The sequence below is a fragment of the Lutra lutra genome, chromosome 1 (genome assembly GCF_902655055.1).
Source record: "Lutra lutra chromosome 1, mLutLut1.2, whole genome shotgun sequence".
Lineage (NCBI taxonomy): Eukaryota > Metazoa > Chordata > Mammalia > Carnivora > Mustelidae > Lutra > Lutra lutra.
The window spans coordinates 166,840,233-166,912,321 of record NC_062278.1 but is presented as its reverse complement, the minus strand read 5'-3'; the positions used below and the strand labels follow the sequence as shown (position 1 = coordinate 166,912,321).

The 72,089-nt window shown below is 41.1% G+C and overlaps 1 protein-coding gene across 1 annotated transcript; it reads right to left on the bottom strand.

The window, feature by feature from the left end:
• Positions 1 to 14,076: 14,076 nt before the first annotated feature.
• Positions 14,077 to 46,278, bottom strand: LOC125104058 (vomeronasal type-1 receptor A11-like). The gene is given in 6 exon segments (XM_047736319.1): positions 14,077 to 14,236; positions 14,479 to 14,497; positions 14,568 to 14,609; positions 14,612 to 14,689; positions 14,692 to 14,779; positions 46,153 to 46,278. Coding segments are annotated over 6 exon segments (513 nt in total).
• Positions 46,279 to 72,089: the final 25,811 nt, after the last annotated feature.

Here is a 72,089-nt window from a genome sequence, read left to right as displayed (position 1 = left end):
CTTATCACTACACAAATGCCCACCAAAGGCAGCCATATCAGAGGGAATTCTCCATAATCATGATCCTGTGGATATCACTCAACTTCTTGCCCAGCTTCCTCCATATTCATTGTGACCATGCACAAAATGGCCGTGGCAGAAGAGATGGCTCTGCGAGGAGTGAACACCGTTACTTTCCACTCACCAAGGCTGATATGGCTACCACTGCTAGGCACCCAGCCTTCCAAATATAGAGGTTGATACTGAGTCTTTGATATGTAAATATTCCATAGTGACAGATTGACTGTATTGAACTTCTCTGATCATGGCGAGGGGTGGGGAGAGAAGGTGACATATTATGCACTGGGGTAGACATAATCTGAGTATGGATTTGAATCCCTGCCCACAGATCTTCTCCCTGCACAACCATCTGTGAACATCCAAAACCTTGTGGGTTTGGGATGCTGCTACACACAGGGTTGTATGTTCATTCATCCATTTATTGTGTGTTCAATAAATGGATCTGCTTACCTCAAAGCCAGAGTGCACAGATCTGGAAACCTGAGGCAAGAGGGTAGGCTCTTTTATGATTACATGTAGCAATCCACTTTGAAGAATCTTTGTTTCCTATTTTTGCAGCTTTGGGCTTGGTAGGCTTGGAGGGCTTGGTGCTTCTGTATTGGCTTTAGAATCAGGCTTCAGATAGGAACAGCAGGATCAACTCCTATGCCCTTGTTAGAGGTACAGCAGGTTGAAAGAATGATGTCTGTTTTGGAACCTAACACAAAGTTCATTTCCCTGATAGGCTCATGATGGTTCACATGGTTATCTCTGTATCAGTCAGTGTAGATGAGATAAACTCTCTGGATTTGACCTTTTTAGAGGTCTTCCTCATGATTTCATTGCTGGAGTCAACTCTGTGGAATTACATGGAGTGAGAAAGGGGGAAGGATGGTTTTTCAGTGAAGAACTGAGATACTTTTCACTTACAGGGATCTATTGTACTCTCTGACCCACTTTTAATTCCTAAAACATGGCATAGCCTATGGTTCTCCCTTCAAATCAACTATTTCTCGATCCTGTGTTTATCTGCATGAGTTCCACACTTTCTGGAATGTACATTCTGCACTTTTACACATATCTCTAAACCTCATAGGCCATTGCTCAAAATTCCTATAATACCTTGGACATATTTATCCCTTAAACACTACATCTGTACTTCATGGCATTCACCATATTTATCTTCTACATTTATTTGTGTGAATACTTTATTAATGTCTGGATCCCCTATTAGGATGTAAGATTTATGAGGGCAGTGACTGTATGTGTCTCAATCACAAATTAATCCTGGTTACACAGGTGCATACATATGTTCAAACCCATCAAACTGTATACATTAAATATGTGCAATTCTTATATTAATCACACATCAATAATGCTGTTAAAAAATAAAAATGAAAAAAATTTCCTCTTGAAAGCCTTACTCAGTAGCTGGCACATACTAAGGGCTCAAGAATATTTTTAGATAAATAAATATATAAATGAAAAATATGAAAGACTGAAAATGGCATAAATTTAGAATGAATAGGGAAGTAAGGAAGAAATGCAGGGAAATAAATGAGTTATTTCTGCAAAATACAAGATCAAGGCATGTAGCCCAGGGAAATAATCCAAAGTAAGGTGACATGGCTCAAAGCTTCTCATACATGAGTAGGCTGACTACAGCTAAGAGCATATCTTGAAATATCATAGTGGAACCAGGAAGGCAAAAAATCTCTTCCTTGCCTTTCTGACTTCATGAAGTAACTAGTCCAAGGTCTTATTGTAAATGGATAAGATTGTAATGTGGGATAATGCAAATGAGAAATGATTTTCATGCCTTTGAGAACTAGGAATTTTGGAAATTTAGAGAACTATTAATTCTTGGTCAATAATATATCCTACAAATATCTTCTGTTTTGTAACTTTTTTTTTTTACCATCTATGATATCTTTTCTCAACTTCTTTTATTATAGAAAATTTGAAATATAAACAAAAGCAGAAAGGATGGTATAAAATCAGGAAGAAACAAATATATAAAATTGATAAAATATAGTGAAAACCCTTTGTTTTAATTCAAATTTAAATTATCAGTGTAACTCATATGTATTTTTTAATAAAATACTTTTCAGGTTTTGATAAAGAATGTCTAAGAAAAATTACAAACCCAATAGCAATGAATTTCTCTAGCATCCAGATTGTGGTCTATACAAAGCATTTGCCTGTTGGTGAAATGGTTGACTTCAAGTCTGGGGCAGAAAAGGTAGATGAACTTGGAATTTCTTATACAAAGAAGTGTGGATGCTATGCTATCAAATACTATGAGGACCCAGAAGCCACAATGAATAGACTTCTATATACCAAAGACAGGAGAGTTTGATCATCAGTAAGGATAATAAATATAATATGTTGAAACATATTAAACATGTTTAAGCCTCTGATTCATAATAATACAAAAATAACTCTTTAGTCACTTTGGATTATGCTAGCAAACAAAGTAAATGATGAAAACTGAAACTGTCCCAGACTACTTTCTTGGGATGTATGGATGCTGTTTTAAAAGACATATCAATCAATCACAAGGTATTGTGGTACTTTACTTGACCAGATTCAAACAAACAAACTGAAGATATATACACAATACAGAAAATATGGCCATTTGATATTTGATGATATATCTAATTAAGTTAAATTTTGGGGTACAATAATGATATTGTGAATATGTTTAAAAAGGAAAATTCCTTTATTTAATAGAAACATTGACTTTTTACTGATGAAGTAATTTATTAGAGATATTTGTTTCAGCATCAGATGGGAGGGTAGGAAGCACCTGGGTGGCTCAGCCAGTTAAGCGTCTGCCTTTGGCTCAGGTTGTGATCCCAGAGTCCTGGGATCAAGCCCCGCATTGGGCTCCCTGCTCCCTCTGCCTCTCCCACTGCTTGTTTTCTCCCTGTCTCTCTCTCTCAAGTGAAAAATAAAATCTTAAAAAAATAAGTTGGGAGAGGGGGAGGAGTCAAGATGGCGGAGAAGTAGCAGGCTGAGACTACTTCGGGTAGCGGGAGATCAGCTAAATAGCTTATCTAAAGATTGCAAACACCTACAAATCCAACGGGAGATAGAAGAGAAGAAGAACAGCAATTCCAGAAACAGAAAATCAACCACTTTCTGCAAGGTAGGACTGGCGGAGAAGTGAATCCAAAGCGACGGGAAGATAGACCGCGGGGGGAGGGGCCGGCTCCCGGCGAGTGGTGGAGCAACTGAGCAAAATCAGGACTTTTAAAAGTCTGTTCCGCTGAGGGACATCGCTCCAGAGGCTTAACTGGGGTGAAGCCCAGGCGGGGTAAGCGCGGCCTCAGGTCCTGCAGGGTCGCAGAAGGATCGGGGGTGTCTCAGTGTCGCAGAGCTTACCGGTATTAGAACGGGGAAGCCGGCTGCAGAGACAGAGCCGAGGAGTGACTCTCAGCTCAGGGTTGCCTTGAACCGGTCGCAGGCTCGGTCAGCTCGGAGCGCAGCCGGAGGCCAGGGTGACGGGAGTCATTTGGCGCTGTTCTCTGAGGGCGCACTGAGGAGTGGGGCCCCGGGCTCTCGGCTCCTCCGGGCCGGAGACCGGGAGGCCGCCATCTTTATTCCCGTCCTCCGGACTCTATGGAAAGTGCTCAGGGAACAAAAGCTCCCGAAAGCGAACCCGAGCGGATGACTCAGCGCGGCCCCGGGTAAGGGCGGTGCAACTCCGCCTGGGGCAAAGACGCTTGAGAATCACTACAACGGGCCCCTCCCCCAGAAGATCTACGGGAAACCCAGCCAGGACCAAGTTCACCTACCAAGGAGAATGGCGGAATTCCAGAGGAGAAGAAAGCAAAGCACGGAACTCATGGCTTTCTCCCCATGATTTTTTAGCCTTGCAGTTAATTTAATTTTTTTTTCTTTTTCAATTTTTTTTTCTTTTTCTCTTCTTCTGCTAAATTTTTTTTAACTTTTACCATTTTCTTTTTTTTAACGTTTTTTAAATAGTTTATCTAATATATATATATTTTTTCCTCTTTTTATATTTTTTCTTTATCGGCTTTCTTTTCTTTAATAGTTTTTTTTTCTCTTTCTTTCTGAACCCCTTTTTATCCCCTTTCTCCCCCCTCACAATTCAGGATCTCTTCTGATTTGGCTAAAGCATATTTTCCTGGGGTTGTTGCCACCCTTTTAGTATTTTACTTGCTCCTTCATAAACTCTTATCTGGACAAAATGACAAGGCGGAAAAATTCACAACAAAAAAAAGAACAAGAGGCAATACCAAAGGCTAGGGACCTACTCAATACAGACATTGGTAATATGTCAGATATAGAGTTCAGAATGACGATTCTCAAGGTTCTAGCCGGGCTTGAAAAAGGCATGGAAGATATTAGAGAAACCCTCTCGGGAGATATAAAAGCCGTTTGTGGAGAAATAAAAGAACTAAAATCTAACCAAGTTGAAATAAAAAAAGCTATTAATGAGGTGCAAACAAAAATGGAGGCTCTGACGGCTAGGATAAATGAGGCAGAAGAAAGAATTAGCGATATAGAAGACCAAATGACAGAGAATAAAGAAGCTGAGCAAAAGAGGGACAAACAGCTACTGGATCACGAGGGGAGAATTCGAGAGATAAGTGACACCATAAGACGAAACAACATTAGAATAATTGGGATTCCAGCAGAAGAGGAAACAGAGAGGGGAGCAGAAGGTATATTGGAGAGAATTATTGGAGAGAATTTCCCCAATATGGCAAAGGGAACAAGCATCAAAATCCAGGAGGTTCAGAGAACCCCCCTCAAAATCAATAAGAATAGGTCTACACCCTGTCACCTAATAGTAAAATTGACAAGTCTTAGTGACAAAGAAAAGATCCTGAAAGCAGCCCAGGAAAAGAAGTCTGTAACGTACAATGGTAAAAATATTAGATTGGCAGCAGACTTATCCACAGAGACCTGGCAGGCCAGAAAGAGCTGGCATGATATATTCAGAGTACTAAATGAGAAAAACATGCAGCCAAGAATACTATATCCAGCTAGGCTATCATTGAAAATAGAAGGAGAGATTAAAAGCTTCCAGGACAAACAAAAACTGAAAGAATTTGCAAATACCAAACCAGCTCTCCAGGAAATATTGAAAGGGGTCCTCTAAGCAAAGAGAGACCCTCAAAGTAGTAGATCAGAAAGAAACAGAGACAATATACAATAACAGTCACCTTACAGGCAATACAATGGCACTAAATTCATATCTCTCAATACTTACCCTGAATGTTAATGGGCTAAATGCCCCAATCAAAAGACACAGGGTATCAGAATGGATAAAAAAACAAAAACCATCTATATGTTGCCTACAAGAAACTCATCTTACACCCGAAGACACCTCCAGGTTTAAAGTGAGGGGGTGGAAAAGAATTTACCATGCTAATGGACATCAGAAGAAAGCAGGAGTGGCAATCCTTATATCAGATCAATTAGATTTTAAGCCAAAGATTATAATAAGAGATGAGGAAGGACACTATATCATACTCAAAGGAACTGTCCAACAAGAAGATCTAACAATTTTAAATATCTATGCCCCTAACGTGGGAGCAGCCAACTATATAAACCAATTAATAACAAAATCAAAGAAACACATCGACAATAATACAATAATAGTAGGGGATTTTAACACTCCCCTCACTGAAATGGACAGATCATCCAAGCAAAAGATCAACAAGGAAATCAAGGCCTTAAATGACACACTGGACCAGATGGACATCACAGATATATTCAGAACATTTCATCCCAAAGCAACAGAATACACATTCTTCTCTAGTGCACATGGAACGTTCTCCAGAATAGATCACATTCTTGGTCCTAAATCAAGTCTCAACCGGTATCAAAAGATTGGGATCATTCCCTGCATATTTTCAGACCACAATGCTCTAAAGCTAGAACTCAATAACAAGAGGAAATTTGGAAAGAACCCAAATACATGGAGACTAAACAGCATCCTTCTAAAGAATGAATGGGTCAACCAGGAAATCAAAGAAGAATTGAAAAAATTTATGGAAACAAATGATAATGAAAACACAACAGTTCAGAATCTGTGGGACACAACAAAGGCAGTCCTGAGAGGAAAATATATAGCGGTACAAGCCTTTCTCAAGAAACAAGAAAGGTCTCAGGTACACAACCTAACCCTACACCTAAAGGAGCTGGAGAAAGAACAAGAAAGAAACCCTAAACCCAGCAGGAGAAGAGAAATCATAAAGATCAGAGCAGAAATCAATGAAATAGAAACCAAAAAAACAATAGAACAAATCAACGAAACTAGGAGCTGGTTCTTTGAAAGAATTAATAAGATTGATAAACCCCTGGCCAGACTTATCAAAAAGAAAAGAGAGAGGACCCAAATAAATAAAATCATGAATGAAAGAGGAGAGATCACAATGAACACCAAAGAAATACAGACAATTATAAGAACATACTATGAGCAACTCTACGCCAACAAATTTGACAATCTGGAAGAAATGGATGCATTCCTAGAGACATATAAACTACCACAACTGAACCAGGAAGAAATAGAAAGCCTGAACAGACCCATAACCAGTAAGGAGATTGAAACAGTCATCAAAAATCTCCAAACAAACAAAAGCCCAGGGCCAGACGGCTTCCCGGGGGAATTCTACCAAACATTTAAAGAAGAACTAATTCCTATTCTCCTGAAACTGTTCCAAAAAATAGCAATAGAAGGAAAACTTCCAAACTCATTTTATGAGGCCAGCATCACCTTGATCCCAAAACCAGACAAGGATCCCAACAAAAAAGAGAACTACAGACCAATATCCTTGATGAACACAGATGCAAAAATTCTCGCCAAAATACTAGCCAATAGGATTCAACAGTACGTTAAAAGGATTATTCACCACGACCAAGTGGGATTTATTCCAGGGCTGCAAGGCTGGTTCAACATCCGCAAATCAATCAATGTGATACAACACATTAATAAAAGAAAGAACAAGAACCATATGATACTCTCCATAGATGCTGAAAAAGCATTTGACAAAGTACAGCATCCCTTCCTGATCAAAACTCTTCAAAGTGTAGGGATAGACGGCACATACCTCAATATTATCAAAGCCATCTATGAAAAACCCACCGCAAATATCATTCTCAATGGAGAAAAACTGAAAGCTTTTCCGCTAAGGTCAGGAACACGGCAGGGATGTCCGTTATCACCACTGCTATTCAACATAGTACTAGAAGTCCTAGCCTCAGCAATCAGACAACAAAAGGAAATTAAAGGCATCCAAATCGGCAAAGAAGAAGTCAAACTATCACTCTTCGCAGATGATATGATACTCTATGTGGAAAACCCAAAAGACTCCACTCCAAAACTGCTAGAACTTGTACAGGAATTCAGTAAAGTGTCAGGATATAAAATCAATGCACAGAAATCAGTTGCACGTCTCTACACCAACAACAAGACAGAAGAAAGAGAAATTAAGGAGTCCATCCCATTTACAATTGCACCCAAAACTATAAGATACCTAGGAATAAACCTAACCAAAGAGACTAAGAATCTATACTCAGAAAATTATAAAGTACTCATGAAAGAAATTGAGGAAGACACAAAGAAATGGAAAAATGTTCCATGCTCCTGGATTGGAAGAATAAATATTGTGAAAATGTCTATGCTACCTAAAGCAATCTACACATTTAATGCAATTCCTATCAAAGTACCATCCATTTTTTTCAAAGAAATGGAACAAATAATCCTAAAATTTATATGGAACCAGAAAAGACCTCGAATAGCCAAAGGAATATTGAAAAAGAAAGCCAAAGTTGGTGGCATCACAATTCCGGACTTCAAGCTCTATTACAAAGCTGTCATCATCAAGACAGCATGGTACTGGCACAAAAACAGACACATAGATCAATGGAACAGAATAGAGAGCCCAGAAATGGACCCTCAACTCTATGGTCAACTCATCTTCGACAAAGCAGGAAAGAATGTCCAATGGAACAAAGACAGCCTCTTCAATAAATGGTGTTGGGAAAATTGGACAGCCACATGCAGAAAAATGAAATTGGATCATTTCCTTACACCACACACGAAAATAGACTCAAAATGGATGAAGGATCTCAATGTGAGAAAGGAATCCATCAAAATCCTCGAGGAGAACACAGGCAGCAACCTCTTCAACGTCAGCCGCAGCAACATCTTCCTAGGAACATCACCAAAGGCAAGGGAAGCAAGGGCAAAAATGAACTATTGGGATTTTATCAAGATCAAAAGCTTTTGCACAGCAAAGGAAACAGTGAACAAAACCAAAAGACAACTGACAGAATGGGAGAAGATATTTGCAAATGACATATCAGATAAAGGGCTAGTGTCCAAAATCTATAAAGAACTTAGCAAACTCAACACCCAAAGAACAAATAATCCAATCAAGAAATGGGCAGAGGACATGAACAGACATTTCTGCAAAGAAGACATCCAGATGGCCAACAGACACATGAAAAAGTGCTCCATGTCATTCGGCATCAGGGAAATACAAATCAAAACCACCATGAGATATCACCTCACACCAGTCAGAATGGCTAAAATTAACAAGTCAAGAAATGACAGATGCTGGCGAGGATGCGGAGAAAGGGGAACCCTCCTACACTGTTGGTGGGAATGCAAGCTGGTGCAACCACTCTGGAAAACAGCATGGAGGTTCCTCAAAATGTTGAAAATAGAACTACCCTATGACCCTGCAATTGCACTGCTGGGTATTTACCCTAAAGATACAACCATAGTGATCCGAAGGGGCACATGCACCCGAATGTTTATAGCAGCAATGTCTACAATAGCCAAACTATGGAAAGAACCTAGATGTCCATCTACAGACGAATGGATAAAGAAGATGTGGTATATATACACAATGGAATACTATGCAGCCATCAAAAGAAATGAAATCTTGCCATTTGCGACGACGTGGATGGAACTAGAGGGTATCATGCTTAGCGAAATAAGTCAATCGGAGAAAGACAACTATCATATGATCTCCCTGATATGAGGGAGAGGAGATGCAACATGGGGGGTCGAGGGGGTAGGAGAAGAGTAAATGAAACAAGATGGGATTGGGAGGGAGACAAACCATAAGTGACTCTTAATCTCACAAAACAAACTGAGGGTTGATGGGGGGAGGGGGTTGGGAGAGGGGGTGGGGTTATGGATATCGGGGAGGGTATGTGCTATGGTGAGTGTTGTGAAGTGTGTAAACCTGGCGATTCGCAGACCTGTACCCCTGGGGATAAAAATATATGTTTATAAAGCTGTAAAAAAAAAAAAAAAAAGAAAGAAAGGATGAATCCCCAAGTTTTGTAGCAACATGGACGGGACTGGAAGAGATTATGCTGAGTGAAATAAGTCAAGCAGAGAGAGTCAATTATCATATGGTTTCACTTATTTGTGGAGCATAACAAATAGCATGGAGGACAAGGGGAGATGGAGAGGAGAAGGGAGTTGAGGGAAATTGGAAGGGGAGGTGAACCATGAGAGACTATGGACTCTGAAAAACGATCTGAGAATTTTGAAGGGGTGGGGGGTGGGAGGTTGGGGGCACCAGGTGGTGGGTATTGTAGAGGGCACGGATTGCATGGAGCACTGGGTGTGGTGCAAAAATAATGAATACTGTTATGCTGAAAAAAAATAAAAAAATTAAAAAAAAAATAAGTTGGGAGAGTAGTGGCTATAAATGAAATGAAATTGGCCATGAACTCATGATTTTTGAAGAAGGGTAATGAGTACATAGCTGATATTATAGTACCTTTTTTTTTGTTTATATCCCATATTTTATATAATAAAAAGTTTAAAAGTTGAAAAGAGATACCATAAACTGTGTAAAAAACAAGCTGCAAACTGGGAGAAGATTCTCGTAGTGTATGTAATTGGCAAATTATTAATATACAGAATATCAAATGGACCCCTAATAATAAAGCTACAAATAGCCCAGTGGGAAAGTGGGCAAATGTGAACAGGCTATTTAGGGAAAAATAAACAAGAATGTTTAATGTGTATTTGAAAATATACTTATCCTCATTATTAATCAAGGAAATACAAAATAAAAAATAATATAAGGTACAATTTCAAGCTCACCAGATTGGAGGAATTTTAAAACTTTGATTATACTGTTGGTTAGAATGAAAACTCTTACATACTGCAAGTATAGGAGGTAAATTTATAGAACCATTTGGAAAACAATTTAGCATGAACTAATATAAATAAACACAGGCATAATTTAGGAATAAATAAATTCTCTCAGTTGTATGCATCCTAGAAAAAATGTTATGTGTGTGACCAGGAAACATCTAGAGTAATATTCAGAGGAGACTTTTTACCTGCACACAGTCAGATGATTGGAAAAAGACATTTTGTTATATTCATGTGATGCCATTCCATGGAAATGCTGATGAACTACAGCTTCATGCATCAAGGATATTCTCAAAACAGAAGGCTTAGCATAGGAACCAAGTCACCAGGAATGAATATAGAATTATCTACGGCAACCCCGAAAAAGAAAAGCAAAGCTGGTGGCATCACAATTCTGAACTTGAAGTTATATTACAAAGCTCGAAAGATCAAGACAGTATGGTACTGGCAAAAACAGATCTATAGATCAATAGAACAGAATAGAAAACCCAGAAATGAACCCACAACTATATAGTCAGCTAATCTTTGGAAAAGTAGGAAAGAATATCCATTGGAAAAAAGACAGTCTCTTCAACAAACGGTATCGGGAAAACTGAACAGCAATACACAAAGGAATAAAACTGGACCACTTTCTTACACCATACACAAAAATAAACTCAAAATAGATGAAAGACCTAAATGTGAGATGGGAAACCATCAAAATCCTATAGGAGAACACAGGCAGCAACCTTTTTGACATCGGCTGTGGCAACTTCTTACTAGGTACATCTTTCTTAGTAGGTACATCTAGGTACAGAGGCAAGGGAAACAAAAGTAAAAATAAACTACTGGGACTTCATTGAGAATTATCTACATATATAATCTGTGAAAGGAACTACATATCTTTTTTTTTAAGATTTTATTTATTTATTTGACAGAGAAAGAGTACAAGCAGGGGAAGCAGCAGGGAGAGGGAGAAGCAAGCTCTCACTGAGCAGGGAGCCTGATGTGGGGCTCTATCCCAGGACCCTGGGATCATGACCTGAGCTGAAGGCAGGTGCTTAACTGACTGGGCCACCCAGGTGCCCCAGTAACTATATATCTTTTTTTTTTTAACATGGAAACATCAATTTAATTTGGCATTTAGATTTTTTAAAAATTTCTTTTTAGTGTCCAGAATTCATTGTTTATGCACCACACTCAGTGCCCCATGCAATGCGTGTCCTCCATAATACTCCCACCAGGCTCACCCAACCCATCACCACCCTCCCCTCCAAAACCCTCAGTTAGTTCCTCAGAGTCCACAGTATCTCATGGTTCGTCTCCCCCTCCAATTTCCCCCAACTCCCTTCTCCTCTCCATCTTCCCGTGTCTTCCATGTTATTCTTTATGCTCCACAAGTGAAACTATATGATAATTGACTCTCTCTGCTTGACTTATTTCATTTACATAATCTCTTCCAATCCTGTCCATGTTGATACAAAAGTTGGGTATTTATCCTTTCTGATAGAGGCATAATACCCCATAGTATATATGGACCATATCTTTATCCATTCATCTGTTGAAAGGCATCTTGGTTCTTTCCACAGTTTGGTGACTGTGGCCATTGCTGCTATGAACACTGGGGTACAGATGGCCCTTCTTTTGACTATATCTATATCTTTGGGATAAATACCCAGTAGTGCAATTGCAGGGTCATAGGGAAGCTAATAATATATTCATATACATATATCGTAACAACTTTAAAATGAAAAGCAAGGAAAATAATTGTAATAATCAAGATAGCAATTCATTTGGGAGGACTTTTTTATTTTTTGTTTTGATTTTTGGTTCAATGCATTTAGAGAAAGATGCACAGGGGCTTCAAATATATGAATAGACTCCCATTTTTTAATAAGCTGAATGGTGGTTTTAATAGCGTTAATTCTATTTAATATAATAATTATTATTCTTTAACATACCACTTCCCAAATTAAGAGGTAAAAACGGAAACAGAGATCCCTGGAATTTTTTTTGAAGCATTTGTAAAGATATCACAAAATTGGTATTTCTCATGACACATTGTGGCCTAACAAAGTATTATATAGTTAGTCTAAAAATTTTTTTCTTTCATATACAAGTAGTGGTTCTTCTGGTAATAAAACAGACTAGAAACACAGAAGAACTTTCCACCACTAATGTGTTATAAACCATGTACAAAGCAGCCTTTTAAAAAATGTGTAACAGTTTACAAAACTGTGGGAAATCCTTGGGATAATATGAAGAGGAATCTGAAATGGAGAAAATGAGGTTCTTCTTGAGTTGTTTATTGAACCTAGAAATGGGGATCTTGACCGCTATATGCAGACAGGTGACAATATCATGAATCCACACAAGGCATAGAGGAGGAACAGGACTCCTACATAAAGCCAGTGTCCAAAGGATTGATGTCTTTAGCAAAAATGTGAGCTTGGAAAATCTAGTAAAGGAACTTAACAATGAAATTACCCCACTACTTTGTAGGCTTCTTTTGGGAAGAAAATCTTGCTTTTATGTTGGCTTGGAGTTCAAATTTATCCCCATGTGTGTAGAGTCCAGGAAAATCTAAACAAAAGATTAATCTGAAAATTCCCCAGACTTGTGTCATATACTGGGAGGAAGATAATTCAAATCCCCCCTCACTGGATAAATACATCTCAACTAGGATTTTCAGTTTCCCTATGAATTAAAATTTGCCAAATATGAAGCCATAATTAAAAATTTTAAAATACTAAGAATAGCCCTCAAAAATGAAAATGGAATTATATTTCCATGGATATCAGATATTTATTATTAAGTAGAGTAAAACATTTTTTAGAAAGGCATACATACAAAACTAATAAAATATGAAGAAAATATGTAATTATAAAATACTCCAGGCAGGTTAAAAAAAATGAAACTAACTCTTAGGAATAAACAATAAATATAATACACTATTAATGGATGTGTGAAATAGCAGTTTAAACACAGCTGAAGAGAGAATTAGTGAACTGGAGTAATAGGTTGAAGAGATTATTCAGGATTTAGTTCATAGAACATATGGAAAATATGATGGAAAATATGAAAAATATTAAGGAACATAGAAAATAAAATAATAAGGTTTAACACACACTGAATTGGACTTCACAAATACTGGGGGGAAAAAAGAACAAGTATTTGAAGTGATAAAGATTTAGAACTTCCTAGGAAGGATAATCACTTACATGGAATAAGGCTTAATAAGAGGTATATAACAATATCAATATAGAAAGGATATCCACACATAGACACATTTTAGTGAAAATACAGAAGAGTTTAATACAAGAAATTAAAACCACCAAGAGTGGAGGGAATTTAGAAAAAGATAAAAAAACAATCTTTCATAAAAAGAATTTTCATTAGACAACATAATTCTCAAAAAAAGACTGCCCAAGGGGCACCTGGGTGGCTCAGTGGGTTAAAACCTCTGCTTCCAGCTCAGGTCATGATCCCAGGGTCCTGGGATTGAGCCCCGCATTGGGCTCTCTGCTTAGCGGGGAGCCTGCTTCCTCCTCTCTCCCTGCCTGCCTCTCTGACTACTTGTGATCTCTGTCTGACAAATAAATAAATAAATCTTTAAAAAAAAAGACTGCCCAAATTATCTACAATGTAGTTTTTAGTCATATAGATACTAAGATTACCATGTTATGACAGAAAATTTTTAATGCTATATTTAATCAATTTTTTTCAGAGAGAAAATTCTGTGAAACATAAGATTGCTCTAACAAGAGTGGAAACATTTTTCTCTTAAAATATTTCTATTGCTGTTTTGTTAAACACTGACCTTTCCTCCCCTACATGGTTTGCATAATTTTTATTGTTTCTCACCAGTGATTAGAACCAAAGGACTGACGATGTCATGACCATTGGCCATGACATCTGGATATACATAACAAGATTGGGTCATTTGTCCATGTCTTGCCCATGGAAAATGAAATGAAATCCATACAATATATGATCACAAAACAACTAATCAGCAGCATAATTGTCTGAATAGCCCATTTTCCTGGGGAGCTTCTTGGAGAGAGACTCTTGCCGTGAAGATGCTATGACTGCTGCCTATGTCTTCTTAAGAGAATTATCATGTATGCACCTGACAGGAGCTAAGACCCATGAAGAAGACATCTCTGAATGCCATCAGTGTGAAACATAGGTCCCTGTTTAGCTCATGGGCAGAAAGGAACAGTGCTCCATGAGGAACAAAAGACTAGCCTGGGTCTTATTGGGTGTGGTCAAAGTACAGAGGAACAAGTTGCTACAGATGGATATGTTCAGGACCTATAAGAAGAGAAATAAACACAGGATGGGATTTGGAGATTTAAGTTTGAATTTAGCAGTCAGGAGCTGCTGGGGCTGATGGTGATGACCTGAAGCACACTTAAGAGGCAGGTGTACAAGTAGAGAGTCCCCTCAGTACCTTAAGGAAGACAATCACTCCACATTTGAAGTCACTTTGGACATCCCATGTCACCAAATGTCTGTAGACAAGAACCTCATGATGAGAAGTATCATTATATGGACTATAGCTAAGTGGGTAATGGTCAGGTCAGTGAGCTTGGGCTTAAGTCCCACAAAGAAAAGTGAAATGTGGAGGAAAAGAAATGAGGTGTTTTCTGAGATCCTATACCAGCTTAAAGATAAAAGGCATTTTCTAATGACAACATAACTGGAACATTCGTTCATCTTCATGTGAATGTTAAAGCAAATGTTATTTCTGGAAAGAAAAATAAGAGATTCTGACAACAGTATTGTTTTCATTATTCTATGAATCATCACATCATCCTCTTCAATCTCTAGAATCATCATTTTAACCACAATAATTCTACATAAACATGACTTGCTTTTATTCAGCTTTTGAGTTTCAACTCACTAAAGCCTGTTGATGTAAATTGTGAACAAGAGGAAATAAGAATCCTCTGGGTAAGCAATCCCAACAGGACTATTCTCACCATTTATTTACAGAAGTGCAAAATTATGAAGGATTTAGTATTTTGTGCCCTAGATTCAGATGCCTTTGTTTAAACCCAGATTCCAACCCTGACTAGCTGGGTGAGCTTTGTTTTTTCAGTTAACTAATATTGTATCCATTAACATCACAAGTAAAAGGGGGATAATAATAGTGATTTCATCACAGTATTGTTGTAGGGAATATATAAGTAAATATACGAAGACCATTTAGAAAATGCATAACATACATGAAGCACTATAGACTTGTTAACAATTGACTTATTATTTATCACCATCTAACTTTGGCTTGAGAGAGTTGTATATAATAATGATATATATATATATATATATATACATATATATATATATATGTTGTTTATATATATATATGTGATACATGTAATATATATTTTTTCCCTCAATCTCCATGTGAGATTGTATGTGAATAGTAAGAATGATGGAATAAATGACTCTAAAGATCTAGGATAACCATCTAATTTTATCAATACACATTTCTTTTTTCAGAAAGATTTTACTTTATTGTTTATTAGGCAGAGCATGTGCACAAGCAGAGGGGGAAGTGGCAGGGAAAAGGGAGAATCAGACTCCCCTCTGAGCAGGCAGCACAATGCAGGGCTCAATCCCAGAACCCCAAGATCATGACCTGAGCCAAAGGCAGATGCTTAACCAACTGAGCCACCCAGGCTGATTGTCAGAATGATTTTATCAATACACATTTCTAATGGAAGCCAGGGATAATGAGAATCCATGTCTCAAAACAATGCTCATGAAATCAATGTCAAAACCATTGAGGGAAATACAGAGAAACAATTTGGCATAGTTAAGGAAGACCAAATATCCCCTCTGTAGAATATACAAACGTCATGTGACTAAGGGAAGAGGAATGCTTATGTCTTTAGGAAGTGTGATACTTTTCTTTGATGGTCAAACTCATATCTTTATATTAAGAAGAGATACACTTTGGGTTAAACAAAGGAAGGTGATTCTGATCAGAGGTGGAGCAAATAGTCTTCCTTGCTACCAGAATTTACTACCCCAAGGCATTGATATGTGTTCTGTGAAGAAGAAGGAGGGCAGAAATTGGTATTGTAGACTTAGGAGATGCAAAAACAGGAAGAGCTCTATTACAAATACAATGCTAAATTTAGTTAGAAGCCTAGGCATTGACTCTAGACCATGTTGTTGTAGTAAAGAACAAAGTGGAACTTTAAAACATATTTTTGTTTTTTAAAAATGTCAGTGTTCCAGAATTCATTGTTTGTGCACCACACCCAGTGCTCCATGCAACACATTCCCTCCATAATACCCACCAACAGGTTCACCCAACCTCCCAACCTCCTACCCTCCAAAACCCTCAGTTAGTTCCTCAGAGTCCACAGTCTCTCATGGTTCGTCTCCCCCTCCAATTTCCCCCAATTCCCTTCTCCTCTCCATCTTTCCATGTCCTTCATGTTATTCCTTAAGCTCCACAAATAGGCAAAACCATATGATAATTGGCTCTCTTTACTTGACTTATTTCACTCAGCATAATCTCCGAGTCCCGTCCATGTTGATACAAAAGTTGGATATTCATCCTTTCTGATGGAGGGATAATACTCCATAGTATATATGGACCATATCTTTTTTTTTTTTTAATAGGAACTATAGATCTAAGGAAGATTTTCCATTTTTTTAACTTGAATATCTGTCTTTATTAATATAATATTTTCAGTGACTTATAGCTCAGAACCTTCACAGAGAACAAATTTTTGTAAGAAGAACACTAAAGCATTAAAACCCTGTCACAGTGGATGGAAAAGTACATAAAGTATTACGGCAGGATAATAACATAATAACAAACTATTAATTAAGAGCTATGGTCCTTAGTATTTCTTTCCTTTTTTTAAAATTTTTTATTTCTTTTCAGCGTAACAGTATTCATTGTTTTTGCACCACACCCAGTGCTCCATGCAATCCGTGCCCTCTCCAATACCCACCACCTGGTTCCCTCAACCTCCCACCTCCCGCCCCTTCAACCCCCTCAGATTGTTTTTCAGAGTCCATATCTCTCATGGTTCACCTCCCTTCCAATTTCCCTCAACTCCCTTCTACTCTCCATCTCCCCTTGTCCTCCATGCTATTTGTTATGTTCCACAAATAAGTGAAACCATATGATAATTGACTCTGCTTGACTTATTTCACTCAGCATAATCTCTTCCATTCCCCTCCATGTTGCTACAAAAGTTGGGTATTCATCCTTTCTGATGGACCATATCTTCTTTATCCATTCGTCTGGTGAAGGGTATCTTGGATCTTTCCACAGTTTGGCAACTGTGGCCATTGCTGCTAACAACATTGGGGTACAGATGACCCTTCTTTTCACTACATCTCTATGTTTGGGGTAAATACCCAATAGTGCAATTGCAGGGTCATAGGGGAGCTCTAGTATTAATTTCCTAAGTATTGTTTTCCAAGGTGGCTGCACCAACTTGCATTCCCACTAACAGTGTAAGAGGGTTCCCCTTTCTCCACATCCTCTCCAACATATGTTGTTTACTGTTTTGTTAATTTTGGCCACTCTAACTGGTGTAAGGTCATATCTCAGTGTGTATTTATTTATTTATTTTTTTCCCTTTCTTTTTTTAAAAAAATTTTTATTTCTTTTCAGTGTAACAGTATTCATTGTTTTTGCACCACACCCAGTGCTCCATGCACTACGTGCCCTCCTTAATACCTACCACCTGGCTCCCCCAACCTCCCACCCCCCGCCCCTTCAAAACCCTCAGGTTATTTTTCAGAGTCCATAGTCTCTCATGGTTCACCTCCTCTTCCAGTTTCCCTCAACTCCCTTCTCCTCTCCATCTCCCCATGTCCTCCATGTTATTTGTTATGCTCCACAAATAAGTGAAACCATATGATAGTTGACTCTCTTTGCTTGACTTATTTCACTCAGCATAATCTCTTCCAGTCCTATTCATGTTGCTACAAAAGTTGGGTATTCATCCTTTCTGATGGAGGCATAATACTCCATAGTCTATATGGACCACATCTTCCTTATCCATTCGTCCGTTGAAGGGCATCTTGGTTCTTTCCACAGTTTGGCGACCATGGCCATTGCTGCTATAAACATTGGGGGTACAGATGGCCCTTTTTTTTCCACTACATCTGTATCTTTGGGGTAAATACCCAGTAGTGCAATTGCAGGGTCATAGGGAAGTTCTATTTTTGGAGATTCTTGAGGAATCTCCACACTGTTTTCCAAAGTGGCTGCACCAACTTGCATTCCCACCAACAGTGTAAGAGGGTTCCCCTTTCTCCACATTCTCTCCAGCACATGTTGTTTACTGTCTTGTTAATTTTGGCCATTCTACCTGGTGTAAGGTGGTATCTCAGTGTGGTTTTGATTTGAATCTCTCTGATGGCTAGTGATTATGAACATTTTTTCATGTCTGTTAGCCATTTGTGTCTTCTTTGGAGTAGTGTCTGTTCATGTCTTCTGCCTGTTTTCTGACATGATTATCTGTTTTGTGTGTGTTGAGTTTGAGGAGTTCTTTACAGATCTTGGCTATCAGCCCTTTGTCTATACTGTCATTTGTGAATACCTTCTCCCATTCTGTGGGTTGCCTCTTTGTTTTGTTGACTGTTTCCTTTGCTGTGCAGAAGCTTTTGAACTTGGTGAAGTCCCAAAATTTCATTTTTGCTTTTGTTTCCTTTGCCTTTGGAGACATATCTTGAAAGAACTTGCTGTGGCTGATATCGAAGAGGTTACTGCCTATGTTCTCCTCTAGGATTCTGATGGATTACTGCCTCATTGCCTGTGTGTGAGTTTATCTTTGTGTACGGTGTAAGAGAATGGTCGAGGTTCATTCTTCTACACATAGCTGTCCAATTTTCCCCAACACCATTTTTTGAAGAGACTGTCTTTTTTCCACTGTATATTGTTTTCCTGCTTTGTCGAATATTATTTGACCGTAGAGTTGAGGGTCCATATCTGGGCTCTCTACTCTGTTCCACTGGTCTATGTGTCTGTTTTTATGCCATTTCCATGCTGTCTTGGTAATCACAGCTTTGTAGTAAAGCTTGAAATCAGGCAACGTGATGCCCCCAGTTTTGTTTTTCTTTTTCAACATTTCCTTAGCGATTCAGGGTCTCTTCTGATTCCATACAAATTTTAGGATTGTTTTCTCCTGCTCCTTGAAAAATGCTGGTGGAATTTTGATCGGGATGGCATTGAAAGTTTAGACTGCTCTGGGCAGTATAGACATTTTAACAATGTTTATTCTTCCAATGCATGAGCGTGGAATGGCTTTCCATCTTTTGTGTCTTCTTCAATTTCTTTCATGAGTGTTCTATAGTTCCACAAGTACAGATCCTTTACGTCTTTGGTTAGGTTTATTCCCCGGTATCTTATGGTTCTTGGTGCCATGTAAATGGAACCAATTCTCTAATTTCCCTTTCCGTATTTTCATTGTTAGTGTATAAGAAAGCAATTGATTTCTGTATAATGACTTTGTACAGAAGTACAATGACTTTGTACTGAATTGCTGTATGAGTTCTAGTAGTTTGGGCGTGGAGTCTTTTGAGTTTTCCATATAAAGTATCATGTCATCTGCGAAGAGAGAGAGTTTGACTTCTTCATCGATGATTTGAATACATTTATTTCTTTTTGTTGTCTGATTGCTCTTGCTAGGACTTCTAATACTATGATGAACAAGAGTGATGAGAGTGGGCATCCTTGTCATGTTGCTGATATCAAAGGGAGGGCTGTGAGCTTTTTCCCACTGAGGATGATATTCACTTTGGGTTTTTCATAGATAGATTTTATGAAGTTCAGGAATGTTCCCTCTATCCCTATACTTTGAAGCATTTTAATCAGGAATGGATGCTGTATCTTTTCAAATGCTTTTTTCTGCATCAATTGAGAGGACCATGTGGTTCTTCTCTCTTCTTTTATTCATTTTGTTCTATCACAATGATTGATTTGCGAATGTTGAACCACTCTTGCATCCCATGGATAAATCCCACCTGATCATGGTGGATAAACTTTTTAATGTACTGCTGGATCCTATTAGTTAGGATCTTGTTGAGAATCTTGGCATCCATATTCATCAGGGATATTGGTCTGAATTTCTACTTTTTGGTGGAGTCTTTGCCTGGTTTGGGGATCAGGGTAAAGCTGGCTTCATAAAAAGAGTCTGGAAGTTTTCCTTCTGCTTCAATTTTTTGAAACAGCTTCAGGAGAATAGGTATTATTTCTTCTTTGATTGTTTGGTAGAATTCCCCAGGGAATTTGTGAAGTCCTGGGCTATTGTTTTTTGGGAGTTTTTTTTTTTTAATCACTGCTTCAATCTTGTTATAGATATTGGCCTATTCAGGTTGTCAATTTCTTCCTGATTCAGCCTTGGAAGTTTATACATTTCCAAAAATGCATCCCTTTCATCTAGGTTGTTTAACTTATTGGCATATAACTGTTGATAATAATTTCTAATGATTGTTTTCTATTTCCTTGGTGTTAGTAGTGATCTCTCCCTTTTCATTCATAATTTTATTAATTTGGGTCCTCTCTCTTTTCTTTTGGATTAGTTTGGCCAATGGTTTATTGATCTTATTGATTCTTTCAAAAAACCAGCTTCTAGTTTTGTTGGTGTATTCTACTTGTCTCTAGTTTCTATTTCATTATTCTCTGCTCTAATCTGGATTATTTCCTTTCTTGTGTGTGGAGTTGGCTTAATTTATTGTTGATTCTCCAGTTCCTTAATTTGTTATTGATTCTCCAGTTCCTTTAAGGTGTAAAGACAGCTGGTGTATTCTGAATTTTTCAATTTTTTTGAGGAAGGCTTGGATAGCTATGTATTTCCCCCTTAAGACTGCCTTTGCCGTATCCCATAGGTTTTGGACCGAAGTGTCTTCATTCTCATTGGTTTCCATGAATTGTTTAGGTTCTTCTTTGATTTCCTGGTTGATCCAAACATTCTTAAGCAAGGTGGTCTTTAGCTTCCAGGTATTTTAATTCCTTCTGAACTTTTTCTTGTGGTTGAGTTCCAGTTTCAAAGTATTGTGAACTGAGAATATGCAGGGAATAATCTCAATATTTTGGTTTTGGTTGAGTCCTGATTTGTGACCCAGTACGTGGTCTATTCTGGAGAAGGTTCCATGTGCACTTGAGAAGAATGAGTATTCTGTTGTTTTATGGTAGAATGTTCTGTATATATCTATAAAGTCCCTCTGGTCCAATATGTCATTCAATGCTCTTGTTTCTTTATTGATTTTCTGCTTGGATGATCTGTCTATTACTGAGAGTGTCATTTTAAAATACCCTACTATTAATGTTTCATATCAATATGACTTTTTATCTTGATTAATGGCTGTCTTATGTAGTTGGCTGCTCCCATATGGGTGGCATAAATATTTACAATTGTTAGATCTTCTTGGTGGGTAGACCCCCCCTTTTTTTTTTTTAAAGATTTTGTTTATTTATTTGTCAGAGAGAGAGAGAAAGAGAGAGCGAGCACAGGCAGACAGAGTGGCAGGCAGAGGCAGAGGGAGAAGCAGGTTCCCTGCCGAGCAAGGAACCTGATGCGGGACTCGATCTCAGGACGCTGGGATCATGACCTGAGCCGAAGGCAGCTGCTTAACCAACTGAGCCACCCAGGCATCCCGGTGGGTAGACCCTTTAAGAATTATGTAGTGTCCTTCTGTATCTCTGACTACAGTCTTCAGTTTAAAATCTAATTTATATGTGAATTTATATGAGGATCCTATATAAGAATCACTACCCCCAGCCTTCTTTTGAGGCCCATTGGCATGAAATATGCTTCTCCATCCCTTCACTTTCATTCTGGATGTATCCTTAGGTTCAAAATGGGTCTCTTGTAGACAACATATGGATGGGTCCTGTTGTTTTATCCAATCTGCAACCCTGTGCCATTTTATGGGCGCATTTAGGCCATTCATGTTGAGAATGATTATTGAGAGATACATTTTTATTGACATCATGTTATCTGTGAAGTCTTTGTTTCTATAGATTGTCTCCATATATTTCTGTTCAATGATATTCTTGGGTCTTTGCTTCTTTTATAGAACCCCCCCCTTAATATTTCTTGTAGTGTCGGCTTGGTGGTCACATACTCCTTTAAACCTTGCTGGTTTTGGAAACCCTTTATCTCTCCATCCATTTTGAATGACAGTCTTCCTGGGTAAAGTATTCTTGGCTGCACGTTCTTTTCATGTAGTGCCCTGAATACATCTTGCCAGCCCTTTCTGGCTTGCCAGGTTTCTCTGGACAGGTCTGATGCTATTCTGATGGGCCTTTTCTGTATGTAAGGAATCTCTTCCCCCTAGTTGCTTTCAAGAGCTCATGTCTAAAATTATGATTCATCAGTTTCACAATCACGTGTCTTGAGGTCTTTCTAGAATCTGTGATCTTGGGGGGAGACCTTTCTGCCTCTAGGACATGAAGCCTGGTTCCATTCACCAAATTGGGAAAATTTTCATGGAGAATTTGTTCAACTATATCCTCTAGTCTTCTTTCTTTCTTTCTCCTTCCCCTGAGGGATTCCAATAATTCTGATGTTGGAATGTCTCATGGCATCATTTATTTCCCTAATTCTGTTTTCATGGTTTCTAAGCTGTTTGTTCCAGGCTTCCTCCTGATTCCTTTTCTTTATCAGTTTGTCCTCTAGATCACTACCTACATCTTCTGCTTCAGTTACCCTAGCTGTTAGAGAATTTAGATTAGCTTGGAACTCATTGATAGTATTTTAAGCTTCTTCCCTGGTGGCTTTCACTTCTTCCCTAATTGATTCCATGTTGTCATTAATGGTTTTCTCCACCCTATCCATTGCCTGGATAATTGTTAGGCTGAATTCCCTCTGACATACTGTTTACATCCATATCCAATAACTCTGATGGAGAGGGCACAATTTCTGAATTTTTCCTGTTGGGCATTATTCCTCCTAGTCATTGCAGTGAGAGATGGCTGAGGGGATGTGTAGCTGAATGTATCAACCATGATCTAAGCAAGGTGCACCCTGGAGTGCTTCTGAGCAATCGGGAGTCCCCACCAAAAAGAGAGAAAAAAGCAAAAGAGAAAGAGAGAGACAGGAAAAAAAAAAAAAAAGAGAAGACCCAGCCAGAATGGGCCCCAAAGGTAAGATTTATAAAGTATACAAACAAAAATGGACAAACAAAAAGATCAACAAAAGCAAATGACAAGAAAAAAAAAAAGAACCCAGCCAAAATGAGCCCTAAGTATAAGATTTATATACTACCAGAACAAAAACAAATACACAGAAATACTGACAGAAGAAACATATGAGAGGGTGGTATAAATCCTCCAACGAGGAAGATTATTTTGATTCTTCCTGGATGTATCTTGATATCTTTGTTAAAGGATGCCACTTTTCTGAGATAAAGGGGGATTAAAGCTGGTTTATATATGGGGGTAGTATTGATTGCAGAAAGAGGATTACCTTGAAGCTTATCTCTATAGGAATATTTAAAAAAATAGAAAAGCAATAGAAAAACACAGGTATATGTATCAAAGAAGTTCAAGTTAAAAGGTTAGTATAGAATTTTTTGTACTGAACCTCTCGTTGTGAGGGTAAATAGGTTAAAAAGTTATAAAAAATTAAAAAGAATGAGAATAGTGGGAACAAATTAAAAATAAATGTTGTATGTATGAAGTATACAGATTTTGGGGCTGGGCTCTGAGGAAACTGATTTTTCAGGCTTTTGTTCTCTGGATGCTTTTTTGTTTTTTTGTTTTCCCTTAGTGGCTGTTGGTGGTTCTTTGGAGGTTTAGAGGAAAGAAAACTGCCCCCAGACCTCCGTCTCAGAGAGAAACCTCACTCTGTTCCCCTCTGGGTGGTCCAGAGCACATAAACTCCCCCTCTGCCACATCCCACCGGTAGAGCATGTCCCCAGCCACATTCTCAGATGTGCTCCTCAGGAGCTCCTACTTGTCTCTGTACCATGGTGTTATAAAATCTACAAGCAATATTCCAGTGGCTCTCTGGGTAGGTCCAGACCACCAGAGAGATCCCAACCAGAGATATCCTGCTGAGATTTTCACTTTGGCCCAGGCTGGGGGTGTTCAGACTCTTGCTGGTCCTAGAGAGCACGGGCTAGTACCTGCACAGACCCTTCTCAGAGGAGGGTGTGGAGTGTGACTCAGACCTGGTCCTGCAGTGCACATGCAGAGTGCAAAAGGCTGTGGTTCTAGAAAGCACCAGCTGGCATCCATACCAGACTCTCTCACACATGTCACCACCCAGTCGCTCTCACACACGCCAGTAGCTCAGGGACCACAGCCTGGATGCTTCACCACACTCTCTGGTACGGTACCAGTGGTAGCAGTCCTGGGTCCATGGGCTTAAGACCGTGCCCATAACCGCCTGATTCTGCCAATTTCCCCTTAAGCTATTTTGCTCTTTTTGAGTGCTTTTAACCAGACTTCAAATTAATGCTGGTCCCCAATCACTGGGCACTCTCGCATTGGGGTATTACTTTCCAATGGTTTGCTTCTGGTGGCTCCCTCCCCCTTTTGTTATCTTCTGATATCAATCCAACAACATTACCACTCCACTTTACCTGTCCACTGGCATCTTCTGCCCCCATAGAGATCCAGAAGTATATAATCCTACATCTCAGCCTGATTTCATGGGTGTTCAGAGTGTTCTGGTAGACAATGAGCTCACTTTAGGGGACCAGTTGAAACAGTGTCTCCTACTTCTCTGCTCTCTTGCCCCCCCACAAAAATGGGATTTTCATTATACAACTTGAGAATTCTGAGATACAGAATATAGTTCTGTATCTCAGCAGATAGTGGAAGAGAATAATTTTCATACATATTCTCATAACAAGTGAATGAAGGGGTCAATTTCTAGGAAAACCAAGTGTTTAAAATCTATAATCCAAATGCTGGTGATTAAGATGGCAGAGGAGTAGGGGGTCCCTAAGCTTGTCTTGTCCCTCAAACACAGCTAGATAATTATAAAATCATTCTGAACACCCAAGAAATCAATCAGAGGTCTGATAGAACAGAATCTACAAGAAGAAAAATAGAAAAGTAACCACATTTAGGAAGGCAGAATGTACGGAGAATTTTCTTGGAGGAGATACAGCTACGAGTAAGGTGGCAGGAAGGGAGCCTGTTTACAGAGGCTATTGCAAAGTATTATAAGCAGCAGAGTTCAAAATCTGAACTTTTAGAAGTCCACTACTGTAGGGGATGTGCCTGGCTTAAAGGTTCTCAGGTAGTGAAGCAAGGTGGCATCCCAGAAGTAACAGGGTGATCTGAGGATCCCCTTGGTTGTGAGAAGAACCAGTGGTGCTTAAGTGCCACATTATTCTCAGGCATAGGAGTGGGAAAGCTGTCTGAGAACAGTGGGTCTTGGTACTGGCTTTCTGCTTTGTTTTGCCATAAACTGTGAACTGCTGCACCGCTGTGGGACTGCTTTCCTGGGACTAGCCATCAAATGGCAAAAGCATGGTGACATCCTCCCCCAATGGAACACCATGGTTCTATGGGAGTCCCTAAAATTTGGAGTTTTGGAGTTTGAATTTGGAGTTTTGAAACTCAGTCATGCACCTGAGATATAAAACCTTGGATATAAAAGCTGAGGTATAAAAGCAGGGTGAACACAGGGTTCAAATGGAGACTGGAGACATAAGAAGGGTGATTGATTGCTCTTCTGTGAGGGCTCACTGAGGAGTGGGGGGCTAAAGAGAGGAGCGCAGTCATATTTGCTATGCCATCAGCACTGAAAACCTCCAAGGAGCAGAACCTCACTACCTTACCTCCTCGTGGAGGCCAAACCAGAGCCACTTACAGTTAGCCCTGCCCCACCTGCACCTTGGAGATATCTTTCCACTGAAACAAGTTGGCAAAGAATCAGTGCAGCAGGCCCCTCCCACAGAATGACACAAACAACTCACCTGCACCAAGTCTACTGATCATAGAGTGTGGCAAAGCTCTGGCTCTGGGGGAAACAGGATCTAGCTTCCTTTTTACTTTTATTCTTTATTTATTATTTTTTCATGTATTTTCTAATTTTTTCAATTCTTTTTTATTATTAATTTTTAAAATTATTTATTTATATATTATATATTTATTTCTTTATTTTCCTGTTTATTTTCATTCTACTTTATTTCTTTCCTTGTTTGTTCTCTTTTTGGCATCTAAATTCTTTAAACGAGCAGACCAAAACACACCTATGATCTAGTTTTTTTTTCTTTATTCCTTTCTTTTCTGGACAAAATGACAAGGCAGAGAAATTCACCTCAAAAGAAAGAACAGCAAGTAGAACTCACAGCCAGGGATTTAATAAATACAGGTATAAATAAGATGTCTGGACTAGAATTTAAAACAATGATTATAAGGATATTAGCTGGGCTTGAAAAAAAGCATAGAAAACACTAGAGAATCCCTTACTGAAGAGATAAAAGAACTAAAAGCTAGTCAGGTCAAAATTAAAAATGCTATAACTGATATGCAAACACAAATGGAGGCTGTAAAAACAAGTTGAATGGAGCAGAGGAGTGAATCAGTGATTTAGAAGATAAAATTATGGAAAATAATAAAGCTGAAAAGAAGAGCAAAAGAGAGATAATGGATCAAGAAGGTAGACTTTGGAAACTCAAGAGACTTATTAAAATGTAATAACATTCATATCATAGGAGTCCCAGAAGACCAAGAGAGAGTAAAAGGGGCAGAAGATTATTCGAACAAATTTTAGCTGAAAACTTCCCTAATCTGGGGAAGGACACAGACATCAAAATCCAAGAAGCACAGAGATATCCCATTAAATTCAACAAAAGCCAGCCATTGCCAGCACACAACAGGTCAAATTCACAAAGTGCACAGGCAAAGAAAGAATACTGAAAGCAGCAAGGGGGAAAAAATTCCTTAACCTAGAAGCGAATACAGATCAGATTCACAGCAGATCTGTCCACAGAAACTTTGCAGGCCAGAAAAAGTGGCAGGATATATTCAACGTGCTGAATGGGAAAATATGCAGCCAAGAATACTTTATCCAACAAGGCTGTCATTTCAGAATAGAAGGAGAGATAAAAGAATTTCTCAGACAAACAAAAACTAAAGGAGTTTGTAACCATTAAACCAGCCCTACAAATAAATTTTGAGAGGACCTCTTTGAGTGCAGAAAAAAATGCCAAAAGCAACAAAGCCTAGAAAGGACCAGGGAATATCACCAGAAATACCAACTCTATAGGTAACACAAAGACACTAAATCCAAATCTTTCAATAGTCACTATGAATGTAAATGGACTAAGTGTTCCAATCAAAAGACATAGGTATAAGAATGGATTAAAAAAAAAAAAACAATATCCATCTATATGCTGCCTACAAAAGTCTCATTTTAGACCTAAAGACACCTGCAGATTGAAAGTGAGGGGATGGAGAATCATTTATTATGCTAATGGACATCAAAAGAAAGCTGGAGTAGCCATACTTACATAAGACAAACTAGATTTTAAAACAAAGACTGGGGGCGCCTGGGTGGTTCAGTGGGGTAAAGCCTCTGCTTTCGGCTCAGGTCATGATCCCAGGGTCCTGGGATCAAGCTGCTAATTGGGCTCTGTGCTTGGCAAGGAGCCTGCTTTCCTTCCTCTCTCTCTATGCCTGCCTCTCTGCCTACTTGTGATCTCTGTCTGTCAAGTAAATAAATAAATAAATAATGTTTAAAACAAAGACTGTAACAAGAGATGAAGAAAGGTATTATATCATAATTAAAGGGTCTATCTATCAAGAATATCTAACAATTGCAAATATTTATGCCCCCAACTTGGGAGCACCCAAATATATAAATCAATTAATAAGTAACATAAAGAAATTCATTGATAATAATACAATAATAGTAGGTACTTTAACACCCTATTTACAGCAATAGACAGATAATCCAAGCAGAAAATCAACAAGGAAACACTGGCTATGAATAACACACTGGACCAGATGGATTTAATAAATATGTTCAGAACATTCTATCCTAAAGCAACAGAATACACATTCTTTTCTAGTGCACATGGGACCATTTTCCAGAACAGATCACCTACTAGGTCACAAATCAGCCCTCACAAGTACTAAAAGATCGAGATCTTACCATGCATATTTTCAGACCTCAATGCTATGAAACTTGAAATCAACCACAAAAAAATTGGAAAGACCTCAAATACATGGAGATTAAAGAGTATCCTCCTAAAGAATTAATAGGTTAACTAGGAAATAAAAGAAGACATTTAAAAATACAGGGACTGTCCAAAACTTTTGGGATGCAGCAAATACAGTCCTGAAAGGGAAGTATATAGCAATACAGACCTACTTTGAGAAGCAAGAAAACTGTCAAATACACAACCTAAACTTACACCTAAAGGAGCTAGAAAAGGAACAGCAAACACAGCCTAAAGCAAAAGAAGGGAAATAATAAAGATTAGAGCAGAAATGAATGATTTAGAAGCAAACAAACAAACAAAAAACCCCCAGTAGAACAAATTAATGAAATTAAGAGCTGGTTCTTTGAAAGAATTAATAAAATTGATAAACCCCTAGCCCAGACATAGGGTAAAGGAAAGAGAAAGGACCCAAAGGTAAAATCATGAATGAAAGAAGAGTGATCACAACCAACACCACAAAAATGCAAACAATTAAAAGAGAACACTATACAAAATTATATGCCAACAAACTGGGCACCTGAAAAAATGGATAAATTCCTAGAAACTTACAAATTACTAAAGCTGAAATAGGAAGAAATAGAAAACTTGAAGGGACCCATAACCAGCGAAGAAATTGATTCAATAATGAATAATCTCCCAACAAACAAAAGTCCAGGGCCAGATGGCTTCCAGGGAGAATTCTACCAGAGCTAATACCTATTCTTCTCAAACTGCTCTAAAAAAAAAAAAAAAAAAAAAAAAAAAGAAAGAAAGAAAGAAAGAAAAAAATGGAAAGAAAATTTCTAAACTCATTCTACGAAGCTAGCTTTACTCCAAAACCAAAGACTCCACTAAAAAGGCAAAATACAGACCAATATTCCTGATGAACATGGATGAAAAAATTCTCAAAAAAAAATGCAAGTTGGTGTAGCCACTTTGGAGAACAGTGTGGAGATTCCTCAAGAAATTAAAAATAGAGCTTCCCTATGACCCTGTAATGGCACGACTGGGTATTTACCCCAAAGATACAGATGTGGTGAAAAGAAGGGCCATCTGTACCCCAATGTTTATAGCAGCAATGGCCATGGTCGCCAAACTGTGGAAAGAACCAAGATGCCCTTCAACGGGCGAATGGATAAGGAAGATGTGGTCCATATACACTATGGAGTACTATGCCTCCATCAGAAAGGATGAATACCCAACTTTTTTTTCCCTTGCTACTTTATGTCTTTTTTTTTTTTTTTTGCTTTATTTTCAGTGTAACAGTATTCATTGTTTTTGCACCACACCCAGTGCTCCATGCAATCCGTGCCCTCTCCAATACCCACCACCTGGTTTCCCCAACCTCCCACCCCCCTCCCCTTCAACCCTCTCAGATTGTTTTTCAGAGTCCATATCTCTCATGGTTCACCTCCCTTCCAATTTCCCTCAACTCCCTTCTACTCTCCATCTCCCCTTGTCCTCCATGCTATTTGTTATGCTCCACAAATAAGTGAAACCATACGATAATTGACTCTCTCTGCTTGACTTATTTCACTCAGCATAATCTCTTCCAGTCCCATCCATGTTGCTACAAAAGTTGGGTATTCATCCTTTCTGATGGAGGCATAATACTCCATAGTGCATATGGACCACATCTTCCTTATCCATTCGTCTGTTGAAGGGCATCTTGGCTCTTTCCACAGTTTGGCAACCGTGGCCATTGCTGCTATAAATATTGGGGTACAGATGGCCCTTCTTTTCACCACATCTGTATCTTTGGGGTAAATACTCAGTAGTGCAATTGCAGGGTCACAGGGAAGCTCTATTTTTAATTTCTTGAGGAATCTCCACACTGTTCTCCAAAGTGGCTGCACCAACTTGCATTCCCACCAACAGTGTAAGAGGGTTCCCCTTTCTCCACATCCTCTCCAACACATGTTGATTCCTGTCTTGCTAATTTGGGCCATTCTAACTGTAGAAGAATGAAACTAGACTATTCTCTTACACCATACACAAAGATAAAGTGGGTAAAAGACCTCAACGTGAGACAGGAATCCATCAGAATCCTAGAGGAGAACATAGGCAGCAATCTCTTCAATATCAGCCACAGCAACTTCTTTCAAGATATGTCTCCAAAGGCAAAGGAAACAAAAGTGAAAATGAACTTTTGGGACTTCATCAAGATCAAAAGCTTCTGCACAGCAAGGGAAACAGTCAAGAAAACAAAGAGGCAACCCACGGAATGGGAGAAGTTATTTGCAAATGACAGTACAGACAAAAGGTTGATATCTAGGATATAAAGAACTCCTCCAACTCAACACACACAAAACAGACAATCATGTCAAAAAATGGGCAGAAGATATGAACGGACACTTCTCCAATGAAGACATACAAATGGCTATCAGACACATGAAAAAATGTTCATCATCACTAGCTATCAGGAAGATTCAAATTAAAACCACATTGAGATACCACCTTACACCACTTAGAATGGCCAAAATTAGCAAGATAGGAAACAATATGTGTTGGAGGGGATGTGGAGAAAGGGGAACCCTCTTACACTGTTGGTGGGAATGCAAGTTGGTGCAGCCACTTTGGAGAACAGTGTGGAGATTCCTCAAGAAATTAAAAATAGAGCTTGCCTATGACCCTGCAATTGCACTATTGGGTATTTACTCCAAAGATACAGATGTGGTGAAAAGAGGGCCATCTGTACCCCAATGTTTATAGCAGCAATGGCTGCGGTCACCAAACTGTGGAAAGAACCAAGATGCCCTTCAATGGACGAATGGATAAGGAAGATGTGGTCCATATACACTATGGAGTATTATGCCTTCATCAGAGAGGATGAATACCCAACTTTTGTAGCAACATGGACGGGACTGGAGGAGATTATGCTGAGTGAAATAAGTCAAGCAGAGAGAGTCAACTATCATATGGTTTCACTTATTTGTGGAGCATAACAAATAGCATGAAGGACAAGGGGAGATGGGGAGGAGAGAGGCGTTGGGGGTGGTTGGAGTGGGAGGTGAACCATGGGAGACTGTGGACTCTGGGAAACCATCTGAGGATTTTGAGGGGGTGGGGTGTGGGAGGTTGAGGGAGCAGGTGGTGGGTATGAGAGAGGGCACAGATTGCATGGAGCACTGGGTGTGTTGCAAAAACAATGAATAGTGTTACGCTGAAAATAAATAAAAAAATAGAAAAGAAGAAAAACAATAAAACACTAAAAAAAAAGATTAAAACTTCTGCTCTGGGAAGACTGGGAGAAAATATTTGCAAAAGACACATCTGATAAAGGACTGTTACCCAAAATATACAATGACCTCTTAAAACTCAATAATAAGAGAACAAATAACTCAATTAGAAAACTGGCCAAACACCTTAACAGACACCTCACCAAAGATGATATACAGATCATGTAAGAGCACGTGAAAAGATGCTCCATGACATATATCATCAGAAAAATGTAAATTAAAACAACAAAGAGATACCACTAAACACCTATTAGAATGACTGAAATCTGGAATACTGACACCACCAAATACCAGTGACAATATGGAGCAACAGAAACTTTTATTCATTGCTGGTGGGAATGTAGTACAGTATGGCCACTTTGGAAGACAATTTGTTGGTTTCTTACAATTAAATCTTACATATACAAAAAAAAAAGAAATAAAAAATTAAAATAAATAAAATAAAAATTAAAAAAAAGAAATTAAAAAAATAAAAAATTAATAAAAAATTAAGAGGGGGCATTGATATAATAATGAAAATGTCAATCAAAAGGTTTGAAATGTCACCAAAGCTCTCTTTGAATGATTTTTGTATGACTAAAAGTGGAAATAAATGAATTAAATTTTCAACTCAAAAAGATACAAAAAACACACAGGAGAACACAGAAGGAAATAATGATGAAAGCAGAGAAAAAAACCAGAATATCAATGCAATGGGTAAAGAAATTTGAGGGCTGTTTTTGTTTTTGAGGGGAGTATGGGAACAAACAAGCACTTTTCACAAATTTAACCAATTTTAAAAGAGAAAGAAAAACTGTAAAGTATAAAGGGGATACTCTAACAATCAAAGGGTGACTCACGGTTGCTAAACTGTGGAAAGAACCAAGATGCCCTTCAATGGACAAATGGATAAGGAAGATGTAGTCCATATACACTATGGAGTATTATGCCTCCATCAGAAAGGATGAATACCCAGCTTTTGTATCAACATGGACGGGACTGGAAGAGATTATGCTGAGTGAAATAAGTCAAGCAGAGAGAGTCAATTATCATATGGTTTCACTTATTTGTGGAACATAACAAATAGCATGGAGGACATGGGGAGTTAGGAGAAGGGAGTTGGGGGAAATTGGAAGGGGAGGTGAACAATGAGAGACTATGGACTCCGAAAAACAATCTGAAGGGTTTGAAGAGGTGGGGGGGGGTGGGAGGATGGGGGAACCAGGTGGTGGATATTAGAGAGGGCACGAACTGCATGGAGTACTGGGTGTGGTACAAAAACAATGAATACTGCTATGCTGAAAATAAAAAAAATATAATTACTTATAAGACATTGTTAATACAACTCTAGGTCAATATATTTTAAAATGTGTGCAAGAAGAGACAACTTTTCCAATAAACTAGACTACTAACCACAGAAGAAATTAAAAAAGCAATTCATGTAATATCTCCCCAGATGCCCCAAGCCTAGATAAATTCCCTCAAACTTCCAAGGGCAGATAATTCCCAAGTTATGTACTTTACGTCAGAGCACATATAGACATACAAAAAAAAAAAAAAAAAGGGAAAATATTTGGGGAAGCATTTGAAGAAACTTCCAGGTGTGTGTTTCTTCCATCACAGGAGAGGGCGTCTCCTCATCAGGCTGGCCACACCCACTAGATCCCTGTGTCCCTGGTTGCTCTGCCTCATTAGAGCATGACACAGCAAGCCCTGTTCTGACGAAGGGCATCTCCAACTCCCTGGAGCCCTGGCACCCCCAGTTGCCCATGTCCACATCCTTTACCAGATCCTGGGAGAATGTTGACCACACACTTTGGAATGCCAGCCTTTAAGGTCAACTCTGCAAACTTCAAGGCTGTGAGTGGGGTCACCTGAGGAGACAGGAAAGAAGACTGGTTCAGGAGGAATTGGGAAGTGAGGTTCTTCCATCCTCTCCCAGCAGCCTAGATAGCAAGCAGGGAGAAGCAGTCATGGCAGGAAGACCCTCGAGGTAAGCGCCATCATAGGGGGTACTGCCAACCCAGCCAGTTTTCCCCATGGCTCCAGTGGAAAGCTGGGAATAAGGCCTGCTTCCTCATGTACCTTTTAGTGTCTTCTCCTGGCAGGCTCCAGCCCTATGGCTAGGCCTGGGCTCTTCCTAAATGTTCATACCCCTTTCACTCGGGCAGTGGGGAGTCCCAGGAGGCCTGGATGCACCTCAGTGCCAGATTCTGATGACCACCTCACTGCTGGAGGCCATTCCTCTCCTCTTGGCCTGCCAGCAGCCATTCCTCTTCGGGCCCAGGTAATATTCCTTGTAAAGGTTGGCTTGTGCTCCACCTACCAGTGAGCCTCAGAATCACCACATTTGTGGGGTGCTGGCCCTGGGAGAGCACAGGCCTGTCGGGGACTCTTCCAGGGACAATTGCCTGGATCTGTGGGCAGCATCCCCATGCTAACAAGAGAGTTATGGGTCAACTCAGAGGGTTGCTGTGATGCTCAATAAGCAAATACATGCAAAATTTTAGTATAATTTGTTGTATATTAAAACGCTTTAGGAGTTCCTGACTCAGTGTGAATACTGTAAATGTCAACTGTTGTTATTGATGGTTTTTAAATTTATTTTATTATTTATTTATTTATTTATTTATTTATTGTTATTGCTGTTTTTTTAGTTGTTATCATTTTTTTATTTAATCATTTTTTAAAATTTATTTTCAACATAACAGTATTCATTGTTTTTTTACCACACCCAGTGCTCCATGCAGTCCGTGCCCTCTCTAATACCCTCCACCTGGTTACCCCAACCTCCCACCCCCCGCCCCTTCAAAACCCTCAGGTTGTTCTTCAGAGTCCATAGTCTCTCATGGTTCACCGGCCCTTCCAATTTCCCTCAACTCCCTTCTCCTCTCCATCTCCCCTTGTCCTCCGTGCTATTTGTTATGCTCCACAAATAAGTGAAACCATATGATAATTGACTCTCTCTGCTTGACTTATTTCACTCAGCATAAACTCTTCCAGTCCCCTCCATGTTGCTACAAAAGTTGGGTATTCATCCTTTCTGATGGAGGCATAATACTCCATAGTGTATATGGACCACATCTTCCTTATCCACTCGTCTGTTGAAGGGCATCTTGGTTCTTTCCACAGTTTGGCGACCATGGCCATTGCTGCTATGAACATTGGGGGTATAGATGGCCCTTCTTTTCACTACATCTGTATCTTTGGGGTAAATACCCAGTAGTGCAATTGCAGGGTCATAGGGAAGCTCTAGTTTTAATTTCTTGAGGAATCTCCACACTGTTCTCCAAAGTGGCTGCACCAACTTGCATTCCCACCAACAGTGTAAGAGGGTTCCCCTTTCTCCACATCCTCTCCAACACGTTGTTTCCTGTCTTGCTAATTTTGGCCATTCTAAGTGGGGTAAGGTGATATCTCAATGTGGTTTTAATTTGAATCTCCCTGATGGCTAGTGATGATGAACATTTTTTCATGTGTCTGATAGCCATTTGTATGACTTCATTGGAGAAGTGTCTGTTCATATCTTCTGCCCATTTCTTGATATGATTATCTGTTTTGTGCATGTTGAGTTTGAGGAGTTCTTTATAGATCCTGGATATCGCCAAACTCTGGAAAGAACCAGATGCCCTTCAACGGACAAATGGATAAGGAAGATGTGGTCCATATACACTATGGAGTATTATGCCTCCATCAGAAAGGATGAATACCCAACATTTGTAGCAACATGGATGGGACTGGAAAAGATTATGCTGAGTGAAATAAGTCAAGCAGAGAGAGTCAATTATCATATGGTTTCACTTATTTGTGGAGCATAACAAATAGCATGGAGGACAAGGGGAGTTAGAGAGGAGAAGGGAGTTGAGGGAAATTGGAAGGGGAGGTGACCCATGAGAGACTATGGACTCTGAAAAACAATCTGAGGGTTTTGAAGGGGCGGGGGTGGGAGGTTGGGCAAACTAGGTGGTGGGTATTGGAGAGGGCACGGATTGCATGGAGCACTGAGTGTGGTGCAAAAACAATGAATACTGTTATGCTGAAAATAAAAAAAATCTAAGCATTAAAGTAAGAATAAATTGAGCCACTTGAAAAAATTTTTTTTGAATAGTGGATAAATAAGATAGTGAGTACTGCATTTCAAAAATATTTTAAATAAAAGTTGGTTGGGAAAAGAAAGAAAAAGAAAGTGGAGAGAATTTGCTCAGGCCGGAGACTAGAACAAAGCCCTATGCTAGATTTGAGGTATATTTTCATCTATTAGAAGAAGTTGTATCCCAAAAGTTTTTTAGATCACAAAACCCTATATGTATGCAAAAAATGAAGTTAGATATAATGAAGGATAAAACATACTATAATAATAAAGGTTCACAAAGATTTTTAAAGAAAGGTATTGTTAAGAGAAACTAGTTTAAAAAGGTTAAAAGAGGAAAGAGTAAAAGTAAAAAAAATAGAATAAGAAAAAAAGTTAAAAATGTAATTAACTTTGCAAGACTAAAGAATCATGGGGAGAAAGCCATGAATTCCATGTTTTGCTTTCCCCTCCTCTGGAATTCTGTTCTCCTTGGTCAGTGAGCTTGGTCTTGGCTGGATGTTCTTGCTGATCTTCTGAGGGAGGGACCTGTTGTAGACATTCTCGAGTGTCTTTGCCTGAGGTGGAATGGTACTGCCCTTGCCAGGGTTCACTCTCGGGGGCTTTTGTTCCCTGAACACTTTCTGTAGAGCTCTGGAGGATGGGAATGAAAATGGTGGCCTCCCAATCTCCAGCCCAGAGGAGCCAAGAGCTCGGGGCCCCACTTCTCAGCACGCTCTTGGAGACATATGCTCAATCACTCCCATCTCCCTGGTCTCTGGCTGTGCTCCGAGCTCACCCGGCCTGTGACTGAGCACTTCTGTCTCTCGCACACAGCCCCATTTGGAGTATCCAAACCCAGCATATTCCTGCTACTCTAATATTCCAGGGGGGTCTCCCTGGATCTGCCACTTGTGGGGTCCCTGTTCAAAGAGCAGTGGCCTCATGGTGCTGCAGATCACATTTTAAGGTAACTCCAAGCTGAGAGCTCACTTCTTGGCTCTGTCTCTGTGGCCGGCTTCCCCGCTCTAATACCTGTAAGCTCTGCTACACTCAGACACCCCCGATCCTTCTGTGACCCCGCGGGACCTGAGACCACGCTGTCCCTGCGAGGGCTCCACACCCACTTAGCTTCTGGAGCGATCCTCTTTGCTCTGCAGGGAGCCTGCTTCTCTTTCCGCCTCTGTCTGCAACTTTGCTTGCTTGTGCACTCTCTCTCTCTCTGACAAATAAGTAAATAAAAATAAAAGCTTTAAAAGTTCTGATTTTGTGCTCCGTTGCTCCACCACTTGCCCTAAGCCCGTCCCTCCTCCAGTGGTCTATCTTCCCGTCGCTTCAGATTCACTTCTCCACATATTCTACCTTTCAGAAAGTGATTGATTTTCTGTTTCTAGAATGCTGCTCTTCTTGTCTTTGATCTCCTGTTCGATTTGTAGGTGTTTGGAATGGTTTGATAACTATCTAACTGAACTCCTGTGACCTGATGTCATCCAGCCCGCTACTTCTCTGCCATCTTGACTCCTATTTTTATTTTTTTTTAAAGATTTTATTTATTTATTTATTTGACCGACAGAGATCACAAGTAGGCAGAGAGGCAGGCAGGGGCGGTGGGAGCAGGCTCCCTGCTGAGCAGAGAGCCTGATGCTGGGCTTGATCCCAGGACCCTGAGATCACGACCCAAGCAGAAGGCAGAGGCTTAATGCACTGAGCCACCCAGGTGCCTCTCAAGTATACAAATATACATTTAAGCCCATCAGTAGTATTTCTCACTCAACATTCAGTACATTTTAGTAGTAAACAATGTCTTCAGTGCAATGTATAAACCTTAGGTACCTTCTGAATATAGGGCATTATAGATCAATTCCTGAAACAGTGTGTCCAGGTTTTGCAGAATTAGAAGACATTTGGAAGAGGTTTAGATGGACAAAGCAGCCGAAAAGTAATACAGGAGGTGCCCATATCCCACCCTTCCAGTTTCCCCTATTAATATCAGCTGACCTGAGTGTAGTCCATTACTTATAATGAATGAAACAGCATCAATACTTTCGTCAATTAAATGTCCACAGTATACATGAAAATCCGTTTTTTTGTGCTTGGACATTCTTTTTGTTTTTCAAGTTTTTATTTAAAGTCCATTTGGTTACCATATAGTATAACATTGGTTTCAGGGGTTGAATTAAGAGATTCACCAGTCACATAGAACACCCAGTGCCCATCACAACAAGTACCTGCCTTATTATCCATCACCCATATAGCCCACCACCCTCTTACCTCCTCCAGCATCCCTCAGGTTGTTCTTTATATATAAGAGTCTCTGGGGCACCTGGGTGGCTCAGTTTGTTGAGTGACTGACTCTTGATTTCCACTCAGATCATGATCTCTGGAACATGAGATGAAGCCCTGCATCAGGGCACTGCTCATTGAGGAGACTGCTAGAGATCCTTTCCCTCTGCCCCTCCCCCAAGCCCACTACTCAGGCACTCTCTCTCACTGTGTGTGTGTGTGTGTGTGTATCTGTACATATAAGTACAGATAGTGATATATAAATAGATAGGCATATATCTAAAAATAAGGAAATACATTTTTAAAAAATGAGTCTGTGATGGTTTACCTTACTCTTTTTTGTCATACCTTGTGTTCATTGGTGTTGTTTTTTAAATTCCACGTATGAGAGAACTCATCTATTTCTCTTTATCTGAATGATTTATGTCACTTAGGATAATACAACCCAACAACATACATGTTGCTAGAAGTACAGAAACTTCATACGTTGATGATCCATAATTTTCCACTATATGTGTGTATGTGTGTAAACACACACACATAACTTTGTCCTTTGCAAACACACACACAGACACACAGACACACACACACACACACACACACACACACACACACACACACCCATCACTTTGTCCTTATCCATTCAACTATCAATGGATATGTGGGTTCTTTCTACATTTTGACAACTGTGGATGTTGCTGCTATAAACATTGGTGTGTAAGTGCCCCTTCAAATTAATATTTGGTGTCCTTTGGATAAAAAATTAGTTGTGCAATTGCTGGGTCATAGAGCAGTATCTCCTTTTAACTTATTGAGAAAATCCCATGCTGTTTCCCACAGTGGCTTCACCACTTATCATTCCCACCAATAGTGAAAAGAGGGTTCCCCTTTCTCTGCATCCTTGTCTACAGCTCTTTCCCGAGTTGTTCATTTTAACCATTCTGACTGGTGTGAGGTGGTCTCTCATTGTGGTTTTGATTTGTATTTCCGTGATGTCGAGTAATGTCAGTCATGTTTTCATGTGTTTGGTTCATTTGTATGTCATCTTTGCAGAAATTTCTGTTCATGTATTCTGCCCATCTTTTGACTGGTTTTTGTTTGTTTGGGGGTGTTGAGTTTGATTAGTTCTTATAGATTTGGATACTAATCCTTTATCTGATAGAACACTTACAAATATCTCCTTCCATTCTGTAGAGTGCCTTTTAGTTTTATTGGCTGATTCCTTTACTAGACACAAGTTTTATGTTGAAGAATTCCCAATAGTTAATTTTTGCTTTTGCTTGCCTTGCCAATGGACACATGTATAATAAGAAGTTGCACTGAATTCTACCCCTGAAACTAATAATAGAGTATATATTAAGTAAAAGGAATTTAAATAAAAACACTTAAAAATTGTTAAAGGAGAAAAACAATTTTATGATAGCTGTAACATGAAGAAATTCAAGTAAATGTAAATAATCCTTAACATTTAAGAAAAGGGGCTTTGGATGACATTGGACCAGAGGGACTTAACAGCTATATTCTGAACATTTCATCCTAAAGCAACTGATACACATTCTTCTTCAGAGCACATGGGACATTTTTCAGAATAGATTGCATACTGGATCACAAATCAGGTCTCAACCAGTACCAAAAGATTGGGATTGTCCCCTGCCTATTTTCACATGAGAATTCCTTAAAACTTGGAATTTAATCTCAAGAGGAAATTTGGAACCAACACAAGTACATGGAGGTTTGAGAGCATCCCTACTACAGTATGAATGGATCTAATGGGAAATTAAGGAAAACTGCAAATTACGTGGCAGGAAATGAAAATGAAAACACAGCAGTTCAAAACCTTTGGGATAGAATGAAGGAAGTCCTGAGAGGGAAGTATAAAGCAAAACAGTCCTTCCTCAAGAAAAGGAAATTCTGAAATACACAGCCGAACTTTTCACCTACCTAAAGGACCTGGAGGAAAAAAACACAAACAAAGCCTATATCCAGCAGGGAAACTGAGATAATAAAGATTAGAACAAAATTAATGAAAGAGAAATCAATAAGACAGTAGAATTATGCTGAGTGAAATAAGTCAAGCAGACAGAGTCAATTATCATATGGTTTCACTTATTTGTGGAGCATAACAAATAGCATGGAGGACAAGGGGAGTTAGAGAGGAGAAGGGAGTCAAGGGAAATTGGAAGGGGAGGTGAACCATGAGAGACTATGGACTCTGAAAAACAATCTGAGGGTTTTGAAGGGGCGGGGGGTGGGAGGTTGGGCGAACTAGGTGGTGGGTATTGGAGAGGGCACGGATTGCATGGAGCACTGGGTGTGGTGCAAAAACAATGAATACTGTTACGCTGAAAATAAATTAAAAAAAAATTAAAATAAATAAATAAATAAAATCTTTTAAGAAAGACAGTAGAACATATAAAAGAAAAACAATATTTATTTAAAAATAAAAGGATGCGTCATGGAAACTAAGAGCTGTTTTGGAAAGAGGTAATAAGATCAATAACCCATTAGCCTTACTTATGAAAAAGCAAAGAGAAACACCTAAAGAGATAAAATCATCAATGAAATAGGAGGGAGCACAACCAACACCAAAGATACAAATCATAACAACAGCCTATTATGAGCAAGTATATGCAGAAAATTTGGCAATTTTGAAGAAAGTGGAGCAATGTCAGAAACATACAAACTATCAAAACTGAAACAGAAAGATGGTAAACTGGAATAGACCCCAAAACAGCAAGTAATTGAAGCAGTAACCAAACATCTCCCAACAAACAAGATTCCAGGGCCAGATGGCCTCTCAGCGGGATTCTACCAAACATTTAAAGAACTTATTACTATACTTCTGAAGCTGTTACAAAAAGGAGAAATGGGAGGAAAACCTCCAAACTTTTCCTAGGATGCCAGCATTACCTTGATCCCAAAACAAGACAACATCCCCACGATGAAGAAGAATTACAGACCAATGTCCATGATGAACACGGATGCCAAAATTCTCACCATAATACTAGCAAATAGGATGCAACAGTACATTAAAGGGATTATTCCCCCATGACCAAGTGCCACTTATTCCATGGCTGCAGGGCTGGTTTGGCATCCGTCTGTCTATCAATCAGTGTCCCACTGAACCAATATGATGGGATACTTTACCAAGTTTTGAAATACAGCCACACAGCAAAATGTGATTTTAGTGAATTACACTTATATCCTCTGGTCTTCTTTCTTTCTCCTCCTCCTCAGGGATTCCAATAATTCTGACATTGGAACATTTCATGGCATCATTTATTTCCCTAGTTCTGTTTTCATGGCTTCTAAGCTGTTTGTTCCAGGCCTCCTCCTGATCCTTTTTCTTTATTGGATCACTATTTCTATCTTCTACCTCAGTTACCCTAGCTGTTAGAGAATTTAGATTAGATTGGAACTCACTTATAGCGTTGTTAACATCTTCCCTGGTGGCTTTCACTTGTGCCCCAATCAATTCCATTTTGTCATTAATGGTTTTCTCCAACCTTGCCATTGCCTGGATAATGATTAGTCTGAATTCCCTGTCCGACATACTGTTTATGTCGATATCCAATAGCTCTGATGGAGAGGGTACAGTCTCTGAAATTTTCCTTTGTTGGGCACTTAGTGAATTACAAAGTCATATAGAAGAGATGAGCAATAGAGTAGCAATCTCTTTCTCATACCATACAGAAAAATAAACTGAAAAGAGATGAAAGACCTAAATGTGAGACAGGATTCCACCAAAATCCTAGAGGAGAACATAGGCAGCAAATTCTTGGACCTGGGCCACTGGAAAGAAAAAATGATCAATTAGGACTTCATCAAGATAAAAAGCTTTTGCACAGCAAAGGAAACAGTCCATGAAACTGAAAGGCCACCTGAAGAATGGGAGAATGTATTTGCAAATGTCTTATCAGATAAAGGGCTAGTATCCAAAATCAAGAAGGAATTTACCAAACTCAACACACAAAAAAATAAAAAGCCCAGTCAAGAAAAGGACAGTAGACATGAACAGACATTTCTCCGAAGGAGACTTACAAATGGCCTAGAGACACGTGGAAAAAATGGTCCACATCACTCGGTATCAGGGAAAGACAAATCAAAACCCCTCACATCAGTCAGAATGGCTAAAATGAGCAACTCATGAAACAACAGACATCGTTGAAGATGAAGGGAAAGGGGAACGTTCTTACACTGTTGGCGGGATGCAAAGTGGTGCAGTCACTGTGGAAAACAGAATGGAGGTTCCTCAAAAATTAAAAGTAGACTACCCTACGGCCCAGCAATCACACTTGTAGGTATTTATGCAAGGGATACAAAAGTAGTGATCCAAAGGGGCACCTGCACACCAATGTTTATAGTACCAATGTCCACAGAAGTCAAAATAGAGAAAGAGCCCATATATCCATTGACAGATGAATCGATAAAGATGATAGGGTATGTATACACAAAATGCATGTGCACACACGCACACACACACACACACAGAAATATTACTTAGCCATCCAAAAGAATGAAATCTTGTATTTGCAAGGGTGTGGATGGAACTAAAAGGTATGATACTAAATGAGTAAGTCATTCAGAAAAACACAAATATCTTATGATTTTACTGATCTGTGGAATTAAAAAAAAAAACAAAACAAAACAGATGAACATAGGCAAGGGAAGGAAAAACAAAATAAGAGGAAACCTGATGAAACTGCAAGAAATTTTAACCATAGGAAACAAACTGGGAGTTCCTAGGGGGGGTGATGTGTGTGGATGGGGTACCTGGATGATGGACATTAAAGAAAGGATCTGACAGAGAACACAGGGTTTTATGCAACTGATGAATCAGTAAATTCTACCCAGGGAATGAAGAATACACTATAAGGTAATTAGATTGAATTTACATAAAAATTGAAGCAAAAATACAGTAGTAGTGTATGTTGGTCCTCGGAAAAGAGATGGTCTTTGAAAAGTCAAACAGATATTTGCAACTTAGCTGAACTTCCAATGGGCAGAGGGGCCCTGGAACTCTCTCATTATAACCAGTAAGCATTTGGGTGTTTCAGATTGACTATTTCTCATTGATTAGATTCCCTCAAGTGAAAACGGAAAGATCATGTTTCCAATTACTTTCCTGTTGCTGTCCTTTGCCTTCCTTCATCCAGCAAGAATGATGGCCCAGCAGCAGCTCAGTCCACATTATTCACCACCCACATCCATACACTTTTGCCCCTGACCCCCACCAGGCAAATCTCCCTGAGTCATTCCTGAGCTGCCCTACGAGTGTCCTCACAGTGTCTGTGTCTCTACCTAGCTTCCTTGGATGACCAGATGGAAGACCTTTCCAGTGACAGTGCAGAGGGAGAGGCCCATCTTTCCCCAAGGTAAGCTTTCTTTTCTGTATCTGAGGTACACCTGTAACGTTATTGCATTTTGAAGTGAGTGAAGATGTGAAAATGTGAGTATGCACATACCAGTTGATATATACAACTTACTTAGTGGGATGAATGCTAAGTGAAATTTGTTACCTACTGATTCCTGATTCCAAAGACGCTTTTTAAAAATTTATTTATTTTTAAAATTTATTTTCAGTGTTCCAGAATTCATTGTTTATACCACACCCAGGGCTCCATGGAATATGTGTCCTCCATAATACCCAAAGAGTTTTTTTTTCATTTTTAATATATGTATAATACTCTATTACATCACTACACCATCATTGCAAAGATATAGACCCTGGGAGAAAATTTTTTTAAAATTAATGTTTAAGTACTTGGTACAGTGCCTGCTGTAGGGTATATATATATATTTATTTATTTTTATTTCTTTTAAGCGTAACAGTATTCATTGTTTTTCCACGACACCCAGTGCTCCATGCAATATGTGCCTTCTCTAATACCCACCACCTGGTTCCCCCAACCTCCAACCCCCCGCCCCTTCAAAACCCTCAGGTTGTTCTTCAGAGTCCATAGTCTCTCATGGTTCACCGGCCCTTCCAATTTCCCTCAACTCCCTTTTCCTCTCCATCTCCCCATGTCCTCCATGCTATTTGTTATGCTCCACAAATAAGTGAAACCATATGATAATTGACGCTCTCTGCTTGACATATTTCACTCAGCATAATTCCTTCCAGTCCCATCCATGTTGCTACAAAAATTGGGTATTCATCCTTTCTGATGGAGGCATAATACTCCATAGTGTATATGGACCACATCTTCCTTATCCACTCGTCTGTTGAAGGGCATCTTGGTTCTTTCCACAGTTTGGCGACCGTGGCCATTGCTGCTATAAACATTGGGGTACAGATGGCCCTTCTTTTCACCACATCTGTATCTTTGGGGTAAATACCCAATAGTGCAATTGCAGGGTCATAGGGAAGTTCTAGTTTTAATTTCTTGAGGAATATCCACACTGTTCTCCAAAGTGGCTGCACCAACTTGCATTCCCACCAACAGTGTAAGAGGGTTCCCCTTTCTCCACAACCTCTCCAACACATGTTGTTTCCTGTCTTGCTAATTTTGGCCATTCTAACTGGTGCAAGTTGGTATCTCAATGTGGTTTTAATTTGAATCTCCCTGATGGCTAGTGATGATGAACATTTTTTCATGTGTCTGATAGCCATTTGCATGTCTTCATTGGAGAAGTGTCTGTTCATATCTTCTGCTCATTTTTTGATATGATTATCTGTTTTATGCGTGTTGAGTTTGAGGGGTTCTTTATAGATCCTGGATATCAATCTTTTGTCTGTACTGTCATTTGCAAATATCTTCTCCCATTCTGTGCGTTGCCTCTTTGTTTTCTTGACTTTTTCCCTTGCTGTGCAGAAGGTTTTGATTTTGATGAAGTCCCAAAAGTTTATTTTGGCTTTGTTTCCTTTGCCTTTGGAGACATATCTTGAAAGAAGTTGCTGTGGCTGATATCGAAGAGATTGCTGCCTATGTTCTCCTCTAGGATTCTGATTGATTCCTGCCAGGTTGAGGTCTTTTATCCATTTTGAGTTTATCTTTGTGTTCGGTGTAAGAGAATGGTCGAGTTTCATTCTTCTACATATAGCTGTCCAGTTTTCCCAGCACCATTTATTGAAGAGACTCTCTTTTTTCCACTGTATATTTTTTCCTGTTTTGTCGAAGATTATTTGACCGTAGAGTTGAGGGTCCATATCTGGGCTCTCTACTCTGTTCCACTGGTCTATGTGTCTGTCTTTATGCCATTACCATGCTGTCTTGGTAATCACAGCTTTGTAGTAAAGCTTGAAATCAGGTAATGTGATGCCCCCAGTTTTATTTTTGTTTTTCAACATTTCCTTAGCGATTCGGGGTCTCTTCTGTTTCTATACAAATTTTTGGATTATTTGCTCCAGCTCTTTGAAGAATACTGGTGGAATTTTGATTGGAATGGCATTAAAAGTATAGATTGCTCTAGGCAGTATAGACATTTTAACAATGTTTATTCTTCCGATCCAAGAGCATGGAATGGTCTTCCATCTTTTTGTGTCTTCTTCAATTTCTTTCATGAGTGTTCTGTAGTTCCTTGAGTACAGATCCTTTACCTCTTTGGTTAGGTTTATTCCCAGGTATCTTATGGTTCTTGGTGCTATAGTAAATGGAATCGATTCTCCAATTTCCCTTTCTGTATTTTCATTGTTAGTGTATAAGAAAGCCACTGATTATACACATTCATCATTATGATCTTTTTTTTTCTTTTAAGATTTTATTTATTTATTTTTTGAAAGACAAAGATCACAAGTAGGCAGAGAGGCAGGCAGAGAGAGAGGAGGAAGCAGGCTCCCTGCTGAGCAGAGAACCTGATGTGGGGTTTGATTCCAGGACCCTGAGATCATGACCTGAGTGAAAGGTAGAGGCTTTAACCCATTGAGCCACCCAGGTGCCCCCATCATTATGATCTTTCCAGAAAAAATTTTTCAGGTGCACCCTCTATGAGCTTGACTGCTAGAGGGTTATTGAGGGGATTAAGTAAAATTATACTTATAACGTCATTACAACAGTATCTGGCACAGAGCAGGTACTTTGGGAATGAAAGCTGTTTCATTTGCTAGAATGTAAGTCCCCTGAGGATAGGCATTCTCATCGGTTATGATCATCACTGATCTCCAGCACCTGAACCGCCCGGCATGTAGTGACTATCGAATAAGTAGACATGGGAGAGATATGCAGAAAGGGGATGAGTGCCCACACAACATACTGTATGAAAAGCACCCATTGTGTGGAGAATCTTCACCCTGTGCTGTGACTCACACAATAGGCTCCTTCCTGGTCAAGGTCAGGTTGCAGTTTGGTCTGGCATGGTTGATAGGGATGGTGGATTCCGGGAAGAAGCACGGATTGGCCGGGGGGGGGGGTGTCACTGGGAAGGAGCTCCATTGTTTCCTCAGAATTCAAGAGTTTTGTTTGTGTCCTGAAGCCCCCCATGAACCAGACAGGTAAGAGACCCAAACCTTCCAGATTATGTATGACAGGGGCATCTGAGAACTCCAGACACAGGTGGAGTAGGCAGCCAACAGGTGCCAGGTGCCTGCTGCACAGAGCCTGGCAGAGTTCTCAGATGGGAAGCTGGTCCTGGTACAGGTAAGATCTCTGCCTTTGACACTGGGGCAGAGAAAAGGGGAGTGAGAGGCCAAGTTGCCTGTGGAGGGTGTGCTAGTCCAGGAGGCCCCAGGTGGGGGCAGCTATAGCCAGAAGTGATGCAACAGCAGGAGGAGCAGAAGGTGGGCCTTCCATCACACCTACACCCTCCACCCCAAGGCTTGAACCCTAAATCTGGCACAGACCCGTGAACCCCTCGGTGGTGAGTGTCCTATCACTGCCTGTGGTGGGCAAATTTCTGAAAATGGGCCCCACGGTCCCACTCTGATCCCTGGGATCTGGAGATGGCGAGCTACTCCTTCTGCAAAGATGCAGAATGACACAGTTGACCTCAGGAAGAGATGATGCAGGTGTCCCCAGCACCACCTCAGGAGACCCCACAAAGGCAGTTTTCTCCAGTTCGTGGAAGATGGATGCCAAGCCTGAAAACAGCAAGGGGATGGAGGACTGGGGCAAGGGCCAGAGCAAGGCCTGCAGTGGCTGACAGCAGCCCCTGCCAGCAGCCAGGAAGGACCTAGGCCTCAGTGCTCCATCAACAGGAGCTGAACTCTGCCAACATTTCTCCAACATCTGAATGGGCCTGCAGGCAGGGTCTCCCCAGAGCCTCCAGCCAAAGCCCAGCCTGGCCACACCTTGACACTGTCCTTGGGAAACCCCCACATGGAACCCAGCCCAGCCTGCCTGGACTGATCATCTGCAGAAGTCAGAGCTGATCAATGGGGTTGTTTTAAGCCAATAAGCTGTGGTTGTTTGTTATGCTACAGGCAGGCTAATGCACGGCCCTCAGAGTTTCCTGCTGGGCCCAGCCTGCCTGTGTGAACTCACTTGGTGGGCAGGAGCCTCAGCCTCACCTGAATCTTGTCGCACCAGCCAGCAAAGTAGCGGAAGGTCTGGATGGACATGCCCACATGGGTCTTCAGGGCCAATGTGTAGACAGCACCTGCATCCAGAGCTTCAATGGTGGCCAGCTCTCCTGATGCTGTTCCATGAGGTCTGCCAACCTAGCCAAGGGGTGGGTTGCAGAGAGGAGGGAGATGGGCTCAGGCCTGGAGCCGCCTGGCCTCTTCTTTCAAGGCCCTTCTTCAGTGAGTCATGGGTTCTGCCCTGCACTCTCAGCTCTGCCACACTCCGATGTGCTGACCTCAGTTTCCCCATCTGTGAGATGGGACAGTAAGTTTTCCTTTGCGGGATGAGTGTGAGAATGGTGTCCTTCTGTCTCTATCTCCTCTCTTTTCCTTTCTTCCTTCCTAAAATTGATTCCTATTGATGGATTAACTACTTCATAATGGTGCTTACAAATGATCTTGCAAAACAGACTCTCTGCTTCTCTAATAAGGAGGTCACCATTCCAAAAGGCCACCCTGTCTGTCTCTGGACAGCCTTGACCAGGGGAAAGCATGTCTGGCTTCAAGCACCAGCCAATCTGGTGGATTATGCCGCCAAGGATGGCATCTGTGGGGAGGGCGGGGTGGGGGCTATGATGGGAGAGATGCAAGGGAAGGTGCATCTACACAGCCCTTCTTAAGTGGGAGCACTCTGACAGCCAGCTGCCTTCCCATGCTTCTGGTGGGTATGCTGCTATGGGTAGCCTGGGAATTAGGACTCTGCCCCCTTCCCTGATGTAAGGGAGCTCAGAAAGCAACATGCCCAGGTGGCAGGTTGGACAGGGGAAGGTGGAGACCACAGATCTAGAGCAGGTCTCAATCTTGTACATGGGGGAGCTCTGGCCCAGAGACGAGTCTGGGACCAAAGCCTGCTGAGCTGCTCCTCTCCGCACATAGCTGTGGCATGTCTTAAACCCCCAAGTACACACTCACACTCTCTGGGAAGCCAACCTTCAGCTCACCTCAATCACACCTCCCTGCAATGTCCTCCTAGCACCCTCCATCTTTCTTCAAACCTCACCTATTATAGATACCCACTTAGACAAGTATTCTGGTACTATTTGCCTTCCCTGAGGGCTGGGAGAGTATTTGGCCTCCTGCTCCCTCCTGGGCCTCCTACACCCACCAGGCACACAGTCAGCATGTGGCACAAGGCTGGTGAGTGAAACTGGACCAAACAGACATGAGCGATCTAGTGGCAGAGCCACACTGTTACCTCAGAGACAGTATATACCCAGGTAATTCTCTAGTTAAGAAAAACAAAGGTGTAAATCACTGTTTGGGAATTATTCTATTCCAGATAAGGAAAACAACATGTGGCATTTCAAGGACTAGGGTTTCATCAACTAGAAAAACAGATGTGCCTAAGGTATAAATCTATATTACAAATAAGCCAAAGATGGCCTCTGTGTATTGGCCCCCAGGTTGTTCACATCCTCATCGCAGCGTGAGACTTGTCAACTCAGATGTTTGCTGCATACACACTTATGTATCCAGTTATTTTAAAAATAGTCCAAACAAGCAGACTTTGAGCCATATGGAGACTTGTTGCTTTGTATCCTCCAGGAACCTCACTTGACAGCTGTTTTCATCGGTGAGAAGGACCACACAGTTGTAACTGCTGCCCTTCCCAGCCCTCTGACCCAGAGACTCCTGTTCTGCTACAGAGCAACAATGCCAGAACATGGGAGCCCACTCCTGAATCTCCTGAACCCCAAGAGTTCCCTTGCACCCTTCCCATTGTGGGTAGGGGCCCCCCACTACAATCTCTGGAGGGCCTCCCACTATGGGGGCACCACCCCATGAAGCCTGTTGCATATTACTACTTCTCATGGTCATATATTTTCCCTTGATTAGCCCCAAACCCCTCCAACTCTGCCAGACATTGTCACACGCATGTGATGTGGCCATGTCATAAGTCCCTTGCGTGACTATCACCCTAGCATACCATTTGGGAGGCTCTTCAAGGAGAGCTGAGTGGGGCTGTTCTATTGTCCACTTTCTTAAGCTGCTGCTCTACCTCCCAGAGTCCTGTCTCCAGAAAGTGCCAGTGGGGAAACAAGGGGAAAGCAATCCCCATCAACCCACAGGTCTGCAGGATGGATGTAAGGAAGGGCAAGGGTGGGGTGCCAGGCTGAGCCTGCCTGGCACCCCTGGCTCCCTAACAGCAGTGTGGGCCACTACCACATTCCTGGCTGTGGACTTAAGGGGGTGTCTAAACATAAGGTGACAGCTTCCCACAGACTCTCACACCAGTTCTTGGTGGTCCCACTCTGGAAGCTGGGATACTGGCTCTCTAGGTTCCTGAGAAGCTCGATCTTGTCCCTCAGTGGTTCTTGGGGGCTGCCTGGTGACTTTCTGTAACAATTCTTTCTGGTTCTTTCTTCCCGACTTACCCCTACAACGCAGTCTGTATTCCATAGTAGCTACCCATGGTCCTATTTTCCTCATTAAACGAGGGGCTGCCCCCTCCGGGGCCAGCAATGGGCACACCTCCACCATGGGGACTGGGAGACTACATGAGGCAGGGACCGGGTTATTAGGAGCTCTCAGGCCTGGCCTCAAGACGTGTGTCCAAGCAGTCCAGGACTCTCTTTACAGTTGTGCAGGAGCCAACAGTTCCTCACTGTGGCGTGGTCAGTGGTGCTATTATGGTATAGGCCACTAGATGGCAGCAGAGGACCTCAAGGAAAAAACTTCTGGGCCAGCACATTCTGCCATGGGGGTCCCTGCTTCAGGGCCAGAAGGCTCAGCACCATAAGCCTGAGCTTGCACATTTTGGTTCTGCCTAACCTGGGAGCTCTAGGAAGCCAGTGGCTTCCTAAAATTGATGGACTCTTCAAGGAGTCTTGAAACAAACTTGAGTTATGGCAGGCTGGGCGCACCTCCCTAAGCCCCACAATCTCTGTTCCATTTTGAAACCATACAGGCCCCCCTTTCTAGTCCCCTGTGCTGGGGGCTGTCCTGGTGGGTCTGTCCTCCAGAACAGGAAAAAAAAATGGCATTCTGACTGCAAGGCCAAGACAGGTTCTCTCTCCCACCAGATGACAAGCACATTTGGACCACATCATGACCAGGCTGTATGCCTGACAACTTCCCCAGGACCTGAAGCACAAAAGCCAGGTTCCTGAAACCAGCTTGCTCACCAGCCTTTTCAACATTGCTTAATTCATCTGCCCAGCAGACCCCTTCTGGAAACATTACCCCACTTCCTTGGGGGTGGCTGCTCTTCTCCATTGGGACCACTGTGTTGTAGGGGAGCAGTATCTCTTCTCCAGGCCTTATTCCCACCCCATTCTCACATGCTGGAGCAACCTGAAGTCCTTCCCTAAGATCTCTGATGGAACTAAGGGGAAAGAATCCCTTCTACCATGGTTTAAGAAAAAAAAAAAAAAAAAAAACAAGACAGAGAAGTGTGCGATTCCGGCAGTTAGTGTGGAGCTGGGCGGGTGACCACAGACAGAACAGGCCCCATCCTTCCTTTGCTGTCTTCTGCATGAAGTGGCCTGATCCTGCCTCTGGTCCAGGCCACTCCAGGTAAATGCTGTCCTGAGTCTGCCCAGGACCATCTGTTAGCTTTGTCAGCCTGCTGTTCCGATCTGATCAGTACCTTCACTTTTGCACCCTCTCATCTTCTAATACACTGTCCCCTCCACTGAGGACACCTTTCCCCTCAGGGCTACTTGTGTCTGGCAAAATCCCTCCTGACTCTCAAGCTACTTCCTCTGGAGCCTTTCCTCAGCCTCAGGCCTTGGTTGCACAAATGTGTCCGATACCCCACCTTCTCCTGGCAGGACACAAGCTTGCAGCCCCAACGCAAGCTGAAGGTCTGGGGCTGACAGGAGGTTGTGGGGCTCACCTGTATAGGAGCTGGCCCTGGTCCAGTGCATTAATCTTCCCCCACAATCTGTTCTCAAAGGCATCCTTAGCGGCAGCCACTGCCCTATCAACATCATTGACCTGAGCCAGGGACACCTGGCAGATGACCTGTGGTGGAGTGGAGTTGTGAGGTCTTCCCTGGACTCCATGTACAAAGAAGCCCCACACCACCCACTCCCCTGGCCACCTGGGAGGGCTCAGAGGGCATGGTCGGCCAACGGGAGGAAAGGCAAGGGCCTTCAGAGAGACCTACTGTGTTTGCACACACCAGGATCCTTCTTTGCCTTGCCACTGAGCCCAAACAGGGCAACAGACTCAGGCTCCAGCTACAAGGCCGAGGATCAGCTTAGTGTTTTCAAGCCAAGAATAGAACCCATTAATTCAGTGAGTCTGAGGTGGAAGGTTTATTTCTTTAGTCTAGACACTGACTGTGGCAGAACCATTCCTGTCCCCATCCTTGCTCTGTGTCTGCTTGCACATGCACTACAGGGCAGGCTCTCACACCCCCTTCCACCTGGGCTTGGCTGAAGGGAAACCCAGGAGGAGACAGAAGTGAGAGGAGCGAGGCTAGCTCCTTGCTGGTCACCACAGGTAGGCTGCACCCTCCCTGCCCAAGGCCCTAGCACCCAGGCAGTCCTGCCCACACAACCTCCCTTTTGGGATTCTCAAAACAGGCCTTCAGGTGGTAACAGCTCCCAATTTCTGCCTGAGAGCACTGCATCCCCTTTCGTGTGTCCCCATACCCTTGCTACTCCTTTGTCCCCCACTTTCTTTAAACTCCACTCAAATGACCCACTTTGAGCGTGCTGTTTTCTGCAGGCCCTGAGAGATGCTATACGGTGGGGCAGAATGGAAAACTATCAGTATGAACATGTCGGAGTAAAGTGTTGTTTCAGGTAGGTGTATGTGTAAGAGAATACAATATGTGTGTACTGGGTCATGACATAAGAGGATCACGGTCAAGACAGTCTGACAAACACAGAATATTCAAGGAAGAATTTCCCAACAGTGAGGTGTACACATATTTGAGAAGGTAGGGGCCATGCTACGGCTATTGTATGGAAGAGAAGGGAATGGCTTTATTTCCTCTTTGGGGCAGGGGGCAGAGTTTAACTCTGTTCCATTCTCTGAAGCAGGCTCCAGACTTTTAGAATCCTCCTGACTCCTTGCCAGTTCTCCCCTCTGGGCCATTCCTGTAGGGAGACTGAAAAAATGACTGCAACCCTTTTGCATCCAAGCAGAGGCCCACCCCCAGGCCAGAATCCCCAGATGCCAGGTCGGGGAGTAGATGGGAGAAGAGGCCATGGGGTGAGCAGGGAGGAGAAAAGGTAGGAGGGCACGCTAGGTCTGTGCTCACACTTCCGTCTGTCGGGTTGATGGTCTCATCGGTCTTGGCACCTTCGGCACCCACAAACCCATTGCCCCCAATGAAGAGCTGGTGGGGCATTTGGAGGGTCAGCTTGTTCACTGCCTTTTCCACCTGGGAAGGGAGTTTTTGCAGGTGTTAGCTGCAGTGTGGACTCTTCACAAGGTGCATCAGTGATGGATACAAACCCACAGAGACACAGGAAACTCTCACAGTCAAAGAATAACCACTTATGCACATACCACACACACACACACACACACATACACAGTGCCAAGGGGGCCAGGGCTCAAGGTTCCTCAGTTTTTCAAGTCTCTTGCTGAATCTGGTCCTACCGCCTTCCTTGGCCCAGCGAGCTATTATGTGCACAGTGGTGGCAGCTGAATGATAAGAAGAGATGGCACAGAATCTGAGGACAGACTGCTTGGGCTACAGCCCCAATCCCCTGACCTCAGGCTGGTTGCCTGGCCACCACAGGTAAGAAGTGTCAGCTGGTAGACAAACACTTGTGACTCACCAGACATGATGCCAACTCCACTGCTCACTTCCCTATAGACCTGAAATTTCACTGAATGGCATCCTCTGGGATGTCATTCCTTTCCTGCAATTTGTTCATTAGTCATCTGTCCACAATCTCAAGGCAAACCTGGTTGGCCAGGATGGACACTTTCTTCATCTTTTGTTCCAAACAAACTATCCCAATTCCAAGTCCTATGGGAGCTGGTACTCTACCAAAATACCTCAGGATGATTTTTCAAGGATTTGTTTTAAAAATAAGTTTTTGGGGGTCCTGGGTGGCTCAGTCAGTCAAACATCTGCCTTCAGCTCAGGTCATGATCCCAGCATCCTGGGACTGAGCCCCTCATCAGGCTCCTTGCTCAGTGGAGAGTGTGCTTCTCCCTCTCCCTCTGCTGTTCTCTCAGCTCATTCTCTCTCACTTTTTCTCTCAAATAAAATCTGAAATATATATACGTATGTAAATATGCAATTACATCATTGCCTTTCCATATATACAAGTCAAATGTACAGGATCACTTGTTTTGCTTATTAGAAAAACATTCCCAATTCCCCATTCTCTCTCTTTCTCCCCTCTACCTCCTTCTCTCCCTCTCTTCCACTCCTTCTTTTGGCATTGCAGCAAAAGGAATTTAATTCAGGCAACTGGTTGCACAGGTGATGAAAGAGCTGAGGTCAGGAGTCAATCCAGAGATTGACCCAGAGACTGACAACAGCTTGAAGTCCCAGCCATTACTAGACGAGAAGGACAAGGAAGTAGTGGTATCAGAACTAGGGTCTAGAGTCCCCCAGAGGAACTAGAGTCCTGACAGTGTGATCTGGCAGGGGCTTGAGCCCCAGCAGAGATGAGGCCACTATTGGGAAAAACCACCAAAGGAGAAGGAGGATGAGAAGTACACTGTAAAAGGCTCTTCTTAATACCTTAGTCTCAGGACCTCTGGGTGGCTTAGTCAGTTAAGCATCCAACTCTTAATTTCAGCTCAGGTCATGATCTCAGGGTCATGAGATTGACCCCATGCTGGGTGTGAAGCCTGCTTAAGATTATTTCTCTACCACTCCTTCTGTCTCTCTTCACCCCTGCTCACACTCAATCTCTCTCAAAATAAATAAATAAATAAATAAATAAATAAATAAATAAAGCATCTTTGTCATCCCCTTATAGCATTCTCACTAATACTTCATGAAGTCCCCAAAGGTGGTTGCCATATAAATATCTTCATTTTCTAATTCCAGTCCACCACACAGCTCCTTCACTTCCTCAACCAGCTGGGAGAAAAGAAGATGGAAAAGTGGGAGAATGGGAAGAGGCTTGGCAGAACTTCATCATCGTAGGGGCAGAGGTCATGGTGCCAAACACAGTTTCCTAGAATACACCTTCATCTCAACACCCAAGTGTGAGTGTTAGTTTAGAACTGGGGTTCAGTGTTCGACATTGGCCACAACAATTTATTTCAAGACACATCTCCAAAGGCAAAGGAAACAAAAATGAAAATGAACTTGTAGGAATTCATCAAAATCAAAAGCTTCTGCTCAGCAAAGGAAACAGTCAACAAAACAAAGAGGTAACCCATGGAATGGGAGAAGATATTCGCAAATGACACTACACACAAAGGGCTGATATAAAGATATAAAGAACTCCTCAAACTCAACCCCCCCAAAACAGATAATCACCTCAACAAATGCTCAGAAGACACAAAGAGACACTTCTCCAAAGAAGACATACAAATGGCTAATAGACACATGAAAAAATGTCCATCACTATTAGCCATCAGGGAGATTCAAATCAAAACCACATTGAGATACCACCTTACACCAGGTAGAATGGCCAAAATTAACAAGACAGGAAACAACAAGTGTTGGAAAGGGTATGGAGAAAGAGGAACCCTCTTACACTGTTGGTGGGAATGCAAGTTGGTGCAGCCACGTTGGAGAACAGTGTGCAGATTCCTTAAGAAATTAAAAATAGAGCTCCCCTATGACCTTGCAATTGCACTATTTGGTATTTACCCCAAAGATACAGATGTAATGAAAAGAAGTACCCCAATATTCATAGCAGCAATGGCCACAGTCATCAAACTGTGGAAAGAACCAAGATACCCTTCAACGGATGAATGGATAAGGAAGATGTGGTCCATACATACTATGGAGTATAATGTCTCCATCAGAAAGGATGAATACCCAACTTTTGTATCAACATGGATGGGACCAGAAGAGATTATGCTGAGTGAAATAAGTCAAGCAGAGAGAGTCAATTATCATATGGTTTTGCTTATCTGTGGAGCATAAGAAATAACATGGAGGACATGGGGAGATGGAGAGGAAAGTGAGTTGGGGGAAATTGGAGGGGGAGAAAAACCATGAGAGACTGTGGACTCTGAGAAGCAAACTGAGGGTTTTGGAGGGGAGGGTGGTGGGGGTTTGCATGAGCCAGGTGGTGGGTATTATGGAGGGTACATATTGCATTGAGCAATGGGTATGGTGCATTAACAATGAATTCTGGAACACTGAAAAGAAATTTAAAAAGATAAATTAAAGAAGAAAGTTTCAGGAGGGAGACAAGGTGGTGGGGAAGTAGGAGGAGGCGCCTTTTCAACCTGTACCCTAAAGTGAGCTGATTACCTACCAAGGAACTCTGATCACCCATGAAATCAGCCTGAGATCAGAATTATACATGTCTGGATCTCTACAGGGGCAGAAGATGCCAGTGGGCAGGTAAAGTGGAGTGGGAATGTGGGACTGATATCAGAAGATAAACAAAAGGGGGAGGGAGCCACCAGAGGCGACTGATTGGAAAGTAATACCCCTAATATGAGAGTGCCCTGCATCTGGGGACCAGCATTAACTTAGAGACTGGTTGAAAGCACTCAAGAGAGCAAAGGATCATGGGGGGGGGAATTGTGGGAATCGGGGCAGCTAGGGACAGGGGCTCAAGTCCCCGGACCCAGGACAGCCTCCCCTGGCACTGAGCCAGAGAGAGTGCAGTGGAGAAACCAGGTCTTGGTCCCTGAGCCACCAGCGCGCCCAAGAACGCATGGGGTCCGGCTCCTGTGAGGGGCTGGGAGCCTCACCAGATAGCAGAACTCTGAGCCATGCTACAGAGCCTGAGACGCACGAAGCCCCTCACCCTCCCCTGAAAGAGGTGCGCGAAGGCCCCCCTGGCGCTCTTAGACCCCCGCCATTGTTTCAGAGCCTGAGATGCGTGCCCCAAACTCTCCCCTGAGAGAGGTGCGCGAAGGCCCAGCCTGGTGCTTTCAGACCTGCACCCCGTTCTCAGAGCCTGAGATGCGCGTGCGACCCACAGCCTCCCCTGAGAGAGGTACGCACAAGCCGGGCGCTCTTAGACCCAGAAAGACCAGGCAGTCCCAGCCCGGGCCAGCGGGAAAATCTCAGTGTGCGATCACTGCTTGGAACCTCTCTGGCGGTCTGGAGCTGCCCAGAGAGCCACCGCTGCCGTGGTTTTGGGTACAAACAGAAGATCCTGCGTCCCCAGGGACCGCGACTCTGAACCTGCTCTGCCAGCAGCAAAGGGGGATTTATGATTCCCACAGCACCCACAGGAGAGCAGACTGAGGCTTCTCTCTGAGAGGGAGGTCAGGGTGCAGTTTGCTTTCCTCTAAACCTACAAAACCCATCAAAAGTGGTCAAGGCGAGAGAGAAAAAAAAAAGTGAACAAACATAAAAACCTCCAGAGAACAAAAGCCTGAAAAAACCGGTTTCCTCAGAGCCACCCCCTTGAGGGGGGTAGGAGGACTTAACTCAGGGAACATCATTGACTGAAAACCCACGTGGCAGGCCCCTCCCCCAGAAAACCAACCAGGAAAGGAAAAAAAAAAAAAAACTACAAGAGAACAACCACCACTACTTCATAGGACAACTTTTATTTTTAACTCGTTCCCACTATTCTGGTTCATTTTTAAAAATTTTATATAGATAATTTTTTAAAAAGATTTTATTTATTTATTTGACAGAGAGAAATCACAAGTAAGCAGAGAGGCAGGCAGAGAGAGAGGAGGAAGCAGGCTCCCTGCTGAGCAGAAAGCCCGATGTGGGGCTCGAACCCAGGACCTGGGATCATGACCTGAGCCGAAGGCAGCGGCTTAACCCACTGAGGCACCCAGGCGCCCCATATATAGATAATTTTTTAACCTATTTGCCATCACAGTGAGATGTCCAGTACATCCAATTCCATAATAACCTTCTAACCTGAACTTTTTGATACATACACCTGTGTTTTTCTTTTGCATTTCTATGTTTTTAATATTTTTTTAAAATTTTAGTTTAGTTTAGTATAGTTTATTCCTTTTTAATTTTTATTTTCTAATATTCATATAGAGTTAAACTTCAAGGTAATCCTCTTTCCCCAATCAATGCTACCCCTATAGGTAAACCAGCTTTTAATCCCCCTTTATCATAGGAAAGTTGAGTCCTTTTAACAAAGATATCAAGATACATCCAGGAGGAAACAAATCAACCTTCCTCACCCACACTGAGAATTTATAACCACTCTCCTATCTTTTTCTTCCACCAGTGTTTCTGTGTTTTTGAGTTTGTCCTGATAGTATATAAATCTTACACTTGGGGTTTTTTTTGACGAGATTCTTCCTTTATTTGCTTATATATATATTTTTTTCTCTTGTCATATACTTTTATCAGTCTTTTTTGTTTGTCTGTTTTTGTTTGTATACTTCATAAATCTTACCTTGGGGCCCATTTGGGCTGAACCTTCTCTTTTATCTTCCCTTTTTTCCTGTCTCTCTCTCTCTCTTTATTTCTTTTTCTTTTCTTTTTCCTCTCATTTGGGTGGGGAATCCTGATTTCTCAGAAGCATTCCAGGGTACACCTTGACTGCCCCACGGTCGATATATCCAGCTACATCTGTTCAGTCATCTCTCACCAAAATGACTAGGAGGAGGAATGCCCAACGGAAGAAAAATACAGAGGATGGACTTTCTGCAACAGAGCTAATGGCTATCAACATAGACAATATTTCGGAAAGAGAATTCAGGCTAACAATTATCCAGGCAATAGCTAGGTTGGAGAAAGCCATGGAAGACCAAATGGAATTGATTAGGGCCAAACTGAAAGCGACCAGGGATGATGTTCACAATGTTAGGGCAGAGCTGAAAGCTACCAGAGATGAGGTTCACAATGCTCTCAATGAGTTCCCATCTAATCTAAATTCTCTCAAAGCTAGGGTAACTGAGACAGAAGATAGAATTAGTGATCTGGAGGACAAACAGATAGAGAGTAAGGATCAGGAGGAAGCCTGGAACAAACAGCTTAGAAGCCACAAAAACAGAATCAGGGAAATAAATGATGCCATGAAACGTTCCAACATCAGAATTATTGGAATTCCTGAAGGGGAGGAGAAAGAAAGAAGTCTAGAAGATATAGTGGAACAAGTTCTTCAGGAAAATTTTCCCAATCTTGCAAATGGAACCAGCATTCATGTACTAGAGGCCAAACAGTCTCCACCCAAGATTATAGATTCCAAAAAAACATCAAGGCACCTGATAGTCAAATTGAGGAATCTTAATTGTAGATACAACCTCTTGAAAGCTGCTAGGACAAAGAGGCTCCTTACTTACAGAGGAAAGCCCATCAGAATAATGTCAGACCTGTCCACAGAGACCTGGCAAGCCAGAAAGAGCTGGCAAGATATATTCAGGGCACTAAATGAGAAGAACATGCAGCCAAGAATACTTTATCAAGCAAGACTGACATTCAAAATGGATGGAGAGATAAAGTTTCCAAGACCGGCAAGGCTTAAAATACTATGCAACCACCAAGCCGACACTGCAGGAAATATTAAGGGGGGGTTCTATAAAAGAGGAAAAATCCTAAGAATAGCATTGAACAGAAATATAGAGACAATCTACAGAAAGAAAGACTTCAAAGGTAACACGATACTAATAAAAACGTATCTCTCAATAATCACTCTCTATGTGAATGGCATAAATGCGCCTATAAAACGGCACAGGGTTGCAGATTGGATAAAACGACAGGAACCATCCATACGTTGTCTACAAGAGACATTTTGAACCTAAAGATGCACCCAGACTGAAAGTGAAGGGATGGAGAAGCATCTTTCATGCCAATGGGCCTCAAAAGAAGGCCGGGTTAGCGATTCTCATATCAGATAAATTAGATTTTAAACTAAAGACTGTGGTTAGAGATACAGAATGACACTGCATCATTCTTAAAGGGACTATCCACCAAGATGATTTAACAATTGTAAATATCTATGCCCCCAATATGGGAGCAGCCAATTACATAAGAAAACTTATAATCAAGATAAAGAGTCATATTGACATGAATACATTAATAGTAGGAGATCTTAACACACCTCTCTCAGAAATAGATCATCAAAGCAGAAAATCAATAAAGAAACAAGAGCATTGAATGACATATTGGACCAGATGGACCTCATAGATATATACAGAACATTCCACCATAAAACAACAGAATACCCATTCTTCTCAAGTGCACATGGAACCTTCTCCAGAATAGACCATATACTGGTTCACAAATCAGGACTCAACTGATACCAAAAGACTGAGATTATTCCCTGCATATTCTCAGATCACAATGCTTTGAATCCGGAGCTCAATCACAAGGAAAAGTGCGGAAGGAACTCAAACACCTGGAAGTTAAAGACCACCTTGCTTAAGAATGCTTGGATCCACCAGGAGATCAAAGAAGAACTTAAGCAATTCATGGAAACCAATGAGAATGAAGACACTTTTGTCCAAAACCTATGTGATACAGCAAAGGCGGTCCTAAGGGGGAAATACATAGCCATCCAAGCCTCCCTCAAAAAAATTAAAAAATCCAGAACACACCAGCTGTCTCTACACCTTAAAGAACTGGAGAATCAACAACAAATCAAGCCAACTCCACACATAAGAAGGGAAATAATCAAGATTAAAGCAGAGATCAATGAGGTAGAAACCAGAGATACAGTAGAATGTATCAATGAAACTAGAAGCTGGTTTTCTGAAAGAATCAATAAGATTGACAAACCATTGGCCACACTAATCCAAAAGAAAAGAGAGAAAGCCCCAATTAATAAAATTATGAATGAAAAGGGAGAGATCACAACGAACACCAAGGAAGTAGAAACAATCATCAGAGGTTATTATCAACAGTTATATGCCAATAAGCTAAGTAACCTAGATGAAATGGATGCATTCCTGGAAAACTATAAACTCCCAAAATTGAACGATGAAGAAATTGACAACCTGAATAGACCAATATCTAGTAACGAGATTGAAGCAGTGATCAAAAACCTCCCAAAAAACAAGAGCCCACAGATGTAGTGAAAAGAAGGACCATTTGTACCCCAATGTTTATAGCAGCAATGGTCACGGTCGCCAAACTGTGGAAAGAACCAAGATGCCCCTCAACAAGCAAATGGATAGGAAGATGTGGTCCATATACACTATGGAGTATTATGCCTCCATCAGAAAGGATGAATACCCAACTTTTGTAGCAAATGGACAGGACTGGAAGAGATTATGCTGAGTGAAATAAGTCAAGCAGAGAAGGTCAATTATCATATGGTTTCACTTTTTTGTGGAGCATAACAAATAGCACGGAGGACAAGGGGAGATGGAGAGTAGAAGGGAGTTGAAGGAAATTGGAAGGGAAGGTGAACCATGAGAGACTATGGACTCTGAAAAACAATCTGAGGTTTTGAAGGGGCGGGGGGTGGGGTGTTGGGGGATCCAGGTGGTGGGTATTGGAGAGGGCACGTATTGCATGGAGCACTGGGTGTGGTGCAAAAAATAATGAATACTGTTATGCTGAAAAAATAAAAAATTAATTAAAAAAAAAACAAAAACAAAAACAAGAGCCCAGGACCTGATGGATTCCCTGGGGAATTCTACCAAACTTTCAAGGAAGAAATAATACCTATTCTCCTGAAGCTGTTTCAAAAAATTGAAGCAGAAGGAAAACTTCCATACTCTTTCTATGAAGCCAGTATTACCTGATCCCCAAACCAGGCAAAGACCCTACCAAAAATGAGAATTTCAGAACAATATCCCTGATGAGTATGGATGCTAAGATTCTCAACAAGATCCTAGCAAACAGGATCCAACAGCACATTAAAAAGATTATCCACCATGACCAGGTGGGATTCATCCCTGGGTTACAAGGATGGTTCACCATTCGCAAATCAATCAATGTGATAGAACAAATCAATAAGAGAAGAGAGAAGAACCATATGGTCCTCTCAATTGATGTAGAAAAAGCATTTGACAAAATCCAGCATCTGTTCCTGATTAAAACGCTTCAAAGTATAGGGATAGAGGGAACATTCCTGAACTTCATCAAGTCTATCTATGAAAGACCCACAGCAAATATCATCCTAAATGGGAAAAAGTGCGCAGCCTTCCCGTTGAGATCAGGAACACAACAAGGATGCCCACTCTCACCACCCTTGTTCAATATAGTATTAGAAGTCCTAGCAACAGCAATCAGACAACAAAGAGAAATAAAAGGTATCCAAATTGGCAAGGAAGAAGTCAAACTCTCTCTCTTCACAGATGACATGATTCTTTATATGGAAAACCCAAAAGACTCCACCCCCAAACTACTAGAACTCATACAGCAATTCAGCAACGTGGCAGGATACAAAGTCAATGTACAAAAACAGTGGCTTTCTTATACACTAACAATGAAAATACAGAAAGGGAAATTGGAGAATTGATTCCATTTACTCTAGCACCAAGAACCATAAGATACCTGGGAATAAACCTAACCAAAGAGGTAAAGGAACTGTACTTGAGGAACTACAGAACACTCATGAAAGAAATTGAAGAAGACACAAAAAGATGGAAGACCATTCCATGCTCTTGGATCGGAAGAATAAACATTGTTAAAATGTCTATACTGCCTAGAGCAATCTATACTTTTAAGCCATTCCAATCAAAATTACACTGGTATTTTTCAAAGAGCTGGAGCAAATAATCCTAAAATTTGTATGGAATCAGAAGAGACCCCGAATCGCTAAGGAAATGTTGAAAAACAAAAATAAAACTGGGGGCATCACGTTACCAGATTTTAAGCTTTATTACAAAGCTGTGATCACCAAGACATCATGGTACTGGCATAAAAACAGACACATAGGGGCGCCTGGGTGGCTCAGTGGGTTAAAGCCTCTGCCTTCGGCTCAGGTCATGATCCCACGGTCCTGAGATCGAGCCCCATATCAGGCTGTCTGCTCCCAGGGAGCCTGCTTCTCTTCCTCTCTCTCTGCCTGCCTCTCTGCCTACTTGTGATCTCTGTCAAATAAATAAATCTTTAAAAAAACAAAACAAAACAAAACAAAAAACAGACACATAGACCAGTGGAACAGAGTAGAGAGCCCAGATATGGACCCTCAACTTTATGGTCAAGTAATCTTTGACAAAGCAGGAAAACAATATACAGTGGAAAAAAGACAGTCTCTTCAGTAAATGGTGCTGGGAAAACTGGACAGCTATATGTAGAAGAATGAAATTCCCAGTTTTATAATTCCCCAATCTCAGTCATATCCCAGTCTGGTTCTGCTGTGAGCTCTGTTTCCTCGAACTGTGTTGTTTTTGCCATTTAACATGCTTTGTAATGTTTGGTGGAAATCTGGACATGGTGAATTGAGCAAAAACTACTGTAGTATATCTTCCTCTAATGTGAGGTGTTTTTTTTTGTTTTGTTTTGGGGTTTTTTTTTGTTTTGTTTTTAATGTTCTGAGAGTTACTCCATGCTCAGTTTTTTTTTAATTTTGTCATATTTTTTATTTCTTCTTTTCTTATCTCATTTGCTACATTGGCAGATTGTATAAATTGTATGACATTTGGCTAAATGCAAATTGTTTCAAAATTAACCACACTGTACCTTTTAAAAAATACTGTAGGAACAGCAAATAACATTTTTTCATACTAAATTATTTTGCTTTGGCAAAAAAAAATTTAAATAGCTAAAAAATCTAATACAGGAGAAACATTATGACTTTTTTTTTTTCATGCTCACTGTTTGCTATGAGCCATAATGTTTGAAGCTATAGATTCCTCTGAGGTGCTTTGTATTTTGTAGGAGGTTTTTGTTGTTTGTCTCTACTGTTTGCTTTGGGTTTCCCTGGATACTTTTTCTACAGTAAAGTCTGAGAGTTACATTCTTTCAGTTGAAATCATGTCTTGGTATCAGAGCCACATTAATGTAGTGGAAAGGTAGGGGAAGTGTTGTGTAGTTGTATGGTTAGATCTCAGGGTTTTAGTGAAAGTGTGTCCCTAGGACATGGCCTTTACAAGTACTTCTCAGACCTTTTACCCACTAGCTAAGAGAATAGAGGAAGCTAGATGGCAAGAGTTCCCTTCCTCTACATAGAAACCTAGAGGGGTCTGGACCGGGGGATTTCCTTCTCCAAAGGAGAACAGAGGGCACTTGGTGTTTTCCCGATGGTTGCTTCTCTTCTCCAGATGGAAGTTGAACGACTTTTCCTCAACCTTCATCATGACAATGTGGTGGGGCTACTAGAGATAAATCGTAGAAGTGTGGAGGCCCCTACCAGAATTTCCCACCCTCCTGGAGATTTTCACCTTCCAGCCATGCTAACAGAGCCTCCAGAGATTCTTTAGTCACAGCGTAACATTTGCAGCCCAGATCCTGGCTCCTGCAGACTCTTGTACTTCTGAGGCTGTGACTGTTCTGTATTCATCTGTCTCTCCAGCTTTTTTGGTGGGCATTTTGCCTTGAGATCTCAGTTCTCTGATGGATTTCTGATGAATTGTTGATTTTCAGCTTGTTCGTCAGGTCTCTTTACAATGACAAGAGTGATGATGTCCAAGCTCCATACATATCAGACCACAAACTGGAAGAGTATTAATCTTTCTAATAAAAAGTAACCTTAGCTTGTCCCCTCTGCAAAAGCTCCCTTTCATACCCTATTGTTGGAAAAAGGAGGAGATATAGTTAGCTACTCTCACTGATTTTTTAAAATAGGATGTAAGGCCAGGAGAAGGGGCAAGATGGCAGAGAAGTAGGAGACCCTGTTTCAACCAGTCCCCTAAAGTGATCTAAATATCTACTGGAACACAGTGAACACCCATGAAATCATCCTGAGATGTAAGATTATGCACTCTGGATCTCTAGGGGGGCAGAAGACAGCAGTGGAGAGGTAAAGCTGAGTGGGAATGCTCAGACTGTAATTGGAGGATAAAAAGAAGGGGGAGGGAGCCTCCAGAAGTGACCCATTGGAAATAATACCCCAATACAAAAGTGCCCTGTGGTTGGGGACCAGCATTAACTTGGATACTAGTTAAAAGTACTCAAAAAGCACAAAAGATCTTAAGGGGGAACTGGTAGAATCAGCTGGGCATGGGCATAGGCCTAAGCCCATGGTCCCAGGATGGTCATTGTTGGCAACCACCCATGCCAGAGAGAGCCCTCTGGGAGCTCCAGTTGGTGGTCCCTGAGCCAGAAGCTTTCCACTGCTTGCACCACCTCTGGGGCTGGACGCACCCCCACCTGTACCTGAGAGAGCCTGGTGTGGGTGCCAGCCAGCAGTCTCTAGTCCACAGCCTTCCGTGACTGGCTGCAGGGTCTGAGTGCACCCCGCCCGTACCTGAGAGAACCTGGCACAGACTGTGGTTGGGGTCCCTCTGACCACAGCCTTCTGTGCCCTGCACCTCCACCGGGTGTGAGTGCACCTGGAGTGGGAAGGGTCCCGACACAGTCTGGGCAATGGCAGTCACCCAGGTTCAGGTTTGCCTGGACTAATATCACTCGCGGTTTTAGTGACACAGGGGTGTAGAGGCAAGCAGAGGCCTCAAACAACCACTGAGTTGGTGGCTGGGGATGTGCATGGCCTGTGGGAGTTTACAGTGTTCAGCAGAGTTTGCAGAGGGTGAGTCTGTATGTTCTGGACCATCTAGAGGGGAGCAGACTGAGGTTTCTCTCTGATGCAGAGGTCTGGGTGCAGACAGTTACTTTCCACTAAACCTCCAAAAAGCCACAAAAGCTGTCAATGATCAAAACCTCCAGAGAACAAAACCTGAAAAAACAGTTTCCACAGAGCTCAGCCCCTTGATAGGGAGTAGGGCAACTCAGCCCAAGCAGGGCTGACTGAAAAACAAGTGGCAGGCACTTCCCCTAAAAGAGAAGCCAAAAGAACAAGAGGACAACCACCACAGGGTCCCCATAAACCTGTAAAACCCCAACATCAGGGGAAAGCAATACATTAAGCTCCTGGCATTGCCCCAAAATCTCTATATCTCATAGATATAATTTTTCTTTCTTTCTTTTTTTAAAATTCATTGTCATGATTCTTGTTCTCTTTTTTTTGCAGATTTCTATAAAATAGTTTTTATTTTTTCTTAAAAATTTTTTTAAACATGCTTTATATTTTATTATTTTATTATTTTATTATTTTATTTTATTTTATTTCTTTTCAGCGTAACAGTATTCATTGTTTTTGCACCACACCCAGTGCTCCATACAATCTGTGCCCTCTCTAATACCAACCACCTGTTTCCCCAACCTCCCACCCTCCGCTCCTTCAAAACCCTCAGATTGTTTTTCAGAGTCCATAGTCTCTCATGGTTCACCTCCCCTTCCAATTTCCCTCAACTCCCTTCTCCTCTCCATCTCCCCTTGTCCTCCATGCTATTTGTTATGCTCCACAAATAAGTGAAACCATATGATAATTGACTCTCTCTGCTTGACTTACTTCACTCAGCATAATCTCTTCCAGTCACATCCATGTTGCTACAAAAGTTGGGTATTCATCCTTTCTGCTGGGTAGCTGAGGAAGAAGGGGTTAGAGGACTGAACCATGTATAAAGTATGACTAATTTCCCTCTGGTCTTCTGCCTGCAAGTTGTCAACAGCCCTCTCCTCTGTTATCTCTCTCCCAGGACTGTGTCTGGATGACACACAACGATGTGCTGGCCGAGTCAGGAATATCACCTGTCCTGAGGAGACAGAAGAGGAAAGGCCGCTTCTTGCCCCATTGATGAGCAAGAGGAAGATATCATGGAAATTTCCTCCTAAAGTTGATCCAGACTACTCTCTCTCACAAAGTGCCATATGTTAATAGATCACAAAAATCAAAAACAAAAACAAAAGCAAAAGGGATGGCACATTTTTCTGTAATTTCCTGTGTATAAATTTAAATTTATCTAGTCAACTGGTGGTAGTATTGAACTCAAAGTTGGGTTCAATCTTATGGAAAATATTAAGGAAAAGTGAATTGTGGGAAATTGGAGGGGCAGACAAAGCATGAGAGACTATGGGCTCTTAGAAACCACCTGAGGATTTTGGAAGGGAGGGTATGGAGGGATGAATTAGCCTGCTGAAAGGTATTAAGAAGGGCACATATTGCATGGAGCATTGGCTGTGGTGCATAAACAATGAATCTTGGAACACTGAAAATTCTTTACATCAAAAAAAAAACATCTTTAGGTAAATCATAGAATTTATCTAAGTGTGGAATATAGGGAGATATAGAGCTCTCCCTGAATCACTGATTCCAAACCTTATAACTTACTGAACAGGATTCAAAACAGGTTTAGATGAGCATAAAGGCTGAACAGAGAATTCAGGAAATTTCCATAATCTCCCCCTCCAGTTTTCCCTAGGAATAACTTCTTATTTGGGTGTGGATTTTTTTTTTTTTTTTTTTACAATCAGTGTGACCACATCCATATATTTTTATTCATGCTCAGGGCATAATTTACACTACACTGTATTTCTTGCAATTAGATTTTCTCTGAGTTTTGACAAATTCATATGTCAATGATCCCCCATATGGCAGCATACATGATTTTTATTCCTATGTTCCCAGCAGCATGAATCACACCTGGAATTTGCAGGCAGAGAAAAACCTGTATTGTAGGATTCCACTGACAGGCCTTATACAGAATAGGCAAATTCAAGGGACAAAGGCAGGAGGGAAGATGGAGCTATTTCTTCATGGGTCCAGAGGTATCTTCAACCTGGTGAAAATTGGGTATTGTGGTAAACTGTAGGGATGGATACAAAGAACTCTGAATGAAATTAACACTCCTGTGCATACACTTACAGATGACTCGAAGAATAAATACGATGGATATGACATCCCAATAAAATAAGGAAAAGCCAAAGGACTAGCTGATGATGTGAGACCTGTGTGAATGTACACATGGAATTTGAAATAGTCCTTCAATATGCGGAGAAGAGGGAATTTACACCGGGTAAGATGCATCACGGGACTCTGTTATGGAAACAAGGCCTGCAGTTAGTGTTTGCCTGATTTCGCATTGACTATTTCACACTGATTAGAGCCACTTTGCTAAAAAGGAAAAGCTGTTTCTCACTGCTTTCCTACTACTCTGCTTTGCATTTTTTCATCCACTAAGTAGGTGGGCCTAGGAGCAGCTCAGTCCTCATTTGTTCACACATCACACTCATGCACCGTGGCTCTGTGTTCACCTCAAGCAAAGCTCCCTCAATAATTCCTGAGCACCACAAGTGATGTCCTGACACTTCCACTGTGTCTTCCAGATCCTCCAGAGCACCCGCTGGAGAATGTTGCTGAGGACAGTGTGGAGGAAGGCATCCCATCTCTTCCTAAGGTAAGGTCATCTTTCTTTTCTCAGTTAGAAATCTCTCATATTCTCTCTCTCTCATTTCTCAATCCAATTCAGGTAGGGGAATCACAAAGTATAGTAACAATATGCAATTTCATTATTTGGGGCCATATTAAGTGAATGTCTATAAGCAGCTGAGAGCTGAAACAAAAGGTACAAATGACAGCTCACTGTGCTGTGTGGTGTTTCTCTAGTGTCTCAGCTAAAGAAAAATACATTTGTCCATAAAACCTGTCTGAAGGGGTTTTAAGTGCACAACACTGCAGCATTGTCCTCACTCCCATGTTGATCCAAGAGTATCTGGTGGGCAGCTGAGGAAAAGGGGTCAGAGGACTGAGACGTGTATAAAGTATGACTAATTTCCTTCTGGTCTTCTGATGGCAAGTTGCTAACAGCCCTCTCCTCTGTTATCTTCTTTCACCTGTCCTGAGGAGGCAGACCATTCAAGGATGCTTCTCGCCCCACAATAGGCCCCAAACTATGAAGAGCAAGAGGAAGGTATGGTGGAAATTTCCTCCTGAAGTTGATCTAGACTACTCTCTCTCTCACAAGTACCATATGCTAATAGATCACAAAAAACAAACAAACAAACAAACAAACAAACAAACAAACAAACAAAAAAGTAAAAGTGATGGAACATTTTTCTATAATTCCTGCATATAAATTTAAATTTACCTAGTCAACTGGTGTTAGTATTGAACTCAAAGTTGGGTTCAGTCTTATAGGAAATAATAAGGAAAAGTGAATTGTGGGAAATCGGAGGGCCAGACAAAGCATGAGAGACTATGGGCTCTTAGAAACCACCTGAGGATTTTGGAAGGGAGGTGTTGGAGGGATGAGTTAGCCTGCTGGAGGTTATTAAGAAGGGCACTTATTGCATGGAGCACTGGCTATGGTGCATAAACAATGAATCTTGGAACACTGAAAATTTTTTACAAACAAAACAAAACAAAACAAAAAAATCTTTAGGTATCAAAGAACTTACCTGAATCTGGATTATAGGGAGATACAGAGTTCTCCCTGAATCACTGTTTCCAAACTTTATAACTACTGGACAGGATTCAGAATAGGTTTAGATGAACATAAAGGCTGAACAGATAATGCAAAAAATATTCATAAGCTATCCTTCCAGTTTTCCCTAGGAATAACTTCTTACTTGTGTGTGCAGCTTTTTTTTTTTTTTTGAGGGTTGTTTTTAATTTTATTTTATTTTATTTGTTTTTTTTTTACTTGACCTCTTAATTATTTTATTTTATTTTTTAAACATTTTTTAAAATTTATTTTCAGCATAACAGTATTCATTGTTTTTGTACCACACCCAGTGCTCCATGCAATCCGTGCCCTCTCTAATACCCACCACCTGGTTCCCCCAACCTCCCACCCCCCACCTCTTCAAACCCTTCAGATTGTTTTTCAGACTCTGAAAAACAGCTTTTTAAAAAATATTTTTTTATAAACATATAATGTATTATTGGCCCCAGGGGTACAAGTCTGTGAATCACCAGGTTTACACATCACAGGACTCACCAGACCACATACCCTCCCCAACATCCACCCACCCTCTCCCTCCCTGCCCCTCCCCCCAGCCACCCTCAGTTTGTTTTGTGAGATTAAGCATCTCTTATGGTTTGTCTCCCTCCTGATCCCATCTTGTTTCATTTATTCTTTTCCTACACCCCAAACCCCCCATGTTTCATCTCCACTTCTGCATATCAGGGAGATCATATGATAGTTGTCTTTCTCCGATTGACTTATTTCGCTCAGAATAATACCCTCTAGTTCAATCCATGTCGTCACAAATGGCAAGATTTCATTTCTTTTGATGCCTGCATAGTATGCCATTGTATATATATACCACATCTTCTTTATCCATTCTTCTGTTGATGGACATCTAGATTCTTTCCATAGTTTGGCTACTGTGGACATTGCTGCTATAAACATTCAGATGCACATGCCCCTTTGGATCATGACATCTGTATCTTTAGGGTAAATACCCAGTAGTGCAATTGCTGGGTCATAGGGTAGCTCTATTTTCAACTTTTTGAGCAACCTCCATGCTGTTTTCCAGAGTGGTTGCACCAGCTTGCATTCCCACCAACAGTGGGAGAAGGGTTCCCCTTTCTCCGCATCCTCGCCAGCATCTGTCATTTCCTGACTTGTTAATTTTAGCCATTCTGACTGGTGTGAGGTGGTATCTCATTGTGGTTTTGATTTCTATTTCCCTGATGCCAAGTGATGTGGAGCAATTTTTTCATGTGTCTGTTAGCTATGTGGATGTCTTCTTCACAGAAATGTCTGTTCATGTCCTCTGCCCATTTCTTGAGGTGTTGAGGTTGATAAGCTCTTTATAGGTTTTGGATACTAGCCCTTTATCTGATATGTCGCTTGCAAATATCTTCTCCCATTCTGTCAGTTGTCTTTTGGTTTTGTTAACTGTTTCCTTTGCTGTGCAAAAGCTTTTGATCTTGATGAAGTCCCAATAGTTCATTTTTGCCCTTGCTTCCTTTGTCTTTGGCGATTTTCCTAGGAAGAAATTGCTGTGGCTGAGGTCAAAGAGGTTGCTGCCTGTTTCTCCTCAAGGATTTTGATGGATTCCTTTCTCATATTGAGGTCCTTCATCCATTTGGAGTCTAATTTGGTGTGTGGTGTAAGGAAATGGCCCAGTTTCATTTTTCTGCATGTGGCTGTCCAATTTTCCCAACACCATTTGTTGAAGAGGCTGTCTTTTTTCCATTGGACATTCTTTCCTGCTTTGTTGAAGATTAGTTGACCATAGAGTTGAGGGTCTATTTCTGGCTCTCTATTCTGTTCCATTGATCTGTGTGTCTGTTTTTGTGCCACTACCATACTGTCTTGATGATGACAGCTTTGTAATAGAGCTCGAAGTCTGGAATTGTGATGCCACCAACTTTGGCTTTCTTTTTCAACATTCCTCTGGCTCTTCGAGGTCTTCTCTGGTTCCACATAAATTTTAGGATTATTTGTTCAATTTCTTTGAAAAAAAAAAAAAAGGATGGTATTTTGATAGGGATTGCATTAAACATGTAGATTGCTTTAGGTAGCATAGACATTTTCACAGTATTTGTTCTTCCAATCCATGAGCATGGAACATTTTTCCATTTCTTTGTGTCTTCCTCAATTTCTTTCATGAGTCCTTTATAGTTTTCTGAGTATAGATTCCTTGCCACTTTGGTTAGGTTTATTCCTATGGTTTTGGGTACAATTGTAAATGGATTGACTCCTTTTTCTTCTGTCTTGTTGTTGGGTGTAAAGAAATGCAACTGATTTCTGTGCTTTGATTTTATATCCTGACACTTTACTGAATTCCTGTATAAGTTCTAGCAGATTTGGAGTGGAATCTATTGGGTTTTCCACATAAAGTATCATATTATCTGCAAAGAGTGATAGTTTGACTTCTTCTTTGCCAATTTTGGGGGCCTTTCATTTCTTTTTGTTGTCTGATTGCTGAGGCTAGGACTTCTAGTACTATGTTGAATAGCAGTGGTGATAGTGGACAACACTGCTGTGTTCCTGACCTTAGCCGAAAAGCTGTCAGTTTTTCCTCCATTGAGAATGATATTGCAGTGTGTTTTTCATAGATGGCTTTGATGATATTGAGGTATGTGCCCTCTATACCTACACTTTGAAGAGTTTTGATCAGGAAGGGTTGGTGTACTTTGTCAAATGCTTTTTCAGTATATATTGAAAGTATCATATGGTTCTTGTTTTTTTCTTTTATTAATGTATTCTATCACATTGATTGATTTGTGGATATTGAACCAGCCTTGCAGCCCTGGAATAAGTCCCACATGGTCAGGGTGAATAATTCTTTTCATGTACTGTTGGATCCTATTGGCTAGTATTTTGGTGAGAATTTTCACATCTGTGTTCATCAAGGATATTGGTCTGTAATTCTCTTTTTTGGTGGGATCCTTGTATGGTTTGGGGACCAAGGTGATGCTGGCCTCATGAGTTTGGAAGTTTTCCTTCCATTTCTATTTTTTGGAATAGTTTCAGGAGACTAGGAATTAATTCTTCTTTAAATGTTTGGTAGAATTCCCCTGGGAAGCCATCTGGCCCTGGCTCTTGTTTGTTTGGAGATTTTTGATGACTGTTTCAATCTCCTTACTAGTTATGGGTCTCTTCAGGTTTTCTATTTCTTCCTGGTTCAGTTGTGGTAGTTTATATGATTCTAGGAATGCATCCATTCCTTCCAGATTGTCAAATTTGCTGGCATATAGCTGCTCATTGTAAGCTCATATAATTGTATTTCTTTGGTGTTGGTTGTGATCTCTCCTCTTTCATTAATGATTTTATTTATTTGGGTCCTTTCTC